We start from the raw sequence: 69,577 nt of genomic DNA, 5'->3' as shown, positions 1-69,577 counted from the left end.
GATCTTTGTTTTGGGGTTGTTCGTGTTTGGGACTAAGAGGGACCAGACATCAATCCAGGCTCTCCAAATCTTCTGAACAAGTCTCTCATATTTCAAACTTGTAAGTAACAGCCAGGCAAGGTGTGTTAGGTTTATCTTTGTTTTCTCAACTTGTAAATGTTCCTTTTGCTAGAGTGTTTATCTCTGTTTGCTGTAGCTTTGAACTTAAGGCTAGAAGGGGATCCTCTGGGCTCTTTGAATCTAATTACCCTGTAAAGTTATTTTCCATCCTGATTTTACAGAGATGACTTTTACCTTTCTTTCTTTAATTAAAAGCCTTCTTTTAAAGAATCTGATTGATTTTTCCTTGTTTTAAGATCCAAGGGGGTTGGGTCTGGACTCATCAGGAATTGGTGGGGGGGAAAGGAGGGGGAATGGTTATTTTCTCCTTGTTTTAAGATCCAAGGTTTTGGATTGGTGTTCACCAGGCAATTGGTGAAGAAGTCTCTCAAGGCTACCCAGGGAAGGGAGTTAGCACTTGGGAGTGGTGGCAGCAAAAGCAAATCTAAGCTGGTAATTCGGTTTAGAGGTTCTCATGCAGGTCCCCCACATCTGTACCCTAGAGTTCAGAGTGGGGAAGGAACCTTGACATGTGTGGTGGTATCCATCGCCCCATCGCACATCTTTATTTTATGCAGGCAATCTATATTTAAGTACTTCAGAAACACAGCTTCCCATTTTTTATTTATTAATGTCAGCTCCCCAGAGCTGTTTAATGTCATTTTCAATTTCATCAATGTTGGGTGGGGGGGAGAGCGGGGAGATCCCATTTTGCATGGAGCTTGTAAATCCCAGCTTGTGTGGGGAAATTTTTCAAGCTCCTTCTCTGCAAGGACATTTTTAAGTCTGAGAGTCAAGGGGGTGAGATAATATCTTTTACTGGACAAACTTCTGATGGTGAGAAAGACAAGCTTTCGAGCTACAGATAGCTCTTCTTCAGGTGTCTGTGTAGCCTGAAAGCTTGTCTCTTTTACCAACAGAAGTTGGTCCAAAAAGAGATATTACCTCTCCCACCTTGTCTCTCCAATATCCTGGAACCAACACAGCTACAACAACACTTCAAAGAACAAATTTTAAGTCTGCACAGTTCTGATTGGAGGTCAGAATAAAGTTTAGCTAGAATGAAAGAAGTGTTTTCTTTTAATGGAATGTAAATATCTTTTTCTGAAACAGAGTCAGGGTGAGATCCCACACCATTGAGGTCAGGTGGAGTTTTGTCTTTGATTTTAGTCAGAACAAGATCAGACTAAGTGTCTGAGAAGAGTAGCAAAAGGAAAGACAATGACTGAATGCAGGTTGTTTTAGTATGTTAAGAATCTTGCCTTTCATGATTTTTTTATTCAGTAGTTTTGATTTCATCTGTTAGTTTTCTAGAGGTTGCCATTACATTTGTTCTTTCTCAAGGCTCCAATGATCTTTTCTGCTTCCTCCTGTTTTAGTAAGGTTCCCTGTTGTTGTATTTTATACCTGTAGCATGAGTTCTTTGTCATCTTTAATTCAGAATAAAACCTCCCAAACTTCTTGCTAAACCTCACTTTCCAAAATCATATACAAGAATTAGCAAATCTTAACCAAAGGAGGGGGAGGGCTTATAGTCCATGCAATGATATGATTCCTTCAGTTTCTTTCAAAGGTTTGATGCATCAAACCTGGATAAAATAACAAGACATAATTTATCAATCATGGTCTGAGTATAAAGATTTATGTATGGGATACTTAAATGGGCAACCTTGAAACACAGCCAGAAGAAACAAACCCACTCTTCTCCTCCCATCCACCAGTGACGCTCACAGCAGGGAAGCCTGATGTACTGTTTAGAGTGAGTTGTCCTATCTTATGGGACAAGGAAGAAGCAAGACACCCTCTTTTCACTTGCCTGGCCCATGTAAGGGATCCTAATCACAGCCTCTGCACTCTGGCTAGTCCTAAGGTGCTCCTCACAAGACTATCTCACCAGCAGTGATGGAAATAGGCGAAGCCATGGCTCCACGTTCTCCACACACAAGCTGGATAGCAGAGCAGACAGGCCATGCAGCAGGGATATCCTGAACCCTTTAAAGGGGTGTCACAAATTGTGTCCTACAGCCTGGGAAATCTGGGCAGCATTGTGCCTCTCTGAGGCAGTCTGCCACTTGATGTGCCCCCAATGGTGGTGTGACCCTGCACCCCCACCTACCCCACCCCTGTGCCTACCAGAGAGAATTTACCCCCAAATGTTTTTTAAACTTTCATGATTAAAAAAAGAACCTTTCACTTGCAAATTGCTGATTCCAAAAATCTGCAGCATCCTGCCAGGGTTACAAACATCCCTTCTTTAAGAAAAGTCATAAATGGCATTCGGTAGATACGCACAGTGCAATGCTTTGCGGGCTACTGTTAAGCATCATAAACTTGCTGTGTGCTAAATGGATAGTAATGCAGGGTTCCCACACTTCAGCCTGATCCTACTGACTGCTGAATGCCCTCAATGCTTTATGGTGCGCAGCATCTGGCAGGGTCTTACCCTTAAGCAAGTTGATGTTAAGGTTTTCACGACCCCAGTAAAGAAAGCCTTTTACAATAACATACAGTACTGGTTCTAGGTCTCATCCTTATGGTGGAGATAGCTGAAAGTAATGCTTTCAGTACCTTTAATAATGTCAATAGAAATAGGGGATGTTTTGTGACATGCAACGTTAAAATCAAACCTGTGCTGTCCCTGTTTGGAGGCTATAGAAGATGGCTTCAGATGCCAAAGGTGTTACTCGTATATGTTCCACAAGGGCTAAACAATTCACTTGAAAATGCTTTGCAAAAGATTACAGGGAATCAAACCAATTAATACTACGTTAACAAGATAAACACTTTAATTAATAGGAGCCTTGTCCCACTATTTTTAAGACTTCTTTATCCTGCCAGCAGCTTAATCTGAATGTAGCTACTGAACTCAACTTCCTTCCCCTCTGATGTAAGATCCCCGCTTTCTGTGCACATCTGGGCATGCATCTAGTAAGACTGGGCTGAGCAGCTGCCAGCCTATTTTTAACCATTGATGTTCATGGTTCTCATTAATTTAAGAAGAGTAAGACGAAAATAGCCACAACTTTCTTAGTCATAATCACCGTAGAAGGTACAGAACTGGCTCTGCAGCTGGAGGAAGAGTAAGCCTTTCCTGGAACCCCAAACAACGCAAGCTGGCTCTTCGGGTGAGAGTTACTGGACTGCCCGGAAGCCAGTGAGCTCCTCACTTCCCACCCTGCAATACTTCTGAGTGCCATGGCATGAGGCTGTGGAGCAGTCACTCTTCTAGGCACCCAGGGCATGGAAGGGTAGGCTCAGCAGCTGGACAGCTGCCAAAAGAAATCCAACCCTGATGTTTCATTTTCATGGCCCAGACTGCAGTGAAAGCCCCAGATGACACAACAGGGGCAGGACCTCGTGACAATGGTTTAATGACTCTGAACTAGTTGGTGCAAATTCAACCCATATTGTTATAGCTAGTCTTGCCGTTGGAGAGCATGAGCGTGAGATGTACTGAGCAATTACAACTTATCATTGACTTCAATGGGAGTTAAGGGCATTCAGCACATCTCAGAGGAAAGCACATCCCTTTAGTTTCTGGGATCCTTTATGGCCTGGAGAGCTTGTTTTTAGAAATCCTTGTACTGCTTCTGTAATTCATGCAGCTGCCAAATATTTACAAGATCAGCATGTAAGGCAAAGTGAGAGATTATGGTGTTAACCTTTGAAGCAGGTTTTTACATTTGCTGGTATATTTTAGTGCTAATAAAAGTAAGGGCCTAGATTTGGAATCATCCCACACAACTCCAGAAACTTCTGCTATTTTAGTGACTAGCTTAATAGTTCCAAATAATGGTAGCATTTTTGCATACACACATGCACCGAAAGAGGACCTAAAGACCACCTAAAAGACTACGTACCTATATTATCATACAAGACCAAAGAGCCAGCAAGGTTTTTATAAACTCTGAAACAGGCTTAGCCATGCAATGTTTGCCATTGCACATCACAGAGGAAACCACACTTGATGCAGAATATCTGTTCCTCTTTTCAGTCATGTTATTCTTTCCCAACAGGGCAGGGACTTACTGCATGTGACCGCCCACTGCCACATGGTTAAATTAAATTACTTTACTAAGAGCGCAAAGCTTCTCTTCTATACCTCAGAGAGTCTTTTTGATCACATAATAAATAGTGTCATGGCTTCATCTTGACACTGTCCCAGAGGATTCTTCTTCTGTAATGAGTATTCTTAAATATTAATTCCCAGTATTTTCAGATTTGATTTTTTTAAAAATCGGTTTCAACTGTTATTTCCTTGTAAGGCTTAGTGACAAATGTACGCCCTAATCCCTCAAACACTTACACGCGTATGTTCAAAGGGATTACTCATGTGCATAGAGTTACTCATGGTCCTAAGTGTTTGCAGCACTAGGCCTTTATGAGATATGTCGGATTGTTCATAATGGACTCAATTCCACTGGTAAAAGCTAGCAGTGGTTCTCAAACTGTGGGTCAGAACCTCAAAGTGGGTCCTGACCTCGTTTTAATGGGGTTGCCAGGGCTGGCGTTAGACTCGCTGGGGCCAGGGGCTGAACCCAATGCTCGAGCCCCATTTTCCGGGACTGACGTCAATGCCCCTCCCCCCTCCCCCCCGCCACCTGGGGCGGAGGAGTTTGGGCTTTGGCTTCCCCCCCTTTCCCCCCACCAAGGGCAGTACAGCTCAGGCAGGTTCAGGCCTCAGTCCCCCCTCCTGGGGTCGTGTAATAATTTTTGTTGTCAGAAGGGGGATTGCAGTGCAATGAAATTTGAGAACCACTGAGCTGCTTGTGTATTTAGTCTTTACGAAAAGAGTCAATCCAATGCCATATTAGAAGAAGTGGTTAGCTACGTGTCTGAGAGCAGAAATTGCTCTAAAGCTTGCAAAGATTTTATGGTGTGCTCTCTGAAGTATTATTTCCTTTTTCGGTCTATTCTCTGACATTCAGAATGTCATAAAAAGTAGCATTATGGATTATCCCAAAAGTGACACCAGCCTGGAATGGCTGATGATTTTAATAGCTTTCAGCTCCCTTAGGAAATACAGTAGAGTATGAGGAGTATTGTTTGGCTTTGAAATGCCATACATTCAGTTATTTTTGCCTTTTGTTTCATAAAATCCCGTCACAATGGCTACCCAATTGGCCTAGTTTGTATTTGTTGAAATTTGCATAATGTACCATACATCTAAGGGCTGGTCTACACTAGAAAATTACATCAACCCATCTGCATCGCTCAGGAGTGTGAAAAAATCTACACCCCTGAGCGATGTAGTTAAGCCAACCTAAATCCCCATATAAACAGTGCTAGGTTGATGGAAGAATTCTTCCGTCAACCTAGCTACTGCCTCTTGGGAAGGTGGATTTATTACAGAGACAGGAGATCCCTCTCAACACTGTAGCAAGAGTCTGCACTGACGTGCTACAGCCGCGCCGCTGCCGCTCTGCAGCCATAGCATTTTAGACATAGCCTAAGTTTGCTGGTGCAATAACGGGAATAAATATGGCCCTAAATTATAGTAAGTGTAAATTTGGACTAACTCCATTGATAGTGACAGAGTTACTCCAGCTTTACACTAGTGTTACTTAGGCTGTAGGGCCTGACTGACCACTGTGTTTCTCCAGATTTAGGTTGATGTCACACCACGGAATTCAGTGGAATTACATCAGTCTAAACCTGTTACAATGCAGTGGTGAATGATCAGGCTCATAGTCTGGTCCGCAGTGTCGAAAGACTGGTGGTGTGATAATCCCACTCCTGTAGGTAAGAAGCAAGAGGTTTCATTATGGCTAATTTAGGCTGTTGATGCCCTAAAAAGAATCCAGTGATCACTGAGTTAATTTTCATGAAAAACAAATTTGATCAACTCCAGGAAATGTATCTGGGTAAAATATTCAGTTCTCTTAGCTCTTGCTGTGCTGTAAAACAAGTGCTGTGCTTATTTACACTTTGTACAATCCCATTGATTTAAATGTGCTTGGATAGGGAAAGGCAGAAGATAGGCCATCTACAGGGGTATCGTTAAGGCTGCATAGCTCTTCAGTCTTGTCTGAAATATTTACATTCACATAGCTAAGGCCCTGATTCACTTATGCACACACTTAGATTTAAGAACTCTAACAATCCCACGTCTAGTCAACAACACATGTAAGCATGTGGATAGTCCCACTGAAATGCAGAACCGGATATTATGAATATTCAAATTTCTACTAGTTGCTAGGGTGGAGTGTGGTTTGCTAACATTCAAGAGGCAGTTGTCTGTATAAATAGAAACTTTGTTTTGCTTTCCATTGGTTGTTATGCAATGGCAGCAATCTCTATTCTTATTTTATAACAGGGGAATTATTCACAGCAATCAGATAGAAAGTAGGTGTGAACCTAATGCAGCAAGACTATTGTTTGTTCTATTTGATTGCTATAGGACCCATAAAAGGAATAACATTTAAAGGAACAACTCACTTTCATTTCTAGAAAATACCATTTCTTTTTCTTTCAACCTTTTCCCTGGACTCTTAAATTGCCCAGGTGGGCCGCAGGGCTCCTAGGCGCGCGTGGGGCAATACCACCAGCAGCGAAGGCAGCCGGGCAGGCATGTGGAAGCCCTGGCCGTGCCAGAAGAGCCCATTGACTGTTCTGCTCTGGGGGCCGGAATTGCTGTCGGCAGGTCTGAGTACAAGAAAGAGAAGTTAAAAATTCCCCTTTGTGATTCCCCTCTCTCCCTCAAAGCATAAATAATTCCTGGCATTGAGGGAAGTAGGTGCTTAGATATTTGATTAATATCCACATGACAAAACTACCATGAGATTTGTCACAAATAGTCCAGGCCTGGACTAGCAGGGGTTGTACAGAACAGGGGTGAAGGTGCTCTGGCTCAGTTCTAGTGCAAATTGGACTGCATCTTTCTTTAGCAAGGCCCTGTTCCCTTCACCCCCACCTCCCACTTCACTGTGGCTCCTGCTTGTATTCTTCTGCCTCTCCCTCTCAAGCTCTGATCTCTGCCCACCTGGCTGTTGCCCATATCTCCTTGTCAGCCCCATGCATCTTCCTCCAGTGACCGCCCTTTTCTCACCCACTCCTTCCCTGCTCCTCCATCACTGCTAGTCTTCTGAAAATTCTTAGGTACAGAAGTGGGGCAGGGCCACTACCATGCCCCCTTTGGAGTGCCTAGTGGAGTGGATGATGCTGAGACTCGCCATTGGTGTGTGGGGAGAAAGCGTGAGCTCCCTGTGCCCACAACTCCGTGGAGTGAGCCAGAGGCCCTTGCTAGAAGGTGTGGAAGTTTTAATGGGCAGATAATGACAATTGTTACTGTTGTCCCTCTGCTGTCACCCTTATCCTTCAACCTATTTATCCCCCTTCCACTCCCGGTAACCAGTGATAGACCAGACCTGAAAAGACCAACCTGTCTTCACTTGATTAGTTCAAATGAGCCTTCTAAGATCTGAATCCTGCCTAGCTAGCGGCAAGGAAATAATGAAGATGCCTAGTCCAAGCCAGCCTTGAGAAATAGAATTTCTATAGGCAATCTCTCAAAGAGAACAAGACCCCTTTGGTCCAAAAGTAGCTCTCATTAGGCTTTTGTTGGCTGTCTTTGTGTCCCAAGATGATGATTATTACCATTATGTATTAATAATAAATAAGATACTATCCAGATTGCACAGTACTTGTACTGCAAGTGATTAAGTAAATATGTAGATAATTTTCCACAGTTGTTCTCTGTGTTAGGTCTGGGAAGCTGAATTCCTCCATCAGTAAAGAACTGAACCACAAGGCAAACATATTGATAGAGCTAATCTATAAATTACAACAATGTGGAGTCTTTTTGTTGTCGGACCAATATTCACTGGAGTACCAGTTGACCCATATTTTCTTTGCCAAACCTAGAAACCCATTAAACATAATTTCTGACACCATTCTTACTCTATGGGTTCTCCCATCCTGTCTATTTCCAGTTTCATACTCTTTGAGGCATACAGCAAAATTTGAATTGAATGTGCAAGTGTAATGATCACTTAGGAAAATAAAGGTTTCAGAGTAGCAGCCGTGTTAGTCTGTATCCGCAAAAAAGAACAATAAAGCCACTGCTGTGGTTATTTTAGTTATCTGAATGTGTGACCATTGTTGTGTCTACCAATAGGTGGGTAGGGAATGAGAGCGATCTTAAACAGTTAGTGAGGTCTTTCAATAAGGACTATGGATATGTGCGTGCTACATATTATCACAGTACTTGCTGATTACTGCTGATAGTGAGCAGGGAAGCAATACTTAAACACCCTGATGATCCATATGCTTTGTGCTGAAGCCTATGGAAAAAATGAGAACTCTAAAAAGAAGATGTCTGAGATACCAATGGGAGCATTGAGGTATGCAGGTACAACCCCCTTAGTAGTGCCTGCAATGACTGAGAGAGACGTACTTGTCATGAGTACCTGCCTAAAATGCAGTAAAGGAGCATTAGCAATGGCAGAGCAGCTGGCTGAAGGAGAGCTCCCTGAGTGCTGGTCTCCAGTAGAGTCATAACTTTACCTGCCTAAGCCCAGGAAAAGAGGATTATATTGATTGCTAATGAAACAAGTCGTGATGTTGTGGTGAAACATGGGCAGAAGATAGCAGACCGCTTTGAGCCCAAAACCATTGTGAGACCCCCAGTGTGAAGTTGTTGACTTTGGAGATTCACCATTGTCTGAGGAGTGAAAGGATTGTCTGAGGAAGACACTTTGTGGAAGATCCAAGGTACTCTCACTGCAAGAGTGGGATGAGTAAAAGGCGTGGAACACAACATCAGACTACAAGACTCACAGTCCTTCAGGGAGCTATCTGGGAAGATTGTTCTCTCAGAGATGGAAGACGGGTAGCATCATCTCCAGGAGCTGATTGCAAATGGCATCATTACAGTGTCCCACTGCCTGTGCACCTGCCCCATTGTGATGGCCCATAAGAAGAATGGGAAAATCTGGATCTGTAACAACTACTACACCCTATATAGGTGCACTGTAGTTGATCAGCACCCCATGTCTCGAGTACAAGATGCCTTGAACAGTTTGCTGTTCTCAGCATTGGATCTTTGAAGAGAATACTATCAGATCCTTCTGGGAGCAGAAGATAAGGAGAAGATAGCCTTCATCTGTCTGTTAGGCTTTCATCAGTTTGAACACATGCCCCAAGGAATTTTTGGAGCACCTGACATGTTTCAATGTCTTATGGAAACAGTTGTCGGAGACATGAATTTACTGCAAGTCTTAGTTTATTTGGATGACCTGACTGTGTTTGGAAGAACCTTGGAAGAACATGAGGAAAGACTTCCTAAAGTTCTAGACCAGTTGGAAGCCTATGGACTTAATCTTTCAACTGATAAATGCCAGCTCTATCGAACATTGATGAAGTACAAGGGTCACATTATGTCTCAAGAGGGCGTGAGTACTTATCTGGATAAAATAGATACAGGAGGGCTGCACCAAATCATCGCAGATCCTTTATAAAATCAACGAACATAACTAGTCCTACCAAAAAAGTACAGAGTCCTGGCCACGAGGATCCTGCATGATGACTTCGGACATTTGGGAATGGAGAGAACCCTCAAACTTATTTGTAATAGGTTCTATTGGCCCCAGATGTCTGAGGACATTCACAGAAAATGTGATACATGTGCTCAGTGTGTTCAAAGGAAAACTGCCCACTAGAATGGCATATCTGAAGAATATCACCAGTAGCAAACCCTTGGGGCTGGTATGCATTGACTTCTTGTCTTTAGACTGTTGGGAACATCTTAGTAGTGTCTGGCCATTTTACATGGTATATGCAGACACACCCCACATATGACCAGAAGGCCACCACCATCGCTTAACTGTTGTAGAAGAAATATGTTTCAATGTATGGATTTCCAGCATAGATACAGACCAATCAGGGAGTCACCTTCTGAGGGAGGTGGTGAGGATGGCAGGAATTAAGAAGTCCGGACAACACCTTATCACCCACAAGGTGACCCAAAGCCAGATCAGCTTAATCAAAATCTGTTGAATATACTGGGTACTTTATGTCTAGAGCAGAAGGCAACCTGAAGACAGCATGTTGTGTTTTTGGTGCATGCCTACAATGCCAGAAAGAATGATGCTACAGGAATCACCCCATATCTCTTGAGGTTTGGGCAAGAACCAGCATTACCCATAGACTTGTGCTTAGGCATACCAGAGGATGGGGATAACTACGAGACACACCAGCAGTATGTCTCCCAATTAAGAGAAAAGTTGCGGGATGCTTATCGCATATCTACAGCTCCAACCCGCAAGAACTGACAGTAACAAGCACTGGTATGATGTTAGGGTGTGTTTGCAAGAGCTCCAGCAAGGGAACAGAGTTCTGTTGTGAAATTTGGGTGTTGATGGCAAACACAGGATAGCCAACAGATGGAAGGCAATACCTTACCTGGTGGTGGAAAAACTGGGAGAGGATCTGCTGGTTTACAAGATTAAACTTGAAATGGGGCCAAGGCAAATAAAGACAGTACATAGAAACCTCTTACTACTTGTGGGAGAATTGGTAGGCGACTGGTATGAAATGGATCATGACATGGGACCTGGGTGGCAAAAGTGTGCTGGACCAAACCCACTGCCCAATACATGCAGTTGGCTCCCTAGGGCTAACCCACCCCTACTCACAGGGCCGGATTAAGACCTTTAGAAGCCCTAAGCATTCAAAAGATTATGGTGCCCCCCCATATGTAATTCAAAATAAAAATAATACTATACTGTAAAATAAAATTTTATTTTTCGAAATGACACAAAACTTACATGTATGATGAAATTAAAATAGCTTCTTTCTAGATTTTCTGATTGCAAAATTCTGGATAAGTTCATTGAAGCTGACTCAACGAAGCATGTCCGCTTCCATACATAATAGGGAAAGTGAATCAAGTCTGTCCTGACACATTGTTGTTCTCTGAGGGTTTTTTATTCTTTTCAGCTGAGAAAAAGAGCGTTCTGCGGAGCAGTTAGCAATCATCAATGTTAGAAAAATACGTAGTGCGATCTCTACATTTGGAAATACACATTGTATTCCGTCTTTCAATATTGTGTCATGAAGATCAATGTGACTGAATTTCATTTTTCCTGTTTCATTAAGCTTTGCACGCATATAACAGTGGAACTGCCGTACTTCTCCACAGAGATTCATGTTCAAGTCAACAGGGTATGAGTCAACTAGCTTTTGGGAACCTTGTGAATATTGTTTGTCAGATAAGTCCATATCGTTTAGAAAAGAAAATCTACTTGATACTTCTTTGTACACTTCACCTCTCCTCTTCATATGAGCTTCAAGTGTATCAATTATAGCGTAGTAAATAGATACGCGAAATTTGTCTCTAGGATTCAATGCTGTTTCTGTTGCACTGCTATCATTTGCTTGTTTTTTCCTGATTCGCTTGCAGGACTGGGCTTCTTTGTAGTTAGTATCAGGCAAGATATCTTTTGATATGTCTTCAAATCTTTTGAAATCATTCCTCAAAGTGTGTAAGTGGTCTGCTAATGATTGACAGAGGTCTGCACATGTTTTCAAATCCAATTCTTTTTCTTGGAGAGCTTGACTTGTGTGGTAAAAGTGTTGTAAAATTTCATCTCACATGGTCAACATGAATACAAACTCTAGTTCTTGCATCTTGTTTGCAATGTTTTCTGCCTCTCGTATAGTTTCTCCCCTTTGTGATTGGTCTTCAGCTATACCTTCTAATGCATCCACAATCTTTGAGTAGGACTCCAGAATTGCACTTGTTACCACTGCATGTGCCTCCCAGCAAGTATTAGAAAGAGATTTCAACACACAATCATTGCCCAAATATGTTTTAAGAACTGCCCATCGGTGTGTTGAGGCAGAGAAAAATGTATAAAGTAACTGGACTGTTGAGAAAAACCTTACTGCCACTGGACAACAATCAACAGCACTGCGGCCAACAAGATTGAGAGAGTGTGCAGCACATGGTATGAATATGGCATATTTGTTCTGTTCTAAAAGCTGCTTCTGCATTCCTTCATAACACCCTGACATGTTGGCAGGATTGTCATAAGATTGACCTCTGCACTTTGAGAAATCTATTTTGCAAACTTGGCACAGATAATGCAGTACTTGATTTGCCATTTCTTCACCAGTGTGGCTTTTCAAATTGAGGAATGTTTCATCCTGCCCCTTATCTCAGTTATCTGAACTTAAAAAAAACCAAATTACACAAGGTACATTATTTTTATGTATATTTATTATATATATAAGAAAGAAAAAAAACGAATCAAGTATGTATAACTTAGAAGAATATATCAATAATAAAACAAATTTATTACAGTACATGACAGGATCTGATTTCCTTGCATTATTTCGATCTACATTAGTAGGATGCCCCCCTGGTTTAGGTGGGGATAAGTAATAAAAAGAGAACAGAAAAATGGGGGAAGAGTGTGTAGTGGAGTGTAAGGAAGTCTAACAAAGTTCTGATTTTTCCCATGATGACTACTTCGATGCTTTTTTTGAAATATCCAATATCAAATTTTTCCCCCCCAAAAAAGAGATTTTTTTTTGGTGCCCCCTGCTTTGCTGGTGCCCTAAGCATGTGCTTAGTCTGCCTAATGGGGTATCCAGCCCTGCCTACTCAGCACATCTGAAAGTGAGTCTGAAGACAAGGACACTACCATGGTATATCCTAGAATGGAGACCAGATTCCGGCCTTGATTGGCTGACCCCAGTGAGAGCTCCACTTCTTTGGCCCTAAACCTCATGACGGAAGCATTTAGGTCAGGGGTCGGCAACCTTTCAGAAGTGGTGTGCCGAGTCTTCATTTATTCACTCTAATTTAAGGTTTCGTGTGCCAGTCATATATTTTAACGTTTTTAGAAAGTCTCTTTCTATAAGTCTATAATATATAACTAAACTATTGTTGTATGTAAAGTAAATAACATTTTTAAAATGTTTAAGAAGCTTCATTTAAAATTAAATTAAAATGCAGAGCCCCTGGACCAGTGGCCAAGAGCTGGGCAGTGTGAGTGCCACTGAAAATCAGCTTGCATGCCGCCTTCGGCACACGTGCCATAGGTTGCCTACCCCTGATTTAGGCCCATTGCTGGCACACCCAGGACACCCATAAGACCAGCCTCAGATGACGAGTCTGCCCCACCAAAATTTCCAGACCTCCTTGAAGAAAAACAGGCCTGTGATGACCCACTAGGTTGTTGGACAGGGGGGACATACAGTTGGAAGGTGTCTCTGGTACCCTGGACCTTCCAGTGCTAGACCAAGAGATGCAGGGGCCTGTGCCAATAGCTGAGGGACCCTCAAGGAGAAGACAACTCTTTCTCTGCTGCTCAGCCTGTTTCATTTTAAGACCATGCCCTTTGGGTTACACACAGCAGCAGCCACTTTTCAACGTTTGATGGACTGATTACTCCAATAGCACAGTCAATATGTGGCAGCATACTTGGATGACGTAATTATCTGTAGTAAGGATTGGGGCTCCCATCTTGAAAAAAGAGTTTAACTGCCAAATGGGCAATAAAGAACCTGCAGTACTCCCTGATCACGTGCCCCTGCGCTGGCTAAATGTGATGAAAGAGACAAATCCCAGGATCATGAGATGGTACTTGTCATTACAACCATACACCTTTTGGATACAACACCGAGCAGGAAGTTTGCATTGTAATGCCAGTTTTCTGTCCAGGGAAGCAGCCTACGCTAGGCTAGGCCTCGGTCTTGTGGGGGAGGATATGTAATGGTGTCTACAAACCAAATACTGAGAGTAGACAGAGGGGGAGGAGACAGGAGAGCCTCTCTTGTTTGGAGGCAAGCAGCTTGACCACACTAGCACACAGCTGCCAGAGCTGCCAGTCGTGGAGGTAGGCACCCACAACTGCATCCAATAGAAAAAACAAGGCCTGCTATAAAGGGGAGAGTACACAGAAAGAAAGGAAGTCAGAAAGGTCTGTGATAGCAAAGGGGCAACACCCCTGCACCAGCCTCCCTGAACATAGCCTAGAGACTGAAGCATGCTTCTAGACTTAGAGGTGAAGGTTCAAGAACTGCCTGACCAGGGACTAACAAAGGAGGGCCAGTCAGGGGTAGCAGAGACCCCTCAAAAGACCACACCAGGGGCCGGTGACAGTCCCACATAAGCCTTCTGCATGCTGACCCTCTACACAAGAATGAATTTCATCCTGTATGCTTTAACCCTTTCCCTGGGTAATGTCTTAGGCTAAAGCAAGAGAGAAAAAAGAAGGGGACCATTTATAATTGCTGATCATCTAAAGAGCAGAAACTAATGCCGAAACCAAGAAAATGATGAAAGCGGTCCTGATTTTATCAGCATATGGAAAGAGTAAAATGTAATCCAATGAGATAACCGCTTCCCCTTCAGAAGTAACAGATGTTTCCTTGCTTAGCTGCTCAGACTAAATCCACAGTTATTTCATTAGTTTCAAGATACAATCCATCAGACTGGGCTTTCATTTCTCCCACTGCCAATGATAAACTGCTCATTGTCAGTCAATGGAAAATGGGCTGTGTGTTCTGCAACCCAACAGGAAAGCTACATAAGGATCCTGGCTGCAGAGAAAGCACAGTTGGTTTGAACTTTCAGGCCTGACTGCCAACTGCCTTACAACCTGGGTGGGCATTTACTCCCATGCAAGGTGGGCGTCAAAGGCTACTGTGCCGAGGGGTAGCCTTTTACACTCACTTTGCACAGGTGTAAGGGACCGCACAGGGTGCAAAGCAGTGGAGAGCTGGACCCAGTGCTTTCCAGCTGCCGCAGTTGGTGCAGTGCTCGAGACGGGCTTCCAGAGTGACTGGCTTTGTGGTTTTTGGTAGTGGAGCCAACATTGTAGAATTTGCTTCTCCTTTAAATCATCTCCCCGATTGGCTAGCCTCAGTGGCTCCCCACTCAGCTTGCTGGCTTTTGTGGATCTCATTCCTATAGACACCTAATTCTCCGCCGCATTGTGTAGGGAGCCTGGGCACAAAACGGGGCTGTGGATGCCACTAGGCAGCAGGCTACCTAAAGTTAGGCATTGCAATGCTGAGTCTAAGTCCCCTTTGTGGCTAAAACCCGATGTGTTTTTCTTAACTATGTTCTAGACACACCCAGTTTGGCTGTCCTCCACAAGTGGGCATAGGCAGGACAATTAGGAAACCAATTAGTGACTGAACATGGGCTGCGTTTAATTCCCTTCCAGCAATTGCCAGGACTCTGAGTAGGCTCTAAAAAAGACTCCAGAGTTCAATGAAGTATCTTATGGGTTATATCAAGTGGTTAGTAGGCACAGTACAAATCATATGAAGAATTGTAAAGCAGCACTCAAGAGTTAAACTGCATTCTCAGGAAAGTCACTTTGACTAGCTGGAAGAATGGTCTCCTTCTTTCTGCTGCTCATTAAAGTCCAGCAGTGCTCAAATGCAGGAAGAGTGACACTGCAGAAATAAAGAAAAACCTGGGGCTCTCTTAAAGGGAAAGGCTGTACAATGAGCATAAACTCTGGGATAATATTTGTATGCTGGATCAATGTTTTCCTGTGACAACAATATGCTCTTCATACATAATCCAGACTAGTCTGACTGTATCTCCTGGTTTACAGTGTGATTTTATGCCCCATGTTTCCACTATGCATGAGATGCACTTGGCTGAGGGGAGAATGGAGGCTGCAGGGAGCCACTTGCAGCTCCTTGGATCCTGGGTCAGTTGGCGCTGGTGAAAATTAGAGCAGATGGGGGTGCTCTGACCAGTGAGGATCAGGTGTAGTAGAGCTCTGCTCCACACACTCTGCCCCATCAAGCTCCCAGCCCTCCCCTGACATGTCCACTCCTCTCCCTTACACCACAGTTGACATGTAGTGTCATAGGAAACAGTGCAAAGTGAATTTGGTGGACTGAACACCCATTGGGTCCTAACAGAAGTGATCAAACAGAACAGTACAATTGAAGCAAACTAGGGAAATGTTTAGAGAGAGATTTTTTTTTCATGTAGGGGCACCATGCATTCTCTTACCAGAAGAGAAACATAAATATGATTTCAACCTTGAATTTCTCATTAAGCTTCATGTGAACATTAATCTAGATACGAATACTAGCTAAAATATTCTAGGGATTAGGTAACATCATTTCTATTAGACAAAGATGTGACTCCATCTGCTGGTTGAGAAAAGAAATATCCCAGGAAGCTTTCTAGAATACGAGGACAAAATTTTCCCTGTGCAACCCACAGTGTGGTTGTCTGGAAATCAGACAAGAGACTTTTACACCTAATTTCAAATAATGTCTTTCATAACAAATTACCTAAAGAAAACTCAGAGAATGTAGGTAGTAATATAACTCTATAGTGACTAATCCTATATGTGTTTTATTTGCATTGCATTAATTGAAGTTGAGCATTTACACAAAATTATATGAGCTAAACTTTTTAAATGATCATTTTTATATTATTTTAAGTATCTTTAGTTGCATGCTGCTGAAATGAGAACAGGAAAATGACATAATATTATCACATAATAAGGCAGAATACAATTATGAAGATTTGTCAGAGACCGCTAAACGAAAACATCCATAAATACGTTCACATTGTCAAATTCAAAAACCATCTAAAAACGAAGTCAGAATATTCCTCTTTAGAAAGGGTCTGTATTCAGCACACTAGTGGGCTAAGTATTAAGTGACATCTTTAACAGCCGTATCCCAAAAAATAAAATAGTCCGAGTGAAAATATTGCAGTATGCCCACCAAAATATGCAGTTGTTCATATTACAGTCGTCACACACCAAAGTACTTTGCAAAACCACAGACATTAGAGATTGAAAAGACCTATCGGGTGATTAATGAGAGATGGCCCAAACCCAGAATCTCAAAACCAAACTTCTGAGGGGTTTGGATTCAACTCAGGGGATCCAAATCTGGCCCTGTTGGGTAATCCAGAAATTCCAGGATGAAGCCAAAACAGGAAAGTTTGTATTTTCCAGTTCCAATTCAGATGAACCCAAAATACTACATAAACAAGGCAAATTCATAAGAGTTTGCCCAAGATGGCATAACTATTGTGTGAAAAGATGGTCTTAGTTCAGATTCAGTGGTGCTGAAATCTCTCACACCCAACCCTAACTGGCCCAGATCAGAACATATGACTTATCTCTAAATTAAAACTATCCACATTGTCTTCCTCCCTTTCTATCTACTCCAAGACTGTTCTTAATGTTGTATTGATGTTTCTAAATCACAGTTTATTATAAGTAATCATGTAAACTATAGTTCAAATTAACTATCATGGATATTCATCAAATATTCAACTCTATTTTTGTTCATAGCATTAACAGACCATTCTAGAGACAACAGTTATCATATAAATAAAATGCAAGCATGTTGCCTTAGATCCACACCTTTTAAAGAATATTGTTCAAACACATACCCTATACAAATGCAGGATCAATATGGACATCAAATGCAAACTAACAAATGAAATCACTAAAAACTCTAGGGTGGATTCCTGTATTTTGTCCAGTCTATTTTTTAAAGTCAAGGAACAACAAAGAAAAAATAATAATAAAAAAATACATTAAACAAGCCCACAAATTTACTGTCTGGCATTGGTTAGACTAGGGACTATTGAGACCATCGTGACTGTTGGCAAAGGTAATCACACCTATCTGTGATGTTACCTTGTCCTTTCACCCCTCTGTTGTATAGTGAATCTATATCTTACATTTAAAGACCTGTGGGACAGGGCATTTGTTTGCAGAACACCTTGTAAATGGGGCTCCTGGGGACCTGTTTGGGGTCTCTAGGCACCACTACAATAGAAATATATATTAATAATTATTTGAGAAATAGTAAGTGAAAACATATTATTTATGTCTGACTTAAAACTATAGCATTGGATAGGGAATATAAAGAGTGAATGAAACATGTCTGATTCCTATACCATTCATTTAAAATCTTTTGTGTGTGACAGGGTGCACAGAGCCTCCCTGATTTTCAGCAAACAAAGAGTTAACTCCTGCCTCCGCCTCACACAGGTAGTCATGGACAAGTAAGGAATCAGGGCTGGAGATTCAAACTCCAATCAGGCTGCTGGGGGAATTCAGCAAACTCTATAAGAACAGCTACTTGGGTGGTAGTAAATCCTTAGGAAGGGTGCATTTCACATGAAGTTATTCTAGGGGCTGGCTTATAGTATAGGTATTTTTAATGGGGTGTTTTTTGTTCCTTTTTCTTTTTTAATTATGTAAAGTGATTTAGAAATCCCTGAGGAGGAAAATTTGCTGATTGGAAGACTGAGTTCCCTGTCATTGAATCAGTTGATCTGTTTCACCAGCTTCCACTAAGGTTAGAGTTTTTTATTGTTTTGATTCATTTGTTTGTCTGGGGGATAAATGCTGCACCAAGAAGTCGCTTAGCTATGGATTCTAAGCTACCCTAATGCTCAATGGTTAGAAGATCAGCTCAAATTGACTATCCTGTCTTAACTTTTATTATTATTCCTGCCTCCTCACAGGTGCATGCATCTTAATGGCCCTTTGCCAAGAGCAGCAGGTTTGAGGCTTGTTTTATAGCTTATGCTAATACCCTGCCTGTTAATCAGTTAGGTTTCAGGGTTCATTGTGAATATTTAAACTATTTTATGCCACACTGAAGTAGCCATGAAACTTCCTAAATACAAGTTCAAAAGGAATTGGAAACTGAAATGCAGCTTTCAAGCCGATTCAAAAGTAGCTGTCATGGACAAGTCTGGGAGACTTGTTACCAGGCTTTTGGGCTTGCGGACGGTCCTAGGAAGTGATGACCAGAATCCAGAGGGGTGCTCTCCCCACTCCACTAAGAGGGTGTATGGAACCAGGATGAGCCCCCCCACCAGCCTCCAGTGCACCTTGCCCCTTAGAAGTCTGGGGAATGATGACCCACAAGCCTAGTCCCCCAGCCTGCTCCACCAGAACCATCTTTACAGGTCTGGGGTGACCCTCATGCTGTTCCTGATTGTCCCTGCTGCACCCTATAGCTCTTTGTCTCTGTACAGGGGATTTGGGGGTAGATATTCACCAAGCAAGGGCCCAAGGGTAAGTGGTCTGTTTTGCCAGGCCACTTCTTCTCCTGGCTAGATGGAGGGATCCAGTAGTGATAGGAATGTTGAGGTACTACATGCTCACTGAATTGATGGAAGTGTCTTCTGCTCCCAGAATATAACATGAGTGTGAGCTCACTGTGACAGTGTGTGATGGTAGGAAGTGAAACTCACTACACAAAGCAATGTCAAATGCTAGCTGTAAATAAATGGCTAAAGTTTTTTGTTTCTTTGCTTAAACCAGGGGTGGCCAACCTGTGGCTCTTGAGTCACATGCTGCTCTTCAGGGGTTAATATGCGGCTCCTTGCATAGGTGCCGACTCGGGCTGGAGCTACAGGCGCCAACTTTCCAATGTGCTACAGGGTGCTCACTGCTCAACCCCTGCCTCTGCCGCAGGTCCTGGTCCCACTCCACTCCTTCCCCCAAGGCCACCGCACCTTCTCCTGAGTCTGCCACGCCCTTACTCCTCCTCTCTCCCTCCTTCCCCCCCCGACCCCCTCCAAGCCTCCTGCACACCACAGAAGAGCTGATCATAGCGGGCAGGAGGCGCAGGGATGGAGGGTTAGGTGCTGACCGGTGGTGCTGCTGGTGGGTGGGGAGCTGACTGGGGGGGGGGGGGGGGGTTCCTGACGTATTATTGTGGGTCTTTGGCAATGCACATTGGTAAATTCTGGCTCCTCCTCAGGCTCAGGTTGGCCACTCCTGGTCTAAACTTTCAGTTTGGGTTAGGCCTCTCTGGCAGTTAAAAATAAACCAGAAATCTTGGACCCTGCCCCACAGAACTAATGTGATCTGCATATAAGCCAGGAATGATATAGAGGGGAGTGGGCAGGATAGGGGGAAACTGGTTACAGTAACAGGCTTATATGGTGGTTGTGGTTAGTAATGCCTCCTCCTAGTTATAACGCAAGAGGAGGCATTCAATGTAATTATAAGGAGATAAACATTAAAACTGTGTGTGTATTACTAAGCACAGCAACTGTTTAAGCCTATTACTTCTCCCTCCTCCCCACTTTAACATTACTTTTTTATAGTTAGCTCACATAAACTCTTTGGGACAGGAGACATAGGGACTTGTTTTTTAAATGTCCATTTAGCCCAGTTTTGTTGCCCTTTTACACTATATATAAACCTACAGATAGGTTAAGGTAAGATAAGATAAAGGTTAAGAGTCATGTAGGATTCCAAAAAGGACAAGACATGATTATGACCCAATTACTTTAAGATTTTTTTTACAGTGTATATAAACCTTTGTGCTTCAGGGCATAAAGCTAAGGGCTTGTCTACACAGAACTGTAATGGAGACTATAGGCGAGTGATTTCTAAAGTGCATTAATATGATGCACATTAATTGGTTGTTGTAGACCCTGCTGGTGCACGCTAAAGATTCTCTAGTGTAGTTTATATAGTATGATTTCAAACAGTACTACGGTAAAGAGCACTAGGGAACCTTTAGCGTGCACCAGCAGGGTCTAAATGGACCAACTAATGTGCAATACATCAGTGTGTTTTACAAATCACACCCTTGTAATTTGCATTATTCCACTGTGCAGACAAGTCCTAGCTGATCAAGAGTAATAAAAACTTGCTGTGGGCAGGTTATTTCAGAATTTTCTATCACAGGATTTTTTGCACCTTGCTCAGAAGTGTCTGATATTGACCACTGTGAAAAAACTGGATTTGAGAGATGTACTGCTTTTATTCTGTATGTTTGCAGTTTTGTTCAAGCCATGTTGGTCCCAGGATATTAGAGGGACAAAGTGGGTGAGGAAATATTTGACCGTGTCTCTTTATTCTAGATGGCAGTTTCTAGTTTCTTAACATAAATTTTCACAGAGTAATAATATAACGATAATTTTTAATTTTTAAAACTGCAGTGCCATTATACCTAGCACTTATACAGACTAACACAAAATGAGGCTTCATTGATTTTGTGAAGTGCTTTAGGATCTTCTTCTGAAAGATGCTGATACAAACATGAGATGGCTATTGTATCATGCTTTGCACCGGTTCTGATCACAGAAGCATAATAAGAGAACCACTTTTAAGGTTTTATTTTGGAAAGACAAAATTCTGTTTGCAGAAATTGTTGGTGGTATGAAATCATAAGACTAATTTTGGGCCTTACTGTCATCTATAGGGGTTGCTCCCACACATGGAGACTGGAAATTCTGTAAGATTCTACTCAGTTTCCCATTAACTCTATCAGGATTTGGGGATTCGGTTTGCTTCCTGAAAAAGGAGGGGATAGGTCTAATGTGACCTGTGAAGGCAAGGGCTATCTATGCAAAGACCCTGATTCTCTACAGTTAACACCTTTGCTCCTACATGATTTCAGCTGCCAGAGAATCCTAACTCAGGTGTTTCCATAGTATGAAAAGGGGAAAGCAGGTTGCAATGGCCAAATGGTACAGTTCAACCCCTTGGAAGGGAATCTGCAGGGTTAGTAGAAGAAAAGTAACAGAAAATGAATTTTGCCCCTTACTCCCCCGCTCCACCCCCCCCAACTGCTTTGGTATTTTTTCCATCTGGATCTGTAAGTTTCTTATCCATCTTTGACCATGCTAAGTTTGTTACTACTTAGGTTCTAAAACAATATTTTTTTAGGGATTTATAATAGGTCCCACTGCAAACTCATCTTCATCCCATTAATAAGACTGCATGTCTGATAAGTTTTCTGAAGTGCTTTGAGTTGGTTGGATATAAAGGGTATTTAAAAAAAAATCAGAATTTACCATTTAAAAATACCTATATATTGAAGAAATGCAGTCATGTATTTTAGAATAAATTATAACGTTAATAAATGTTTGTAGCTAAAGCCATCACTGAGAAGAAAAATAAGTACAAAGTAGATTGTTGACCCATTAGAAGACAGTTAAACAATGTAGAATAAAGTGCTCTGGTCCTGAAGTTTCTGTAATGAAGGTAATTTGTTGATCCAATAAAAGTTATCTTGTAAAATAGTACGGAAGGCAGTAAGGATGAATGTAATGTTGGGGAAGGATATTAGAAATCGGCACTACTCCCTGAATTTTGGGACACTTGCCAGGACAGATCCATAGTTTCCAAAATATCTGTGCACCTATAATAACATGCTTCACTTATAAAACAATACAAGATGGAGGAAGAAGTGTAGTAGCAAGCTATCTATCTATGATGAGCTGATCCTACCAAAGGTAAATACAGCCAAGGCAAACCATCTTTATTTTTGGTAGAAACAAAATGAAGTAACTTTACAACAATTAATATTTTAAAGTTGTTTGGTGAGCTTTTCCATAGTGGAACTCCACTAAGCCTAGTTACACTGAATAAGATATCACTTAGTCTTTTTTGCTGTACTTGAAGATACGAACAAAGTTAATGGCTATTAGGAATATTTATTCCAGTCATGGCAGCTAAAGCTTATAAAATTAATGGGATAGCAGCTATCCCTATATTTTTACCATCCACATCTTGCCCTTAAACCAAATAATCTTTCTTAATTTACTTTATTATATATCTGAAATTCAGTGCACCATGCAAATGTTTTCACACTACCTGCCTCCTAGACAAATGCAATATTCTTGAGCTTCACTCTATTTGTGCTCATATAAAAGATGAATTCTATTTTATTTATGCCTGCCAAGCAATGGATTGTGAACTAGCATTGTGTATTCTAGATGTATGTAGGTTCTAACTTTTGAAGCCTTGTAGCAATTTCAAATACAGTTTGAAGAACCAGGGTTGTTGTAACTTTTTTTTTTAAGGACATATTTGCCATTTGACCAAATCAGAGTGACACTGAAAAATAATTAAAAATAAATAAATCAGAATTGCATAATATTGAAGCAGTGCTTTCAAAGTCCATGTTAAAATGCAAAGCAGATTTATAGCAACTATTAGATAGTTACTGCATATCTTTAGAATAGATAGTAAATAAGAAAAAATCTTTAAGCATTGTTTGAGAGATGGCAGAACTTAAAATGGCTGCCACTCAGTGGCAGTAACAACTTGGATCTTTTTATGATCAGTACAAATACTTGACAATTTACATAATTTAGGCATTGACTAAAATGTAGACCCCCAATCCTGCAGTTGCTTACATACACAAATAATTTTACTAATCCTGTGAATGTCTCATGTAATAGGATTGCTCATATCTGTGAGCTGAGCACATGGATGAATGTTTGCAAGATGGGGGGGGCCTTAGCTATGTTACTAATTTTTTACTATTGTATACTTTACTCCATAGTTATTACACAATTTTAGACTTGGGAGTATAGGCAATACTTTTATAAATATAATTTAAGGATATGTTCTGTATCATATATTTGTGTTTAGAGAGAATAAGGCCCTTTTAAAAATGTGGTCATCTCCTACCTACACAAACTCATTTATTTAACTCTACATGATTCTACTGAGGTCAACGGGTGTAGAAGTGGGTCCTTTGTTAGGAAAGACACCTACTTAAACTGGATCAGGAATGTGCAAAGTGCTCACATCATGAGTTTTCCTACATGCTTCTAGTCACTGAACCAATCGGGCCAGGTCAGATTAAACTAGTTTTATAATTTGGTGAATTCTGAGTGATAATGAACAGTGCACCCAATCATGTTTCCACTTAATTCAATGACAACGTTCCAAATGGTATTTGAAGAAAGATCATACCCTTTAAAAGGACTAGAGTCCACTGAAGAAATAAATGCTTTGGCATGATTTTGTCCCCGAAGCAGTTTGGGCTTTTTACGCTTGATCAGGTAACTGTGGTGTTCATGCAGCATCAATGCATAATATAGAAATAGCCTTGTTTAATCAGATATGAGGCACTGATACTTATCATTCAATACTAGGAATACTGTAAATGTAATATATTCCTAGTCTGTTCCCGACTGCATTTTAATCTCACTGTTTCTTAATGCTTGTATCCTTTCATTTCCCTTCTGCTGATTAAATTACTCCATCTCCCTGTAAGTAAAGTGTCAGTTGCCTATGTCTACACTGCAGGTGAAGGTTTCCTTGTGTGTGGCTAGGCATGCCGGTGTTATTTTTAATCTAGCTAGTATGGATAACAATAGTGTAGACATGATTGCACAGGTTCAGCATGGGCTAGCAACCTGAGTACATACCCAGGCTCACTCACAGGTTTGTATTTGGGCAGCTAGCCAGTGCAGTCACATCTATACTATCGTGTTACCTAGATTAAGGCAAGCACAGGTATACTTACCTATGCTAGTCTCACTTTCACTTGCATTATAGTTGTAATCTTTTGATGCAAATATCCATATTCTCATTTGATTAATATCATGGCATCTCCAGTTTAACATATCATCAATCTGGAATATTTAAATTGCTAAAATTTGCTAAAGGAAAGCCAGTTGTCACAAGTTAAATTGAAAGAATTTGTTCAGAATGTACACTTTGTGTAATGGACTTTACAGCATGTTCATACCTTTTTCTTTAGTGCACAAACAATATTATATAATGGCAATATGCTTTGAGATTTTGATACTTTCTGATCTTAAAGGCTTTGGTGTAACTTAATATTTGTACTCCAGTCAGCTACAGGACAACAGCAATGGCAAAAACATTGACAATGCAGTTCATAGTCCGGTTTTCCCATCTCACTGTGCAGGTACCTAAAAGATAATTTAAAAAAAAAAATCAGAAAATAAGCTTGCTCCCCATGCCTTCTCTGTTAAATTCTATTATATTTCAGTGCAAAAGACCAGAAATTTAGGATTAAAAAAAGCTCTCACATACTCATTTCTCTGAGGAAATATAATAGGAATTTGTAATCCTCTCCATAAAGATGAATTTACTCTTACCTTTTTCTCTTTGGAATACAGAAACTAATACCATCAAAACTGCATCAAACTTACACATATTATTTACTAATAAAGTTAGTTTTAAATAAGATAAAAACCCCAATATAATATAACAAATTAAATTCTCTCTATAAACCTGGAGAAAAATAGCTTTTTCTCCAACTTTTGATTCTACAGCTAAAGATTAGAGAAATGTAAATAGCTATGGAGTGTAAGAATGGAGTGAAAAGCTCTGATTAATGACTTCCTCCTGTCCTCGTGAACTAATAATTTTCCTGAGGTCAGAAAATCATTTCTTGTTCTTCCCTATCACACAACATATAGCGTTTGATAGTTACTTAAGCTCAAAGCCTACCTGGCACAGTCACAGGGAGAGAAGATTGGTTCAGAATGAGTTTTTAAAAACATTGATTTAAGTTAGTCCTTGCCACTCTGCCAACAAGGAATTCTCCCTCCACGTTCAGCCAATGAATCAATATTTTCAAATCCTTTTATATACTTTTTGGCTCTTTTGCTTTTTTGTATGTAAAAGAAACTTCCATGGCAAAATAAGAATAGACTTGTACTACACTTATGATATTAAGAACATAGATAAGAATATGTGGTTTTATTTACTTGGACATAATGGGAAATCAGCAAAAGAAGCTGCTGCTCTGACATTTCTAAAGCCAACAATATATACATATCCCAACAAACTCTGACCTGAATGTACTTATTTATTGGAACCTATTTTCTAACTAATGATTCAACTCAGTCTTGTGTTTTAAATGCAGTCTTTTGACCTGTTTTACAACAGAATCCTGGTGCCTCATTTTAAGTCCTTTCTACGGTACTTGAAGAAACTGAGCCTTGGCAGGCTTGAAAGCAGTCCAATAATCTTACCACACAGTGAACTAAAAAGGGGGAACTCAGAAATAATGTAGCAGTGAATAAAATAAAGGAACATGGCAACTGACTGCAAGAAAGAAATAAAAGCTTTAGCTTAAAAAAAAAAAGCCAATTCTTTATTCGTGCCAGCTTCTCTTAGAGTAGGGCAGTCCACTTATAATAAGTAGGCAGACATTCAGAATTGCAAATTTACATTTAGAGCACACACTACTAATTAAGTCAGCGTCCCTACAATTGAAGATCTTCTATGGGGACTAATTTGCACAATCTTTCTTTCATACTGAAGATAGCTCCACTGGTATTGCTAATTTTGTCATACCCCAGTGTTCTCCATCCATCTATTATTCATTCAATCCTGAGTGCATCTGTTGAAAATGCATACAAGGCTTCTGGGTCTGGAGTTGGTGGCTTTTTGTAATCAACCCTTCAAACTGCTAAAAATACTATTTGTAGCACAGCTGAGCAATGGGTAGCACATTCACAGTCTTTTATTTGACTTGAATCTGAATGAGGGAACTTACCATCAGTTGTGGTATCCCAAAAGCACGAGCTTGCTGTGTGGAGACCAGCGCCACACTTCTGCATCACTGCACAGGTTACTGAAGGACAGAGTAATAAAATCAGTGTTTTCATTAATAAAACAAGACTGATTAATCTGCAGACTGAGTGAAACTACCATCATGAAACATATAATTGGAAGCCACAGACGCAGCCAAATCTAATTCATTTAGTGACAAAACAAGACTGGCAGCCTCTTCCCTTTATGTATTTGTTATATCACACTGTCATAGACAAGCTCCCATTTTACTGACCTGCAAGCCTTCAGTTACCTTTTAACTAGTCTCAAAACAAAGAAAGCTATTATGCAACATTCCCTTTAAAAATCTTCATATTAAGATTTTTAATGAGAATCTACTGAAAGTGTCTTAACACTGATCTATCATTTTTGGGGTAACTGTTTAGATATCTTCTAGACTACGTAGTAGCACAGGTAGTGGCAGTGGAGACATGACGGAGCCAGACTGAGTACATAGCCACTGGTTTCAGGCTCAGCCATGCTGCTGCTACCGTGGCTATGCTGTTATACACTGCTCTGAGAGTTAGCATGAGTATGTATACGCAAGGAGGGGAATCACGCCCCTAGCTCGCAGTGTAGACATAACCCTAGTGGTATGCAAATAACCCCTTTCCCAGAAAGCTCATTGGTATGACTAAATTCCCTAATTATCTTTTAAAATATTTAGAATTAATTTGCACTTGAAGGCACAGCCATTCACCAAGTTGGTGTGGAGGCACACTGTCCCAGTGCGAGCTGCAGGAGGAATTGTGCCTGACACAGATGGTGCTTTTGGAACTCCTCTGAGCAGAAGCAGCATGTAGTCTTACACAATCTTTTAAGTGGGTGCAGCATCTAGCATGGTCCAGCTGCCTTTGAAGAAGCAAGTGCCAGCATCCGCTCGAGCTGGAAGGAGTCCTTGCACCCTCCCAAAGGAAAGACCTGCCCTGCCACTGTGTCCAGCCTACACATATGGGCCAAACTGGGCATAGTGTGTACTTTTCCCTTTTAACTTCTCCTCTACATGTGCATCCCTGAAAACTGTGGACACATTCTACCCTTTAGGATGAAATCAACTGAACATCCTCTATAAGGGTGTGTACTGTATGCTAAACCTCAAGTACAAATATTTCTAAAATCCTTTTGGTAAGGATTTAGATTAATACAACCTACCTTCTGAAATTATGAGAATTTTTGGCAGATGTAATAACTTTGGGTTTTCTTTACTTTCCCTTTGTTGAATTTTTTTTTTTTAAAGAGAAACAGGAAAGACAATTATCAGATTTAGCTCCTTTGGGAAGGGACTGTCCCTATGGTATGTCTTGTACAGGGCTAGGCACACTATCAGCATTTAGCATCAAGTAAAAATGAAAAAACTGCCACAGTTTTGTTGCATATAAATGTCTAAGCGATTAAGCATACACACAAATAATACGGACAGTTTCTCAGTTCCTAAATCACCTGTTGGGGAGGTGCGGGGGTGTGTGTGTGGTGTGACGGATGGGTGAGACGGGAGAGATTACAGTACAGGAGAAAACTAAGAAGGTATGTTTTTAAACTTCAAAGTACCTCCTAGCTTGAAAACGAATTCTTCCCAGCAATTACTCATCTGAACTGTATAAGGCAAAGTATGAATACTGGTACTTACCAATGTATTTGTATGTTTTTCCTAGTTTTACCAGGTGTGTTAAAGATTGCTCCACTATAGTTGCAGTCCACTGATTGACTTTGTTGTGATTGTAATCTATCTTGCCCAAAATCCCTTCTATGCACTACAAATAGAGAAAAATCAATTGCACTAGTAATACATCAATATGAAATGTCTCAAAACAAACCATGTTTAATAGAGTAACTCCAAATATTTAATAAACAATCCCAGAATACTTGCAGGACAACTGAGTATCTTAGACTAATCATTTGAAATCAATTTACCTCACTGCATACCAGTTGCTGAATTGGGAAATGAAATATAATTCAGCATCCATAGATGCTGGGATATTTACTATATATTCTTCTGTCTAGCTCAAAGGTACAACTGACGTGGCAAAGTGAGGCTGTCAGTAGAAATGTATTGCAGAAAATACCTTTTAAATAGTTAAGACTGCAACGTGACTTCTGTTTAAAAGTCAAGCTTTCTTGAAATCTACATGCTGAATCAGATTCTTTTGAAAGCAGGTGTGCCTCAGGAGGGCACAGGGTAGGGTTAGTGACCCTAATTTGAAGTAATTTGAGGTGGGGGGGAGCAGTTTTTGTTTCTAGCTTTTTTTAACAGAGCTAGGGACCAAACTATTGATGTGATGTGGATAAAAATAGTTTCAATCTGTTTAACCAATGTAGTGCATGGCACCCTCTAAGTGAGAGGGTGCATGGGAACCCAAACTGAGAGAGGATATTTAAAATCATGTTCACTACCCTTGCACAGCTGTGTTGCCTGAAAGGATTACAGCTAACATGCACCCATAAAGGGGAAAAAAGTGAGAGGGTTTCTATGCAGTTACTTTATGCTTCCCCGGGGCATTTATGTCCGCACATTCCTTTGAACCTGACCTTTTCTTTGTACACCTGCACAATAAATATTTAACTCATGTTGCTAGCTAAAAAATGTCTTGTGTTTTTATTTATGGGGAGGTTTTACTGTGCTTGCTGTTAGGTCAGCAGGCAATCTAACCAAGTTTTGTTATATCAGGTGGGGAGGAGACAGAACTTTGGGGTGGGGAAGGGAGGAAATGATGGGACAGGAAGAGGGGTTGCAGTTGTGAGGGGGCAGAAAAGGAGTGAGAGGTAACTTCCTGATCTTGGGGGCAGGTTAATGTGGTTTCCAAAAACACGGCATGGAGGTTTGGAACTAGCAGGGCAGGTATGTTGACTGCTGAGAGAAAAGGACTGTGTGTTGCCAGAGTTGTCAACATGCAGATTCTAGGCAATTCCTGGATCACAAGGTTGCAGAAGTTTCCCAGACAGCAAGGTGTACACCATGACAAGTGATTTGGGTTGAGACAGGTGGTCTACATTGGCATTGTGTTTTGCCCACTTTCTGGTGTGTAACCAGTGATTTGAAGTTGTGATCTACCTGACACATTGACAATTCACTTGAATGGAAATGATCTGGCTCTTATTCCTGGTGTTCACCTCATACAATGTATGAGAGCAGATTTGGACCACATCAGAGATTTGTGTCCGGGGACTGTAATAGTTTTCTGATTTGGCTGAGTGTCTGCATAACTGCTACAGCAATAAGATGAAAGCTATTAATAAGTGATGGAAGAAGATTAATCAGGAAATTGGATGGGTCATGGCTGACCAAAAGTCTACTGTATTGCACAGAAATATTACGAGCTCTGAAACCTCACTGTTTTGGAAGCTTGGGTACTTTTATTGGACGGGGTCAGAGGCTCTTTCTCTCAAATATAAAACTCTGTATTTTGGAACAGAAAAACATTTATCTTACTGGCCCTGCCACAAACTCCACCCTCTAACCATTCTGAAACCTGAACAGAAACCTGAACAGAAACACTATTCCACTGAAACAGTTTATTTTTAACTCCAGGCACTAAATATGAGTTGGATTATGTGGGAGTGGGGGGAAGTAACAGCAATAGAAACTTTTGTATACCAGGGTGTGAAGACTTCAGGGAGATGTGTTCCCACCACCACAAGTGGGGGAGACTAGGTACAGTAGTGGGCCCGGTTACAGGGACGAAAGGTAGTGAATGGGTCAGGGATATGGCTGGGGAGGTGTGCCAAAGCAGAGCTAGTGGGATCCAGCTGGGGTGTGCACATGGGGGGATGGGAATGGCAAGATAGTGGTGGGCTGGCTGGTTTAGTATGCAATTGTGGGATGTGTACAACTACCTAAATGCCTACTAACCCTACCACCAACATATCTTTCCTGTTCAAAAAACTAGGAAATTCAATAGTAAAAAACTTTAACTTTCTATTAGTATAGTTTACTTGGTGGTTGATCACTGCCCACTTTGCAGAACTGTCAGTGGAGCAAAACTCAAACTTCTGAAAACTAGGAAATGCAATTAAGGTTGCCCATGCGGCGAAAAGCAGAGGCTAACAGCGGGAGTTTGCCTGGGAGCGGTCCGAGAGGAGGTACGCTAAGTGCTGCATTGGGGGGCTGTGTTGGTGAGTATCTGAGTGCCTGCTGCTGGGACAGTTGGTCAGTTTGACAGTGTGCTTGATTGCTTGCTTGTTTGAAAAGTGTGAATTGGGAGTGCTTTGTTCCAGGTGGGCCTTGAGTGGGCCTGACTGGTATATAAGGGCAGTCTGCAGCGAACCAGCTGAGCGGCGAACAGCAAAGGCTAACAGCGGGAGTTTACCTGGGAGCTCGCTTGGGGAGAGCACACTGAGGCTTTCATCTGCAGGTTTCTCTGAGTAGTTCTTGCAACAGTTGAGGAAGGTCTTAAGAGGACGGAGATATGGAAGGTGAGCGATCAGCTGTTGTCACCTGCACAGGCTGTGCCATGTTTGTCTTTCTTCCACAGGACAGAAGCGACTTTGTCTGTACAAAGTGCAAGCTGGTCTCCATATTGGAAGAGAAGGTTCGAGGCCTGGAGAAACTAGTATCGACTCTGCGTTGCATAAGGGAAAATGAAAATTTCCTGGACAGACGTCAGGAGATGCTTCTACGGCCACAATGTTCTGAAGATTCAGAGCAGGCGCAGCAGGGACAGAAGGATTGTGAAGAGGTTTGGCAGGATGTGACCTGCAGAAGGAGAAAGAGGAGCGTCCACGCACCAGCAATGGAGATACAGGTGAGCAATCGTTTCCATGTTCTCTCTACAGGTACTAATGCGGAGAGTGGACTAGATGACCCATCTGAGGGAAGGGAGCAGAAGAAGACTCCACCGATTGGAAGGCAAAAGATGCACTGTCCTAGGGATGGGGGTTCCACGACCACCACTCCCAAGAGGTGGTGGTCGGGGACTCCCTCCTCAGGGGGACTGAGTCATCTATCTGCCGCCCCGACCGGGAAAACTGAGAGGTCTGCTGCTTGCCAGGAGCTAGGATAAACGATGTGACGGAGAGACTGCCGAGACTCATCAAGCCCTCGGATCGCTACCCCTTCCTGCTTCTCCACGTGGGCACCAATGATACTGCCAAGAATGACCTTGAGAGGATCACTGCAGACTACGTGGCTCTGGGAAGAAGGATAAAGGAGTCTGAGGCGCAAGTGGTGTTCTCGTCCATCCTCCCTGTGCAAGGAAAAGGCCGGGGTAGAGACTGTTGAATCGTGGAAGTCAACAAATGACTACGCAGGTGGTGTTGGAGAAAAGGCTTTGGATTCTTCGACCATAGGATGGTGTTCCAAGAAGGAGGAGTGCTAGGCAGAGACTGGCTCCACCTAACGAAGAGAGGGAAGAGCATCTTCGCCAGCAGGCTGGCTAACCTAGTGAGGAGGGCTTTAAACTAGGTTCAACGGGGGAAGGAGACCAAAGCCCTGAGGTAAGTAGGGAAATGGGATCCTGGGAGGAAGCACAAGCAGGAGAGCGCAAGGTGGGAGGACTCCTGTCTCATGCTGAGAAAGAGGGACGATCAATGAGTTATCTTAAGTGCCTATACACAAATGCAAGAAGCCTGGGAAACAAGCAGGGAGAACTGGAAGTCCTGGCACAGTCAGGGAACTATGATGTGATTGGAATAATAGAGACTTGGTGGGATAACTCACATGACTGGAGTACTGTCATGGATGGATATAAACTGTTCAGGAAGGACAGGCAGGGCAGAAAAGGTGGGGGAGTTGTGTTGTATGTAAGAGAGGAGTATGACTGCTCAGAGCTCCGGTATGAAACTGCAGAAAAACCTGAGAGTCTCTGGATAAAGTTGAGAAGTGTGAGCAATAAGGGTGATGTCGTGGTTGGAGTCTGCTAGAGACCACCAGACCAGGGGGATGAGGTGGACGAGGCTTTCTTCTGGCAACTAGCAGAAGTTGCTAGATCGCAGGCCCTGGTTCTCATGGGAGACTTTAATCACCCTGATATCTGCTGGGAGAGCAATACAGCGGTGCACAGACAATCCAGGAAATTTTTGGAAAGTGTAGGGGACAATTTCCTGGTGCAAGTGCTGGAGGAACCAACTAGGGGCAGAGCTTTTCTTGACCTGCTGTTCACAAACAGGGAAGAATTAGTAGGGGAAGCAAAAGTGGATGGGAACCTGGGAGGCAGTGACCATGAGATGGTAGAGTTCAGGATCCTGACACAAGGAAGAAAGGAGAGCAGCAGAATACAGACCCTGGACTTCAGAAAAGCAGACTTTGACTCCCTCAGGGAACAGATGGGCAGGATCCCCTGGGAGAATAATATGAAGGGCAAAGGGGTCCAGGAGAGCTGGCTGTATTTTAAAGAATCCTTATTGAGGTTGCAGGAACAAACCATCCCGATGTGTAGAAAGAATAGTAAATATGGCAGGCGACCAGCTTGGCTAAACAGTGAAATCCTTGCTGATCTTAAACACAAAAAAGAAGCTTACAAGAAGTGGAAGATTGGACAAATGACCAGGGAGGAGTATAAAAATATTGCTCAGGCATGCAGGAGTGAAATCAGGAAGGCCAAATCACACTTGGAGTTGCAGTTAGCAAGAGATGTTAAGAGTAACAAGAAGGGTTTCTACAGGTATGTTAGCAAGAAGAAGAAAATCAAGGAAAGTGTGGGCCCCTTACTGAATGAGGGAGGTAACCTAGTGACCGAGGATGTGGAAAAAGCTAATGTACTCAATGATTTTTTTGCCTCTGTCTTCACGCACAAGGTCAGCTCCCAGATTGCTGCACTGGGCAGTACAGCATGGGGAGAGGGCGATCAGCCCTCTGTGGAGAAAGAAGTGGTTCGGGACTATTTAGAAAAACTGGACGTGCACAAGTCCATGGGGCCGGATGCGCTGCATCCGAGGGTGCTAAAGGAGTTGGCGGGTGAGATTGCAGAGCCATTAGCCATTATTTTTGAAAACTCATGGCGATCGGGGGAGGTCCCAGATGACTGGAAAAAGGCTAATGTAGTGCCCATCTTTAAAAAAGGGAAGGAGGAGGATCCGGGGAACTACAGGCCAGTCAGCCTCACCTCAGTCCCTGGAAAAATCATGGAGCAGGTCTTCAAGGAATCAATTATGAAACATTTAGTGGAGAGGAAAGTGATCAGGAACAGTCAGCATGGATTCACGAAGGGGAAGTCATGCCTGACTAACCTAATTGCCTTCTATGAGGAGATAACTGGCTCTGTGGATGAGGGGAAAGCAGTGGATGTGTTATTCCTTGACTTTAGCAAAGCTTTTGATACGGTCTCCCACAGTATTCTTGCCGCCAAGTTAAAGAAGTATGGGCTGGATGAATGGACTGTAAGGTGGATAGAAAGCTGGCTAGATCGTCGGGCTCAACGGGTAGTGATCAATGGCTCCATGTCTAGTTGGCAGCCGGTTTCAAGCGGAGTGCCCCAAGGGTCGGTCCTGGGGCCAGTTTTGTTTAATATCTTTATTAATGATCTGGAGGATGGTGTGGACTGCACTCTCAGCAAGTTTGCAGATGACACTAAACTAGGAGGCGTGGTAGATACACTAGAGGGTAGGGATCAGATACAGAGGGACCTAGACAAATTAGAGGATTGGGCTGAAAAACACCTGATGAGGTTCAACAAGGACAAGTGCAGAGTCCTGCACTTAGGACGGAAGAATCCCATGCACTGCTACAGACTAGGGACCGAATGGCTAGGTAGCAGTTCTGCAGAAAAGGACCTAGGGGTCACAGTGGACGAGAAGCTGGATATGAGTCAACAGTGTGCTCTTGTTGCCAAGAAGGCTAACGGCATTTTGGGCTGTATAAGTAGGAGCATTGCCAGCAGATCGAGGAACGTGATCGTTCCCCTTTATTCGACATTGGTGAGGCCTCATCTGGAATACTGTGTCCAGTTTTGGTCCCCACACTACAAGAAGGATGTGGAAAAATTGGAAAGAGTCCAGCGGAGGGCAACAAAAATGATTAGGGGTCTGGAGTACATGACTTATGAGGAGAGGCTGAGGGAACTGGGATTGTTTAGTCTCCAGAAGAGAAGAATGAGGGGGGATTTGATAGCAGCCTTCAACTACCTGAAGGGGGGTTCCAAAGAGGATGGAGCTCGGCTGTTCTCAGTGGTGGCAGATGATAGAACAAGGAGCAATGGTCTCAAGTTGCAGTGGGGGAGGTCCAGGTTGGATATCAGGAAAAACTATTTCACTAGGAGGGTGGTGAAACACTGGAATGCGTTACCTAGGGAGGTGGTGGAGTCTCCTTCCTTGGAGGTTTTTAAGGCCCGGCTTGACAAAGCCCTGGCTGGGATGATTTAGCTGGGAATTGGTCCTGCTTTGAGCAGGGGGTTGGACTAGATGACCTCTTGAGGTCCCTTCCAACTCTGATATTCTATGATTCTATGATTAACTGTGCCCTCTTTCAGAAATTCCCCAATATGCCTCGTTAACACACGCAACTTTTACTCTGCCACCCTAAGAATTGTTGAAATGTACAAGCTTTTACAATCCCCAGGAATCCAGCTAACATTATGGAAGGACAAAGTGGGGGAGGGGGACAAAGGTTGCCCAATATCACATTCCATCTACCCTCTTCAAGCAATGCCTCAGTATGCACATACCACATACTCAATAGAGATGTAAATAGCAGTTAAAAAAGGTGACCGTGTAACTGATTAAAACTGTATTGGTTACACTGTTAAATGTCTAACCGGGGAACTAAGGGTGGCCAGGGGTGCTACAGCAGCCCCATGTTTTACGTGGGGCCCAGCCACCGGCTGGAGTCCTGGACGGGGAACGGAGTTTAATCATTAACCGAAACCAGTAAGACTGATGTGTATCAGTTAACTGGTTAAACTTTTACATCCCTAATACTCACACTGGCCTTTGGCACTATTAAGATTCAGGAGGTTCCAGATCCTGGCCTACACTCATACATTTAGTCAATTCCCCTTTGTAATAAAACCCCTTTGCCCTGCAAAGTATATAATGTGCAATTCTGCACTGAAATAACGCATACAGTATCCTGCAGTATACATGCAGCTCTTCCCTTTGCTCATGCACAAAGGGTGCAAAACAAAGATCTCCTCAAATCACAATCAATGCTTTACTACGCACTTCAAAATAATCCAGACATCCTCATATCCCGAATACACCTTTACGAAACAGGCCCAACGAGTATCTTCACCATTTAGCACAGATACACATAACATACTGACTGCACCTGGAGTGTTTACAAATAACTCCCATTGGCTACTGCCAGCTCCAGGGGAACACAGGGAAGGTGGCGTGTGCAATCATTTTTTTCTTTGTCCTTTAATAGTTAGATGGAGCTTTGTGGGTGAGAATGAACGAGTTGTGAAAGCACGTAAAGAATGTGTATTTCAGCAACTGTGGGGTTGGCAGAGTAAAGGTACGTCTGTTATCCAGGTATATTGGGGCATTGCTGAAAGAGGGCAGTGTTAAGGTCTAATGCTTAGGTGGGCAACTTTAACTCTTCTGAAAACTGGGAAATACAGTTGGACTTTTGCTCAACTGAACATTCTGCAACAGGATCACATACTGTACCACCCAGCAACCTTAATGGGATTTTTTGCCATTGAATATGTTCTAACAATTCTGTTCAAGTGAACATTTGAATTTATTTACAGTGAAGGAACTAAAATTTCCCATTACTCTTATTGATAACCTGTGGCTGCCTGGAATGCTGAGGTGTCACTGCTTGTGTTTTGAAGTACAGTATGGGTTCCTAAGTGCTACTGGAACATAAAAAAAAAAACCACCTTTCAGTAAAGGAACATATCTAAAGGAAACAATACACGTTGGTTAAACCAATGGTGTAAACTTAAAATGGTGAAAAACTGAAAGCATTCTCTGTAAATTTAATCCCTTCTAATTCTTATTAAATTGCAGCCTCTATCATAAAGGAATCCAGTCCTGTGAATTCACATGCTGAGACTAAATATAATATTGACCAATCTTAAATTGTAAAGAAATTAACCCCTGAAAAAGTCTACATAATTAAATGAGACTGTGTACACTTTTTAGATTCAGTGATGTTAAACCCCATGCACTCAACTCCCAACTAAGTTATTTAGGAGGCCTATGCCCTGAGGACGGGCAGGATCAAACCCCTCAGCTAGTTTTAATCAACCTTTATACATTGTGACACTTACAGGAAGTAAGACAGGGCTGTTAGCTTCCATTTATTACTTTATACCGTTTTATGAATGTTTTTTCAAAAGAAATCTTCTCAAGGTTTCTAGTCTTTCTAGAGCTGCATTAATGCTAGACAACAGTATGGTAGCTTTACTTAACTTTTGAAATGGGGCATGAATACTTGGCTTAATTCCCTGTATTAGATGCGCAAAAAAAAGTGTACAGTATTTGTCCTTACCTTGAAAGGCTAGTTGTGTAAAGAGCTGAACTGTTTATCTGACATTGTTTTTGTGCTTGCTGTGCATACTGGAACAGTTTTTGAAATGTGAAGTTTAAGAGGACATGCAGAGAGGGACTTGCAGAGTCTGCAAAGTCCTTCAGGGAATCTCATTTTAATACAGTGTCTCCTACAGAACTCCACAGGACCTGTAAGCAATAGGCTCTAAACTATTCAGTTGCTGGTTGCCATGGTGTTGCATTTAACAAATTCTATTACAGACTATTCATCATAGCCTACTTTTCCTTGTATAAAAAGGCATTAAAAATCTGTCTTCAAAACTAGTTCCAAAATTATATTTAATAAATAAATATGCATGTATGCTAAAAGCATGAAAGTATCACTGAAAGTGATATGCAGCTTTTTCTAAATATTGTATTTCATTCAAGTCACTAAAATTGTTAAACATACCTACCTCCTTAACAATGTTGTGGGCTTCCTCAGCATTGAAGGTCATCTATAATTTAAAAAGTTATAAGTATAATCAGTTACTTATAGCATTTCACATTATTCTGGGGAGAAAAGAAATACTTGGGATATAGTTTTCCTTACCCCAACTAGAAAAGGCATAGATCAAGCACCAGACCCAGTTAAATTGTATTTTAAACCCAAACTAGATCAAAAGTAGTTTTAAAAATACCTCCACATTCTTCAACACAGCACAGCTGCCATCTGGCATTAATCACTGTGTTACAACCCCCTCAAAGAGGGATTTTAAAAGCGGAGGCCTGGATACCAGGGTCCAAACTCATTTTTCCCTATCCTAAAAGATTCTTATACCATGTCTCTAGGCATGCCTTATACATGATCATGAATATCCACCAGAACAAAAGACTGAATTGAACTCCCTTCATAGGGATCCCAATCCCACTCGCACTGAAATGAGGATTCCTATTGACTATTTTTTACACTTATTTTAACGATAAAATAGGGGATTGCAACCCTAGTACTACAACTGCTGAGTTTTATAGGCATTAGAATGCCAAGTCACTTATTCAGAATATTTTTTTTTTATTTAAATCACCAGTCTTCTCTGCATTTGTCTGCTGGTTTTCCCTTCTCATCTTTTGGTTCTTCTTTTTCTCTGTTGCCTTCCCTCCATTAGTTTATTCCACATGTTACTTTCTCCTTCCACTCCCCCACATGCCTTACCTAATACACACCACTTTGGTGTTGGGTGCTGTCTTTACAGACAAAGATGCATAAGCAGCCTACCCAATGAGAAAGTACTAATTCTCATCATTTTTGCTATGCTCTAGTGGTTCCTAGAAGTGGAGAGGCAGGGTTGAATAGATTAAATCTGGTTAGTTTAATTCTTCTACTCTGGCTGGGAACAGCATGGCAAAATGAAATAAATAAGATCTTGTCATTCACTTTACTGTTCTTAGAGTGGGCCCAGAAGTTTTTTGCATTTCTTGTCAAAAAAACTGATTTATGCTTTGGGGTTACCAACCTGTCACAAATATCAATAGATAACTAAACCAGTAGGATTTTCAAAGGTTATTTTTGAAATATGAACACTGTGCTCTAGGAAGATTGTCCCTTAATCCTTGAAAGGCCACATCCTGTGACTGGTGTTGTGCAGGTGGACCCCTGATACTGATATCAATGGGGCTTTGCGCATGGTGCAGAAAGCTGTGCAAGCAGATCCAGTTGCAGGAATTAGCCCTAAATCCAATCACTCCCTCTAAAGCCATTTTGCCATTCTCAACTTCTCTGCACTCTTTCAAAGCTCAAGAATTGTCCTAAGAATATATTCTCTTTTTACACAGGAAGACAGGGAGGAAAAAAACAGATGTAGATTTATTTAGAGCGAACTTAATAAACTGAAACTTCTACACTTGTTAGCCCCCCCCCTCCCCCTCCACATCCCTTCTCCACAGAGATGCTGAAGCCTTCTTGCAGATGATTTTTTCATACCTTCGCCCCAGCAACTGAGCTTATGTCTTCTGGTGCAATAGTTGTATCTAGCTCTGCTTCAAACCACTGCCTACTCCCTGTCAAGGGCGTTGCAAGAAGCAGCTGCTGGTACAGATCTGGCTCCCTGCAACTCCCACCTCTGCCAGACCCCACCCAGCCTTATCCCCAGCGTGACTCTCTTCCCAGCCGCAGCCCAGGAGGGAAGGGGGCCTTCTGGACCCGGGCCCTGCGGCAGCGCCCTGCACCCAGCCGCTGTCACACGGGGCCAGCACCTGCCTGACACAGACACCCCGCAGGCGGCGGACCCCGCGGGATACACAACCCGGTGCCACCCCCGGGCCGCACGGGCTCCGCGCTGCGGGACACGGACACGGACACTCCAGCGAGCTGGGGCCCGACGCCCCTTCCCCGGGGCTCCGGCCGCCGGCGGTTTGATTCCCCGGGGCCCAGCCCCCGAGGCCGCTCGCTCAAAGCCCGCCCCGCTGCCCTCGCGCCGGGCGATGGCCCCTGGGCTGGGCGCGAGCCCGAGCCGCAGCGACCCCCCGCAGCGCCCCACCTCGTCGTTGTGGGGGTGAAACTCCTCCATGGCCCGGCTCCGGCGGCGTCTCGGGGCCTGGCGCGGCTCCGTCTCCCCCGCCCCGGCCGGCCTGCGGGCCTCCTGCGGCAGCGACCCCTGCCGGGCGCCGGGGGGAGCGCGCCCGTCGGAGCTCCCGGCACAACCGGATGGGGGCCCGGGGAGGGGCGGCCTGGGCGGGGGGTGTCGATGGCGGCGGGCGGGGGAGGAGGTCCAGGTGCGGGGAGGAGACGAGACTCCTGAAGTGCACCTGACCGCATCTGCTCTGGAGTAAGTGGGCAGCAGTGAAGGGGCTGATGTCTGTGGTGAAAGCCCGTCGGTCACGTGCTGCCTGGTGCTGTGTTCTTGTGACCTGTCAAAAGGGGACAAATGGGCTTGTGTGCTGCTCTCACCTCCCCGCCTCCAGCCCGTGCCGTGTATAATAAAGGCTGGAAAGGGCTTATGAGCAGGGCCGGCTCCAGGTACCAGCCCACCAAGCATGTGCTTGGGGCAGCGCGCTGGCTGGGCTCGCCACCCTCCCCCGGGTGCTCCGGCCGGTCGGGGAGAGCCGAGAGCCGTGGCGCCCTCCCCCCAGCACTCTGGCCGCCGGGGCGAGCAGAAAGCCCCGGCCCGGGCTCTCCGCTCTCCTTCTGGCGCTCCGGCCGGTCAGGGATTGCGGGTTCTCGGCGCCCTCCCCTGCCGTGCTGAGCCAGCCCTGCTTATGAGATTGGTGTGTGGGGAGAGGGATTCTTTCCTCTTCTGTTTTACCCCTAGAAATATCAAGTCTGGCTCCCCTGGGTTTGCTGGAGAACCCTTGAGGTTTCCGGGGCTGCACTGTGGACAGGCGGTGGCCTACTGGCTAAGGTACCAGGCTGGCACGCAGGCGGGCTGGCTGTTTCTTTTCCTGGCTCTGCACGTGTTAGAGCTGTGTGATTTGGGACAAATTATTAAATTTTATGTGCTTAAATCTTCCCTGCTGAAAAGTGGAGCTGATGCTTAGGCACCTTTTGTTAAACACTTGTGGATGAAAAATGCTGTATAAAGCAGTATAAAAATGCTGTATGAGCTTTTGCGTCTCTTCCTTGGGGGCTGGGGTGGTGGGATCTTTACAGATGGGCTTTCCCTGTTAAACCTTGGCGTTAAATAGGAGTTAAAACATCTTAAACTGCTGGAGGAAAAATCTTTCAGCCTCAGTTGCTCAGTTTTCAATTTTTTTCCCTTGTACTTTCATAATCCCTTCAGTAGTCATAAACAGAGTTTCCAGATAGACAAAACCTGAATTTTTAGTCTTTAAGAAAGTGAAAAAAAATCCTTTCAGGTCTTCTTCATATCTCACAAAGCAGCATAAAAGTTTATGGAACCCTTCTCCCTTTGTAGTTCACCTTTTTAATAGCACCCCGTGTTCTGTGTAGTGACCCTGTTGTACAGGCAGGATTCTTCTTCCCTGCAACTGCGAAAGAGAATGTTCTTTTATTATTAATTACATGTTGAGAGTGTGCACAATATTGCACAACACCCAAAGATAGTTTCCTGTGCTAAAGAAAGTGCTTTTTTGTATTTATATTTCAGTTATAGAGCACCTTTAATCATGAAGGATCTCAGAGAATTTTACAGACTTCAGCTGATAACCAGAGGAATAATTTTTCCCAGTGGTGACTGTACTTTGATGGTAGAAAAACTGATCAGTTGTTCAGCTGGGCATAGCAGTTCTCCATAACAATATAATAAATGAAGTGAAAAATACCATTTGGAAACTGCAGCTGTCTGTAGGTAGGCAGAATGTAAATGAGAAATTGTCCCTAAGATTACCGCTCCCCCCCCCCGCCCCTCTGGAATTGGGTGGCATTTCCTTTTTACTCTGTAACTGGCATGTTTCTGTAATTCTGAAAGACTCTTCTTAATGCTGTATGATTGAATATGACCATTTACATCATTGATATTACCACTGTTATATAATTGCAACAAATTGCAACAAATCTTATACAAAGTATGTCATGTAAGTGTCAATCCAGGTATCATCTTTGTATCTGAAGTTATGAATATTGGTCATGGACTTGTATCTGATACATGTGTTATAGTCCTGGGTAACACCTACCAGACAGGATTTACATTGGTACCAGACAGCTATGTAGTGATGGTCCATCAAGGACACTTCACTCTCCCAGTGGGCCATAGAAGAAACTCATCCTGCCCAAATAGCTGTATGGTCTTCCTGCTGATGCATCAGTTTCCAAGGGGCCAATAGCCACCTCCTGTGAGTCATCAAAGCATGTAACAGCATGTGATACTCTCATATGACCCTGGACTCCATCTTGGCCCAGTAATTTTCCATGCACCTGGGCTGTGAGTTTAGTTGGGACAGCACATGGCAGAGGATATATAAGGACCCTGACATATCCATTTTTGTCTTCATTTTCTCTAGACTGGATTTCTAGCAAGGAAGTTCTAAACAAGGACTAATGACCTCCAACCTGTTTGGGTAATTCCAGGGAGAGAGTTTTGCAAGCTAGCAGTTTATTCCATCATTGCTATGATCCTGATCTATGAACACTGAAAAATCACTTGTATCTATATGATCTATTAATCATTTATAACTCTCTTCTTTTATTTTATTATTAAACCTTTAGTTTTTAGTTAGTAAGGATTGGCATCAACATAATTATTGGATAAGATCTGAGTTATATATTGACCTGGCTAAGTGGCTGGTCCCTCGGGATTAGAAGGACCCTATATTTGATTAAATTGGTTTTCAGTAACCACTCATCATAAAGTTCAGTGTCTGTGTGGTGAGCCAAGGGATGGAATGCATAAGAAGACTGCATTTTTGGCTTCTTTGTTAACCGGTGTGGTGAGACATAAGTTCACTTTTGTTACTGGCTTGGTATAATCTAACGATAGAATAACCACCAGTTTGGGGTGAATCTGCTCTATTTCTCAGCGGTCTGTCCTGAATTTTGTATTCTCAGCTGTGACCCACTGAGGCATGGTGACATCTTCCAAGATGTTTCAGTGAGGCATTTACAATCTCGCTTTAAAAACAACAAAGCCCAATTATTTTTATCTCTGCTAGGGAGCCCTGTAATTCTGTAAATGACACACTTCCTCATGGGAGCAATAACTTTTTTTCCTTCTGCTTCTAGATGAATTTATTGCATGACCTTGTCATGCATCTGATGCAAAGTCACCATTTTGCAGACGGGTATTAAAAGTGAATTGCAAGGTAATGTTCTCTAATTGCTTCATTTAATTAAAAAGGTTAATACTGACATTTACTTTTATTCTTGCACATAATAAAACAATGAATAGCTAATAAATAGGAAGTCACCACTATCTGTTGTTGTTTGAGAAACAGGATAGGCAACCAGCACAAAATACTGCAAGTTGGAGTACTGAAGTACTGAGACTTTTCAGTGTTGTAACTTTTGTGATTTAGTTTGTTCACAACATAGAAAGACTTAGCCACTGTAACATCATTCTTCTCTTCCCCTAACTCTCTCTAATTTGAAAAAGACTTTTAGGTCTAAACTCAAGACTGGGAGTCAGGAACTCCTGAGTTCCAATCCTAGTTTTGACTGTGAGGTTCCTTAACAGGATTGATATATGCCTGCCTACCTCACAGGAGTATTTTGTGGATTAATTTTGCACAGCACTTTGAAAATATAAAAAACACATGTCAAAATAAAATGATAATTTGGTTTCAGTCACTTGCCCTGGAACTAGCTTTCAGGTTTGGCATGTGCTGCAGGACAGAGTAGGAGAAGATTGATCAGGAGGGAGAAATCCCTTGTTTAAAATAGATACTGTTATGCGCAAGCACAAATGGAAACCGAATAATGGAAGAACACTTGAAGCTTATATAGTTTTTCAGCATAACGTATTTGATTTTTCTATTGTATCACAGCACCTCTTTAATGTCCCATGCAATGCTTTCTCAAGACTCCATGCTTTGAAGCTATCTCCAGCAAATAAAAATGTTAGATTTTTTTTTAAGATAAATTATTACTATGACAGCTAATGGTAACATTCCATCTTGCTGAATTTAAACTGATAGAAGTTTTCTGTAAGATATACGTGTAGAATATATAATAGTGAGCCACATTGTGGAGAAGAAATCAGCGATGTGGAAGGGGGATTTACCCCAAGGTGGGAAAAGTTCTCTCTCTTTGGAGTCTTTTCAGGATGTAGGAAAGTATAAAATTAAAATAGCTTCTAGTTCATCTGTGCTTATCTCTTCCCGACTACTGAGCAATTGCTATTGTTTTTCCACTGTGTATTTTATTTGTCTCAGAGAGATTCAACAGTCATTCAACTAATTTCAACAGTCAAAATTCTTCCTTTTGTCATGGAAAATGACTAAACCTTTTACTGATGGCACAAAAACACAGGTAAATTGAAAAGAAATATTTTGACCCCCTGTTCCACGGTGTATTGCTTGATCATGCTACTTATTGCTTTATTACGCTAGAGGGAACTATACGCTGGCAAGTGAAGATGGGTAGTTCAGTATAGCTCTGTCAACTGTAAAAGGAACTGTGCTGAAAGAGATGATGCAGAAGTAGACCCTTGAACTTTTTTTTCATGCACTACAGACTTTCTTCATTCAAATGAAGAAAAAGAGAGCATAAATGCAGAGAATAAACAGAGCAGTTTGAATCTATGATTCAATTAAATCATTCTGGTGACATCAAGTAAATACTTGTTGGGGAAGGATGATGATTTTACATATGGGAGTGGTAGCAATCTATGAAGTCTATGGTGCTTGAGATGATTCAGTATAATGTCAATGCTAATGCTGCTAAAGTATCAAGGAATAACGTTTATATCACTTTTTATTTAAAATGTTTATTATAGTTAAACTATAAAGGTCTACCTTAAACTGCCAGAGACAAAAGCAGTAAAATTCTGGCATTAGTTTGTCCCGGCTTTCTTCGCCATGTTTGGGCAGATCCTGTACTTCTTACTCAGACAGAAGTCTAATGAGAATCCTGCCTGCATAAGGAGTGCAGGCTCTGTCCCATCGTGTATATGTATTGTCAAGAGATGCTTTAATAATATTAAAATAAAACTAGTGGTTTGCTAATTACACCCTGGATAATTAAATGCTTATTAAATCAGAGCATTCTTAGTTGAGTCATTATGGGTATTGCTATCTGCATAGCTGTAAATGGTCCCTTTAAAGAGTGTCCTGTACATGTTGAATGATATGGTGGACCAGTTTATATGAAGTATATGTAGGCATAGGTATTGCATTAGATATATTCATGAGGTATCGTATGCCCATAAAGGTAGTAAGGCTAATGCTCCCAGTTGAGATATATATGCCGTGTAATAGCATTGCAAATAGGAATTCATATAGGAAAGAAGATTAGGTTAGGGATAGCATAGCTGTACGGATCGTAAGGCAATTAGCCAAAGTACACCAAATACCATTTAAGCATTACAGCAATCAAGTAGACAAAGGTGGCATAATGACTTTTCACAGGGTTACATATTTCATAGAAAAAGACTGGGAACTGTTAAGGTTTCAGACAATCAGTCCAGAACCCTATCTGTTTTTCTCTGCACTTTCTTCATGTCAGCAGGGAGATAAAGCAGAATCTAAGACTGAGAAATTGCTAGATTTTTGATATAGACATTCAGTGGAACAGTAACATGATCATTGCCCTTGACATAGTTTGCGACTCCCTTCCGCTTCTGCAGCACTTCTGAGGGGACCATCTTGGGGAATAACATCACAGCAGCATAACTCATTGGTCTTCCCTTTGCTTTTTTGAATAAGTGCCTTCTCTGCCTCCTAATCCCTTGTCTCAGTATAACCAGGACCGGCTCTAGGATTTTTGCCGCCCAAAGCAAAAACAATTTTGGCCGCCCCTCCCCCCCGCTTATTTAATTACCCCACCCGCAGCCCCGCCTCAACTCCGCCCCTTCCCCAAATCCCCAGTCCTGCCTCCTCCCCCCAGGCTCTCAAGCCTAGGAGGGAGGGAGGGAGGGGGAGAAGCGGCACCGCGCCGCGGCCACTCGGAGTCTCCCCCTCCCTCCCAGGTTTGAGAGCCTGGGAGGGAGGGGGAGACTCCGAGTGGCCGCAGCGTGGGCGCCGCTTCTCCCCCTCCCTCCCAGACTCTCAAGCCTGGGACGGAGGGGGAGCAGCGGCGCGCGAAACGGCCGCTCGGGATCTCCCCCTCTCTCCCAGGTTTGAGAGCCTGGGAGGGAGGGCGAGTAGCGGCGCGCGAATCAGCTGTTTCGCGCGCCGTGGCAGCAGCAGCGGAGGTGAGCTAGGGCGGCCGGGGCACATTTTTAGGGGCAGCATTCTGGCGCTGGCCATGCCGCCCCTAAAAATGTGCCGCCCCAAGCACCAGCTTGTTTTGTTGGTGCCTAGAGCCGGCCCTGAGTATAACATCATCAAGAGTCGGGACTGCTTACAGGGGATGCAGAGGGGATCACTATCCAGTTCACTTCCGCACCATATTATTTCCTCCAAGGCACAGCATAAACTTCAAACCCCAAACCGGGAACAGAAATCCCAACATCTTAATCTAGCCCTTATCTATTGCACACCACTTATCACCTCTGAGGCTTCCCAAGACTGGGATGAATCTCAAGGGATGGAATTCAGAAATAGAGGCTAAAACAAAACAAAAAAATGCTGTACTTTCCTTTATCAAGAGCTGAGCAGTTGACCGATATGAAAGGGAAGAAACAGGTCTAAGGATGAGATGTCTGAAGCCTTCCTTACAGACTTTCCAAAAAACCCTCGAAAACTACTGACAACTGGAAAGTGTTTTTGATGTCTGAAAGAGAAAGACAGGCAGCTATCCAGCGACAGCATTGAACTGGCCCGAGACAGTGTTGCCATGACGAAAGATGCTACGGAGAAAGATAGGGACTCCTGGAGGCAATGATCAGGCAGAATGTTCTCTTGGATTGCATAGTGAAGTTAGGCCAGCAGACAATCCAGCATCTTCAACCAGAACCAGTCATGTTCTGCAGCCCCTCGATTATCTAGGGTACTGGGAACACCAGCCTGTGTTCCCCGCTGTAAACCTGCAGCCTTGCTCCCAGAAGCCATTCACTTCCCCAGCCTCAGCTCAGCGTACTAAGAACAGCACATGGGAGCCCAGCACATCTGCACTACCCAATGCACGTGACAACTGTGACCCCAATACACTACCCTAGAAGGCAGAGGATCTAGAAGAAGCAAAGGCAAGATGTTCACCTGCGTGTGAACAGAAGCCCCTCCCCTGACTTATTGTGTGTTGCCCTCTTCAGCCCACTGTGTGTGAAAGTCATTTTTTCACTTTAAAGCTGTGTTTGATGTTGTTTTAATCACTAAGATCAGTGCTTGTACTATTTTCTAAGTTTTATTTTATTTATTGCAATAATTTGTGCAATAAAAAACATTAAGTCCCAAAGCACCTGCAATGGATGGTACACACAACCCACAAATTTTCAACTGAACAGCAGTGTCGAAAGTTTTTATAAAAGCACTGATGGTATAAAAGAGAGTAACCAAATGTGTCACTTCCAGCATCCATAAAATCAACTTTAATGCGCAAAATTCTCCCCCCTTCCTCCTGGATGTACAGCTGCACTCCTTCAGGCACCAGACTCAAAGTAAGAACAAAAGCAGTCCCTGACAATGCCTTGTATGCCTTGGGGCTGCTCATACGGCTGAGCAAATCTCGGCACCACAGGCTCCCACACATTAAGACTTTCTCCCTTACTCACAGATATTGTGCAAAATACAACATGCAGCTATAATCCTAGGTAAATATCATTGTGCAGCTTCTAACTTAATGAAAAGATAATGCCATCTTGATTTCAAATGGCCCAATGCACACTCCGCTGCCATTCTGCGACTGCTGAGACGATAGTTAAGCAGTTTATTCCTTCTGTCGAAGTGCACCATAAATTACTTCACTGTTCAGTGTAGCAGAGGATAAACTGGGTCTCCCACAGTACCCAAAGAAATCTGCATGCTGTTAATGTCCATAGTGATCCTGGAGGCAAACGCTCCACTCATTAAGATAAACAGGCACGAGTTCCAAAAGATCCCAGTATTGTTGACTTTTCCAGACTACCCTGCATGTATGTTTGTGAACCTGCCACGGTCGTCAGCCAGGCCTTGGAGCATCATAGGGAGCACCTTTCAATTCAGCTCTGACGCCTCATGTTGAAGGCAAATGATAGGTATGTGGGTCCCATCAGTTTCCCCAATACAATTTTGAGAACCCCATGTATGCAAAGCCATCAATAGAGTCCTAAGCATTAGCATTGCCAAGCTTTATAACCCAGTGCACCCGTACCTTCTGATAGCCGTACACGCTTGCATGACAGTATCCCCACAGTTGATCTTCCAACACTGAATTGGTTGTCTACAGTCCAGTAACACTTGGGGGGGGGGGGTGGACCATTGCTAGATAGTGACCTGTTTGTGAACGATGGTAAACAGCAGGCTAGTTATGGTGACCAGATGTCCCAATTTTATCGGGACTGTCCCGATATTTGCTTGTTTGTCCCACGGGACACTGGACAAACAAGCAATTTTGCCCTCCGCTCCAGCGCACGGGCAGAGCTCAGAGGGGCTCTCGCCCCCAGCCCCGCTCCCTCCTTCTCCCATTGGATCCCTCCCAAAATCCACACCCTGGCCCAGCCCCGCCCCCTCACTATCCCATTGGATCCCTCCCCAAATCCCCACCCTGGCCCCACCTCTTCCCCAAGCACGCCGCATTCCTCCTACCTTCAAGGCTTGCGCTGATCAGCTGTATGGCGCCACAAGCCTGGAGGGAGGGGGTGGCCCTCAGCACTCACCCTGCGAACTGCTCCAGTCCAGCTTCTCCAGGAAGGTGAGCACACCCCGGCAGAGATCCCGCAGCGGCTCCCTCCGCCTGAGCCCCCGGTAGAAGGCGAGGCAGGCCTGGGCCTCCTGTGCAGCGCCCATGGCTCACGGAGTGGCCTGGCCCGGGCAGGGAGGGTGGCCAGGAAGCGAGCCAGACTACCCCGGGGATCTAGTGCAGCACGTGGGCTTGGCAGCTCCGGGGCCACCATAGAGTCGGGTGGAGATGGGGCTGTGCCACCTGGCGGGGGGCGGGTGCTCTGGCGGCTTTTTTTTTTTTTTTGCTCCGCCGCTGGCTTTTTTTTTCCCCTCCGCCACGCCCATGGTCCCAATATTTCGTGTTTGTCATCTGGTCACCGTAATGTTAGTATGCTGCCACTGCAGCTTTGAGGTGAGCTCAGCACAGATCTCAAAAAGAGCTGTGTTTGCCATCCAGAAATCCTGTCACCACTGCATGTCCTCCCAGGTCTGCAGAACCGTCCTTTCCAACCAATTGATACTGGTTTCCAAGACCAGAAATGGCATTGTGCTGTGTGAAGCTACTCCAAGAACAGCTCGTGTAGTAGCAGTTGCTCAGGGTATGTCTACACTATGAAATTAGGTCGATTTTGTAGAAGTCGATCTTTAGAAAGCAATTTTGTACAGTTGATCATGTATGTTCCCACTAAGTGCAGTAGGTCGGCAGAGTGTGTCCTCAATACCGTGGCTAGCATCGACTCATGGAGTGGTGCACTGTGGGTAGCTATCCCACAGTCCCCACTGCCCATTGGAATTCTGGGTTAAGCTCCCAATGCCTGATGGGGCAAAAACATTGTCACGAGTGGTTTTGGGTACATGTCGTCAGTCTCCCCTCCCTCCCTCCTTTCTTGAAAGCAATGGCAAACAATCGTTTCGTGCCTTTTTTCCTTGGTTATCCATGCAGACGCCATAGCACGGCAAGCATGGAGCCTGCTCAGCTCACTGCTGCTGTTGTGAGCATTGTAAACACCTCGAACATTATCCTGCAGTATGTGCAGAACCTGGCTAGGAGACCCCAGCATGAGGACGATTGTGAGGAGGACATGGACACAGATGTTCCTGAAAGCATGGGATGTGGCAATTGGGATATCATGGCGGCAGTGGGGCAGGTTGATATAGTGGAATGCTGATTCTGGGCCCGGCAAACAAGCACAGACTGGTGGGACTGCATAGTGTTGCAGGTATGGGATGATTCCCAGTGGCTGCAAAAGGCCACTTTCATGGAACTGTGTGAGTTGTTTTCCCCTGCCCTGAAGCGCAGGAATACCAAGATGAGACCTGCCCTGACAGTTGAGAAGCGAGTGGCAATAGCCCTGTGGAAGCTTGCAATGCCTGACTGCTATTGGTCAGTCGGGAATCAATTCGGAGTGAGCAAATCTACCGTGGGGGCGGCTGTGATCCAAGTAGCCAAGGCAATCAGTGATCTTCTGCTAGCAAGGGTAGTGACTCTGGGAAATGTGCAGGTCATAGTGGATGGCTTTGCTGCAATGGGGTTCCCTAACTGTAGTAGGGCGATAGACGGAACTCATATCCCTATCTTGGCACTGGATCACCTTGCCAACCAGTACATAAACCGCAAGGGGTACTTCTCAATGGTGCTGCAAGCACAGATGGATCACAAGGGATGTTTCACCGACATCAGCGTGGAATGGCTGGGAAAGGTGCATGACGCTCACATCTTTAGGAACTCTGGGCTGTTCTAACAGCTGCAAGATGGGACTTAATTCCCGGACCAGAAAATTACCATTGGGGATGTTGAAATGCCAATAGTTATCCTTGGGGACCCAGCCTACCCCTTGCTCTCTTGGCTCACGAAGACATACACAGGCAGCCTGGACAGTAGTAAGGAGTAGTTCAACTATAGGCTGAGCAAGTTCAGAATGGTGGTAGAATGTGTCTTTGGACATTTAAAAGCTCACTGGTGCTGTTTGCTGACTAGCTTAGACCTCAGCACAACCAATATTCCCATTGTTATTGCTGCTTGCTGTGTGCTCTGTAATATCTGTGAGAGTAAGGGGGAGACGTTTATGGTGGGGTGGGAGGTTGAGGCAAATCGCCTGGCGGCCAGTTTTGAACAGCCAGGCCACCAGGGCGATTAGAAGAGAAGCTAGGTATGCTGCATCAGAGAGGCTTTGAAAACCAGTTTCATGACTGGCCAGGCTATGGTGTGACAGTTCTGTGTGTTTCTCCTTGATACAAACCCACCCCCTTTGTTGAATTTACTTCCCTGTAAGCCAATCCCCCTTGCCCCTTCGACCACAGCTGGCAAAGGAAATAAAGTCCCTGTTGTTTTGAATCCATGCATTCTTTATTTATTAAGAAAAAAGTGAGATCACAGACAGGGTAGCCTGGGTGGGCTGGGGAGGAGGGAAGGACAAGGTAACATTGCTTATTGTCGCCACACTACAAATCAAAACTGTTTGAATGACAGCCTTCTGTTGCTTGGGCCGTCCTCTGGAGTGAAATGGCTGGGTGCCCAGAGCCTCTCCCCCCCTCCCCGCATTCTTGGGCATCTGGGTGAGGAGGATATGGAATTTGGGGAGGAGGGCAGGCGGTTATACAATGGATGCAGTGGTGGTCTGTGCTCTTGTTGCCTTTCCTGCAGCTCCACCAGACACCTGTTCATGTCCGTTTGCTCCCCCATTAGTCTCAGCATCTCCTCCTACGTGTTCTGATCACGCTCACTGAATGCTTTCCTGGCCTCTGCCACCATGCATTCAGCTGTGCCCTATTAGTTCGGGAGGACTGCATGATCTCAGAAAACATGTCATCACAAGTGCGTTTTTTTGCTTTCTAATTTGCAATAACCTCAGAGAAAGAGATGATACGGGGAGCATAGAAACATTTGCACCTGCAGGGAGGATAAAAAGGGAGAGTAAAATTCAAGAAGATACATTTTTGAGAACAAAAGGGAGACTCTTTCACAGTGAATCAAGCAATTCACAGCAGACAGCACATGGGCTTTAGGTACAAGGTCACATTTTGCCTTTTATATTGAGCGCCTGCCAGTATGGTGACACATCACACATAGCTGGGCAACAGAATTCGGTTTCTAGGCAGCCATGGTAAGCCAAAGGGTATGCGGGGTTGGCTTCTTCCGCATTCATAACATGCGGGAATGGTTTCAAACTGCAGCACCCTCCTTTCCCATAGCAAGCAATGCCAGTTGGGTTTGCCATTTAAAAGGAGGGGACTGGGGTTTTGGGTTGAATATGCAGCACACCCCTCCCCCCACTGCGTGGCTATTCTCCGGGATGATCCCTTTTAGCCAAGCACAGAACCTTTTTCTGTTCCCTAACAAAAATTCCCCTATTTCAACCAGGTGACCATGAATGATATCACTCTCCTGAGGCTCTACCTCATCTTGTGTTTTATTCGTTAGGACATTGATCTATAAGCATTCAAGATGACTTTCTTCCAGTGCCAGTGACTCAGAAGCAGGTAATGCCACTCTCTTCCCCTTTTGCCCACTTGATCCTTCCTAAACAGGTTTATAAATGTGGCTAAATGGAAACCAGTAGAAAGTAAGTGGATCCCTGGCTGTCACATGTACGAAAGGTGAGCATACATGTGTTGCTGCTATTTCAGATGAATATCTATCTGTGTAAGATTTATCTTTCCCTTAAAAAATACATTCTAATTATATTAAAAGCTTGTTTATAAATATCTGCTTATATGAATCTCTTCACTGACTGAAATAAATGCTCTTGCCATAGGCAGATGGAATTAATTATTATAGACCAAACTTCCTTTTCATTTCTAACTTTGAGATGTAATATCCCATTCACATAGGATACATAGGACCCTAGATACTTGACTTTTAAAAATGTAAATCTGTTACAGGAAAGAGAGAAGAGCTATATCTTCTTACTTTAGATTTCATCTGACTCATACCCAGGCTCAGAATAAAGAATTGCAGAGCGCCGCATACTATGGAAATTGCCCCGCCTTCCTTAAACTAGACAGCATTTGAAATGCAAGAATATTGCTGTCCTAGGCAAAACTTCAGTGTGCCGACGCCAGAACAGAGGCTCTCAGCTGGAGTGTGAGATGTTGGACTTTCTGGGGCAGTACAGCAAACCTACAGATGGTTCAGTGCAGGGCCGGCTCCAGCCTTTTTGCCACCCCGAGCAGCGAAGGAAAAAAAAAAAAACTGATTGAGCTGCCGCCGAAGTGCCTTAGAGGAAGACACGGAGAAAAGAACCCGCCACCAAACACTAAAGCGGAGCACCGCCCTGATAACACTGGTCTACAGTTTTTGAGAAGTCGTCTGCTTCAGAGATAAAATGTGCTATTTATTATGTATTTTGATGTGCTGAATTCAAATATGACAATTAAAACAACTGATTGGCTACTGTTTCTAAGAGATTTAAGTTTTTACATTTTATGTCTATGTATATTGTGTAGATAGTAGAGTTTTAATCATAAATTGTAAACCTAGGTCTTTTCATGTGTTTATGGTTGCTTTACATGATAATATTTCACCTGTCCTGTTTATGTAACACTTTAAAAATCAGCAAAAGGGTTATATAAATAAAATTTATTATGAAACAAAAGGCAAAAAACTATTATATACGTAGTTTAGTCCTATTCAGTGTCTACTCGGCGCTTCTTGGCTTGTCTCTTGTATTCATTAAATGGAGCATCTCTTGTCACTGTCCAGCAATAGTCTGCAAGCATCGATGGGCTCTATTTGCCCTGATAGCATTTCTCCATTGTTGCAATGTCCTGGTGAAATCGCTCGCCATGCTCATTGCTCACTGCTCCGCAGTTCGGTGGAAAAAAATCCAGCTGAGAGTGCAAAAAATGTGTCTTTAGTGACTTGTTGCAACATGTTATACTGCGCTTTTGTGATGCAAAGTCACTTCACCCACAAACATAGCAGACGTTATCTGCACTGTTCACACAAGTACGAGGCATCTCTGCTCACTTTGGCTAAACAGAAATGTGTCCCTTTGCAAAATCAGACACTGACAAATAAGAGAGCATGACACTGTATGATTTCTAGAGCTGATATAGGGCAATTTGTTCAGCAGAGTGATGTAAGCTTCATTATGATTGCATCATCCATGACTTCTAGGAATAACATGTTGCAATTCATATCAAGTATGACGCAATACCAGCTGCAGATTGCATCATTCATTGTTTTGCCTAAAAAGCAAGTACTGTCCAAACCCAGTCATAGATTTATTCATCGATCCAGTCAAAGATGTATTTTAGTAATTTCTGGTTTAAATTGAGATCCCTTCCCTTTATAACTCACTTATCCTCCGCCATTCCCAAGTCAAGGGTTGTATATACTGACCCAATAGCATATCTTGAAAACTAGAGCCAATCAACAATTTTAAGCATCATTTTTGTTCTCAGTGACCCAGAATTAGTAAAGTTTGACTACATTTATTTCAGAAGCATTTTGGCTGTAGAGCAGTGTAATGGATGGAGTGCTGCCCCTTTCTATTGGCCACCCCAGGCACCTGCTTCCTTCGCTGGTGCCTGGAGTTGGCCCTGGTTCAGTGGTTATGGTAGAGGTGGGAGGGCCAAGCACCGACCAGGTCCCAGCACCACTCAATAAGGCCAAACCTGAGTTGCGACTGGGTGCACAGGTACACAGCACTACACAAGGGTTTTTTCCCCCCCAGAGGTTGGGGGGAGACAGGGGGGGCCTGACATAGTGCCCTGGGCAAGTACTCTGAATGCACATTGGTTAATCCAGGCCTGCTTCCTCCAGGGCCTGGGGGTGCTCAGTTCTTCCCTGCTCTGCCCCAGGCCCCATCCGACCCCTTCCCCCAAACCCCCACCCCTGCTCTGCCTTTTCCCACCCCTGCTCCCCGTCATGCCTCTTCCTGTCCAGTTCTGCCCCCTCCCTCCCAGCATCTCCTTCAGGCTGTGGAACAGCTGATTGCGGTGGGCGGGAGGGAGGGGGAGGAGTTGATTGGCGGGGGGAGCTGGCTGCCAGTGGGTGCTCAAGCACCCACTTTTTTTCCATGGGTGCCTATGCCTGCTTCTACTCTTCTTTGGGCATTCTTTTTTGAGGAAACGAAGAGGGAAAGCAGTAGAGTGGTGCCTAAAGAGAGATTCATTTCTGGGAGAAAAATGAAAATAAAACGTGTTATAAAGTTTCCTGGACATCTCAATAGATAAATCCTACTCCTCTCTTCATATTACATAAGCAGAAAGGGGGCAAAGGAACACTGGAACAAGTGTAACTTTGGGGTAGTGTTCCTAGCATCAGTGATCTCCAGCCTGGGGTTAGTTCCTCAGTGGGAGGCGGCAGATATTATAAAAACACAGGCCTGATCCACCTGTGACTTTTGATTATGTTAATAGGTACCAAGATCAAATTACCATATTTAAGCAGGAATATCACTCTTACTCATCATGAGTTGATAGTAATTAGGTGTGTAATTGAAACAGTTGTACCCAGCCATGTATATGTTAAACACTGGACAAATAGGAGTTGTCAAGGGATAATGTCTTTATTGAATTTTTAAAAGTATTTTTGCTTTTTATTAAAATTTAGTGGATACAGATTAACAAAATAATATGGAGCAAATAAACTAATTTGCTGTCACAAGGGAACTGTTGGCAGTAATAAATGGGTTAAAGAATGGGCTAGCTCCAGTGTATGTTCTGTGAGTATTTCTGTATTCTTTCCTAAAGTGTGATTTTTTGCTTTGTTATTCCTCAGTGCATCATGACAGGCATTGCTAAACCTCTTCTAACAACAGTAAATTAGTGTGGCTATTTTCTTTCACCAGCAGTGGAAAAGAACACTTGTCATAAACTATGATAAATTAGGGCCGGGACCCGTTCTCCAGATATACCAATAAGTCCTTCATTTAAAGTGTGGACCCAAACCATTGGAAAAAATAGCCAATGAGACAACATATTTTTCAATTAAATGTTAGAAAAAGTTTCCCTAACTTTCTGATCCCTAAAATAATTTTAAAATCTGTTAAATGTCTACTTTTAGGTAGACCACCTGGCAACAGCTCAAAACTCTTAGTGATGTAAATGGCTAAGAAATGTAAGGCCTTGTACATGTTACTGACAGAACCCTGACTTTCAGAGTAGCAGCCGTGTTAGTCTGTATCCGCAAAAAGAACAGGAGTACTTGTGGCACCTTAGAGACTAACAAATTTATTAGAGCATAAGTTTTCGTGGACTACAGCCCACTTCTTCGGATGCATATAGAATGGAACATATAATGAGGAGATATATATACACACATACAGAGAGCATAAACAGGTGGGAGTTGTCTTACCAACTCTGAGAGGCCAATTAATTAAGAGAAAAAAATTTTTTTGAAGTGATAATCAAGATAGCCCAGTACAGACAGTTTGATAAGAAGTGTGAGCATACTTACAAGGGGAGATAGATTCAATGTTTGTAATGGCTCAGCCATTCCCAGTCCTTATTCAATCCGGAGTTGATTGTGTCTAGTTTGCATATCAATTCCAGCTCAGCAGTCTCTCATTGGAGTCTGTTTTTGAAGTTTTTCTGTTGTAGTATAGCCACCCACAGGTCTGTCACTGAATGACCAGACAGGTTAAAGTGTTCTCCCACTGGTTTTTGAGTATTTTGATTCCTGATGTCAGATTTGTGTCCATTAATTCTTTTGCGTAGAGACTGTCCCTGACTTTGTGTAACTGGTTAAGGAAATGGTCAGCTGAACCAACTACAAATTGTATGTTGCCGTTATCTCTTCACAGCCATCTTTTCTGCCATTGCAACCATGTTTTGCATCCACACATAGCACTCTAAGTGGTTGCAATGGCAGAAAAGATGGCTGTGAAGAGATAACCGCAACATTCAATTTGTAGCCGATTCAGCTGATCTTGTTTTTAGGAGTGAAGTGTGGGACAATCTAGCCAGCTACGCCGTAGTGCCTGTCACAAGAAAGTCCTCTGTGAGTCTCTCACCTTAGGTGCAGACCACACTCACTCCAGGCTACCTTCACCACCATCACCAGGCTATATTATACTATTCTAGCAGATAATGGCACGTAGTGCTATTTACAAGTCCCAGCCAGCTCCCCTCTTACTCCTGCACTACAATTAGACACCCCCAGTGGGCCTACACCAGATGCCTCTGGCTCATGGGGCTCAGACTAAAGGGCTTGTTTACCTGTAGTGGAGACATCAGGCTCAGGCTCTAGCTCTGGGACCCTCTCACCTGGTAGAGTCCTAGAGCCTGGGCTCCAGCTTGAGCCCAAATGTCTCTACCACCATTAAACAGCCCCTTAGATTGCACCCAAGTCAGCTAGCACAGATCAGCCATTGTTTTTTTTAACTGCAGTATTGACATATCCTGGGAGGCACGGCACAGTGCTAGCACCTTCCTTCATGTTCTTCACCCCAGGGCTTGCTTCCTCTCTATTTATCAGCCCCCAGCAGCTGGGGTTGCTTTCCCTCTAATTAGCCCTTCAGCTGTGGCTACACTTGTCAATTGATCCTCTATTTAGGTCCCAATTAACCTATAGTGGTGGTGATTTGAGTGACAGGGTATTGAGTCAGCTTCTGGCTCTGAACCTGGGTCATGGAGCCATAACAGCACCTACTGCAAAGGACTATGGGTATTTTCTAGATATGCCACCTTTTTGCCAAGGATTTCTTACACAAAACCCATATCCTCCGCCTAGGGACACCTGCTTATTTCGTTTCCTTGAGATCCTTTCTGGCATTACAGGTTGCTGCATCCTCTGGCTTTCTGAAAGTTAGTGCTGGATATCCTGGAAGCAGGACAGGACAAGGCGAAAAAAGAGCACCCAGCGCACTTTGAGGTGGTGACTAAAAAGAAAGCAAAGACCGGTGTAGAGTTTTGTGTCCATGTATGTTACTGAATGGAACCATGAGAAGGGTGGACTGTGGACCAGGCCACATTCCAACCATTCGTAGTCTAATGTTGTGGCTGTCTGGACTGACAGTGACTACAGCTGTAGATGCCCAAATCTACATTTGATTTCTGGTGTGTAGAGGTGGCAGCTGCCTTTCAGTGCAAAAGGACCCTGAAAAAATTTGCTGTCCTTATGAACAAGAGCATTGCCCTCACACTCTGGAAAGTGGTCATGAATGCAGACTGTTACTCCTTACAGAGCTCTTTGTTGTGGGAAAGATCACAGCAGCAGGAGATGCCCTACTGGAGCAGTGCACGACAATGAAGCAGGTGCTGCTGACCTATGGAATCAAGGTTACTAATGTCTCTGAAATAATGGAAGGCTTGGAATAATCTTGAGGTTTCCTAAGCTGTGCTGGAGCTATTGATGGAACTCGCATCTCAATTCTTTGCCTCTTCTCAATAGATCATGGAATTCTACCACCATAAGCATACAGGCTGTGGTGGATCACAGAAGACCCTTAATGGATGTAAGCCTGGCAAGATTCATGATGCCAAAATATTAGAGAATTCCAGACTGTACAGGAAGAGACAGGTGGGGACACAGTTCTCCAGCAACAGGGAAAGAATGGTGCATCTGCTAACTCTTTCTCTGGAACTCTGCCATCCTTTGTGGCACTGGCTGATGAAACTGTGCCCCAAATTATGAGGCTGTTTATTCTGCCATTGCCTCAGCTGCCCGGTGATAGTGGCTAATTATGGTCTTTGGGAGATCAAGATGCCTACTGATGTGAAATGACACACCTCTTGAGGTTTTTTAGTGTTGTTTCAAAGCAGCAGCAGCAATTTCTTTTTGATCACCTAATGAAATTAATAGGCAGCAAGTTTAAAACAAACAAAAGGAAGTATTTCTTCACACAACACAGTGTCAACCTGTGGAATTCTTTGCCAGAGGATGTTAGAGTGATCGAGTTGCAGTTCTTACACGAGACTATTTAAAACCAAACACCAATAAAATTCCACATTTTAAAGCTGAGAAAAAATTGAGTCTTCTGAGGTATATCAGGGCACTGCAAGCAGGAAAGGAAAATAAACAGGCACAGGAGCTCTGGGCAGCTCTTTCTCTTGGGGAAAAAAGTTGGGTCAAGTCTTCCAGTCCTTAATCAGGTAAAACTTCTATTGCTGTCAGCACCTCCATTCATAGATATTAACGTGTGTTCAATAATTATACACTTCATACTTAAATATCTTGAGCCATCTTATCCAGGGCTACACATTTTGTAAGCATTGGCTCAGGGACTATATTTTCTGGCCCATTCTGAACAGTGCTGAGCACACAGATGGTGTCAGTGAATAAGAACATAAGAATGGCCATACAGCATCAGAGCAATGGTCCATCCAGCCAAGTGTCCTGTCCTCTGACAGTAGCCAATGCCCAGTGCTTCAAAGGGAATGAACTGAACATGTAATCTTCAAGTGATCCAGCCCGTCGCCCATTCCCAGATCTGGCAAACAGGGGCTAGAGCTACAATAATACAATATCATGAATAATACAAATCATAACAATAATCATCGACTTTATGGACTCTATGGATGCAATTTCAGTTCTTTGTTCTGGAATTTGCCTGAACATAGGTGCCGACTTTGCTCTACACTTCCCCAGCCCTTCCCCCAAGGCTCCACCCCCGCCCCACTTCTTCCCACCCCTGCTTTTTCTGCCTTTTCCTGCCCCTTCCCCGGTCCTCTGCCTGCCTCCCTCTAGTGTCTCCTGCACACCATAGAACAGCTATTCTGTGGTGTGCAGAAGGCTGTGGAAGGGAGGGGGAGGAATTGATTAGTGGGGCCACCGCCAGGTAGGAGACACTGGGAGAGGGGGTGAGCTTGGCTGTAGGTGGGTGCTCCAGCCCTGGAGCACCCACAGAGTCAGTGCCTATGCAGTTGAAAGCCTAAGAATTTGAGGCATAAACACATCTGATACTCATACGACACTTTCTCATTCCTTCCTTTCCTCAAACTCAGAACAAAACATGACAAAACAAAATGGTTTTTAGTTAAAATATAACATTTCACAGCAGCCGTTGCTCTACGGCCCAGCATGGGGTAGAACCTACCACCCTTCAGGGGTTAAGTGATCTCCTCTCATCTGACTCTCATTCTCTCTCTTCATCCTTCCTGACCTCTATGCTGCTTTTCATGCTGTCAACTGTGACATCCTTCCCAATTGCCTGGGACCATTTGCTGACGTCTCAGAGAACTGTCCGCCTTGGTTTTGTTCCCATATATCGGAGTCCTTTTTTGCAGCATTGAGCAGAGAGAGAGGCTGGTCCAGTGAATAGGATGTGAGACCTGCGTTCTACTCCCCCACATGGACTTCCTGTATGACCTCAGGCCCCTGCCTTAGGGACAAAGGTTTTAGGCACCCAGAGATGCAGCGAGGCAGCTAGTGGGATGTACAAAGAACCTAAACTTCTGAATGTTTTTGAAAATCCTACTAGGTGCCTAAATACCTTTGAAAATCTGGCATTTAGTCTGTGTGTCTCAGTGCCCCATCTGTACAATGGGGATAACAGCACTGCTCTAGGTCACAGAGGGGCTGTGAGGAGAAATAGATTAGACATTGTGAGGCACTCAGATACTACGGTGATGGGGCCACATAAGTACCACAGGTAGAGGAGGAACTTCTCTGTACCACTGCTATCCCTTCCCTCGGTTTTGGCCCCTTCTTTTCACCCCTCCCCCTCCCATCTCCCTCTTTTCTGATGTGACTTTGGCTCAGAGGTCTTGGCTGTATTTCTTCTGAGTCCCCTGTGTTCTCTCTTAAACACCCCCCTTCTCCTCACCCGAAGAATCTGTGTTTTACAGGCTCATCTAACGACTTCCAGATCCTTAATTTAATTATCAACCCTTTCTTAAAATCATCCTGCATCTGTTTGTAAACAAAATACTGACTCCCTGCCCCTGGGCATCAGCTGAGACCAGCACTTCCCCTCTGCTGAACTCACATTGCACACCCAGGCTGCAGGGCAGTTAGGGGGGAGGAGGGGAGCGCGGCTGTTGCAGAAGGTAAAGGAGCAGAAGGAAACCTGGTTCCCCCTTTGTTTAGCTGTATTGAGAGCCGCCTGCCAGCCCCGTTAATGGCGGGAAGCTGCCTGTCCTGCTGGAGCAGGGGATGCACTCGGGAACCTTTCCCTCCCGGGGAGAAGCGCCCGCGTAGCCCGGCCCCACAAGGACCCCCGCGGTGCGAACTCTCTCTGCGCTGGCCCCCTCCTCCCGTCAGTCCCGAGAGTGCTCCTGCACCAGCCCTTCCCCAGCCGCTGCTCTCGGGGCTGCGGGCTCTCCTGCCTCCCGCTCCCCTGCCGTTCTCCCCGCCCCTTCTTGACACCGTTGTGCTGCTCTACCGGCTGCCCTGGCAGCGGGGAGACGCTGTGGGCTGGCGGCAGCCGCAGCTCCTCGGTGGATGCAGGAGAGGGGAGCCGGGGGCTCCGGCGGGGCGGGCAGTGCCGAGCTGCTGCTATTGGTTGCCGGTGAGGGCTGGTCTCCAGCCCAGGCCCCAGCTGCGCTCCGCCAGCGATGCTCGCGCCGCAGGTGCACAGCAGCTCGGGACGTGCCCAGAGGCGGCGGGAAGGGACGAAGGTAGGGGGCAGAGACTTTCCGTGGTAGCAAGTTGGTGATCCAGGAGCGGCAGCTTGCGCGCATCACGCTCCGGGAAAGGGGGCTTGACCCCCGGCCATTCCCTCCGCCATCTCCCTGGGCTCCGGGCTCGCCCGCCCGCCGCCTGCAGAGAGAGCTCCCCGGGGGCAAGTGCCCAGCGAGCTGCCTGTGCGTTTCCACCGCGGGCAGCCCCGGGGAGACTCCCCCGCCGGGGCTCTGCACCGAGCCAGCCTCCCTTACTCCCCAGCGGCAGCGCCACAGCCACAGAGCGCGGCTGCTCCCACTGCCCCGGCCACGTGAGGAGCGGCTGCGCTGGGGCCGGTGCCCGGGCTCGCTGTAGCACCCCTAGCCCTGCCCCTTCGTGTGGTGTTAGGGGGCGAGGGCTGGAGCGAGCGCTCTGCCTCCCAGCTCAGCTGAATTAACAGAGTTGCCACCAGCAGCTCTTAGTTGCCTCGGCAGTAAAGGGGGCTGCTGCCAGAACAAGCCTCTTGGCCGAGATGATTCCCGGTAAGTGCATTTCTTAATGGTAGTTACGGGGCGGATGCGACGGGACCGTCGCTTTCTGGGCGGCTGGGGAAGGAACACGAAGAGTAGAAATCAGCTATCGAAGCGGGGAAAAGGTAATACCGATGGCAAAGCGAGGTCCTCGCTGAGATCTACCTTGACTTAAAGATACAGGAGTAACTGAGACAAAAGGCTGTTCTGTCTTTTCTCTCTCTGTTAGTGAGTGCTAATCAGGGTGATATTAGCAAAAACTACGAGGAGTCCTTGTGGCACCTTAGAGACTAACAAATTTATTTGGGCATAAACTTTCGTGGGCTAGAATCTTCTTCATCCGATGCATGAAGTGAAAAATACAGGAGCAGGTATAAATACATGAAAGGATGGGGGTTGCTTTACCAAATGTGAGGTCAGTTTAAGGAGATAAATCAATTAACGACAGGATACCAAGGGAGGAAAAATAACTTTTGAAATGGTAAGAGAGTGGCCCATTACAGACAGTTGACAAGAAGGTTTGAGTAACAGTAGGGAGAAATTAGTATTGGGGAAATGAAGTTTAGGTTTTGTAATGACCCAACCACTCCCAGTCTTTATTCAGGCCTAATCTGATGGTATCCAGTTTGCAAATTAATTCCAGTTCTGCAGCTTCACAGTGGAGTCTGTTTGTTTTTGAAGTTTTTTTGTTGAAGATTTGCCACTTTTAGGTCTGTTATTGAGTGACCAGAGAGATTGAAGTGTTCTCCTACTGGTTTTTGAATGTTATGAGTCCTGATGTCAGATTTGTGTCCATTTATTCTTTTGCGTAGAGACTGTCTGGTTTGGCCAATGTACATGGCCGAGGGGCATTGCTGGCACATGATGGCATATATCACATTGGTAGATGTGCAGGTGAACGAGCCCCGGATGGTATGGCTGATGTGATTAGGTCCTATGATGGTGTCCCTTGAATAGATATGTGGACAGAATTGACACCTGGGTTTGTAGCAGGGTTTGGTTCCTGGGTTGGTGTTTTTGTTGTGTGGTGTGTAGTTGTTGGTGAGTATTTGCTTCAGGTTAGGGGGATGTCTGTAGGCGAGGACTGGCCTGTCTCCCAAGGTCTATGAGAGTGAGGGATCGTCCTTCAGGATAGGTTGTAGATCCTTGATGATGTGCTGGAGAGGTTTTAGAGGGGGGTGTAGGTGACAGCTAGTGGCGTTCTGTTACTTTCTTTGTTGGGCCTGTCTTGTAATAGGTGACTTCTCGGTACCCTTCTGGCTTTGTCAGTCTGTTTCTTCACTTCACCAGGTGGGTAATGCAGCTTTAAGAATGCTTGATAGAGATTCTGTAGGTGTTTGTCTCTGTCTGAGGGATCGGAGCAAATGTGGTTGTATCTTAGAGCTTGGCTGTAGACAATGGATCGTGTGATGTGGTCTGGATGAAAGGTGGAGGCATGTAGATAAGTATAGCGGTCAGTAGATTTCCAGTTGTAGATCCTTGATGATGTGCTGGAGAGGTTTTAGAGGGGGGTGTAGGTGACAGCTAGTGGCGTTCTGTTACTTTCTTTGTTGGGCCTGTCTTGTAATAGGTGAGTTCTCGGTACCCTTCTGGCTCTGTCAATCTGTTTCTTCACTTCACCAGGTGGGTATTGCAGCTTTAAGAATGCTAGCGTCAGTAGGTTTCCGGCATAGGGTGGTGTTTACGTGACCATCGCTTATTAGCACTGTAGTGTCTAGGAAGTGGGCCTCTTGTGTGGACTAGTCCAGGTTGAGGTTGATGGTAGGGTGGAAATCATTGAAATCTTGGTGGAATTCCTCAAGGGCCTCCTTCCCATGGGTCCAGATGATGAAGATGTCATCAACGTAGTGCAAGTAGAGTAGGGGCGTAAAGGGACAAGAGCTGCGGAAGCGTTTTTCTAAGTCAGCCATAAAAATGTTGGCATACCAAGGGGCCATCCGGGTACCCATAGCAGTCCCGCTGACTTGAAGGTATAAATTGTCCCCAAATCTGAAATAGTTGTGGGTGAGGACAAGGTCACAAAGTTCAGCCACCAGGTTTGCTGTGATAGTATTGGGGATGCTATTCCTGACAGCTTGTAGTCCATCTTTGCATGGAATGTTGGTGTAGAGGGCTTCTACATCCATAGTGGCTAGGATGGTGTTTTCTGGAAGATCACCAAAGGATTGTAGTTTCCTCAGGAAGTCAGTGGTGTCTTGAAGATAGCTGGGAGTGCTGGTAGCGTAGGGCCTGAGGAGAGAGTCTACATAGCCAGATAATCCTGCTGTCAGGGTGCCAGTGCCTGAGATGATGGGGCGTCCAGGATTCCCAGGTTTATGGATTTTGTGTAGCAGGTAGAATACCCCTGGTCAGGGCTCTAGGGGTGTGTCAGTGTAGATTTGTTCCTGTGCTTCTTTAGGGAGTTTCTTTGAGCAGATGATTCAGTTTCTTTTGGTAATCCTCAGGGGGGTCAGAGAGTAATGCCCTGTAGAATGTGGTGTCAGAAATTTGTGTAGCAGCCTCTTGTTCATATTCCGACCTATTCATGATGACTACAGCACCTCCTTTGTCAGCTTTTTTTATTATGTTGTCAGAGTTGTTTCCGAGGCTGGGGATGGCGTTGTGTTCTGCACAGCTGAGGTTATGGGGCAAGTGATGTTGCTTTTCCAGAATTTCAGCTTGTGCACGTCGACAGAAGCGCTCTATGTAGAAGTCCAGTCTGTTGTTTCGACCTTCAGGAGGTGTCCACGCAGAATCCTTTTTGTAGTGTTGGTAGGAAGCTTCCTGTGTGTTAGTGTGCTGTTCAGTGGTGTGTTGGAAATATTCATTGAGTCGGAGACGTCGAAAGTAGGATTCTAGGTCACCGCAGAACTGTGTCATGTTTGTGGGGGCGTTAATTGATTTCTCTCGTTAGACTGACCTCACACTTGGTAAAGCAACCTCCATCCTTTCATGTATTTATACCTGCTCCTGTATTTTTCACTTCATGCATCTGATGAAGTGGGTTCTAGCCCACGAAAGCTTATGCCCAAATAAATTTGTTAGTCTCTAAGGTGCCACAAGGACTCCTCGTTATTTTTGCTGATACAGATTAACACGGCTACCCCTCTGAAACCTGTCAGGGTGATATTGGCACATGTGGATGATAAGACTGTCCTTTGAAATGATTGCTGAGCTCTGCTTGTCTGGTAAATTAGGGAGGTGTTTCTCTCCTATCCTGGGACCAACAGGGCTGCAACCAATCTCTAGTAAATTGGAGAGCCACATCTCTGGAATGTTGCAAGTTTGGGTCATTACTGTGGAGAATTTAAACATACCCATTCTTCTTCAGTTGGTAAAAGGTGAAAGAATTTATTGTGGATCAAATTATTGTTCCCATTGGGGAAAAAATCTAAGTATAGCGGTCAGTAGGTTTCCGGTATAGGGTGGTGTTTATGTGACCATCACTTATTAGCACTGTAGTGTCTAGGAAGTGGGCCTCTAGTGTGGATTAGTCCAGGCTGAGGTTGATAGTAGGGTGGAAATTGTTGAAATCTTGGTGGAATTCCTCAAGGGTTTCCTTCCCATGAGTCCAGATGATGAAGATGTCATCAACGTAGTGCAAGTAGAGTAGGGGCGTAAGGGGACGAGAGAATTCATAGTAATACAGACCTATGGGACAACCTCTTTTCCCCCCTAATATTAAAATGCTCTATAAATTGGAAGTGATTGGCTATAACCATCCTATTTTTATTGATGCTATTTATCTTTTACAGTGTTCTGCAAAATGGGAGAGGAGGGAGAGAGAGCACTAATTGCCATTGTTTATCATGGGTGTGTTTCTAGTGGGTTCCCACAAGGATTTGTGCTTGGCCCTATGCTTTTTAACATTTTTATCAGTGACCTGGAAGAAAAACAATAAAACCGTTATTGATGAAGTTTGTAGATGATACACACATCGGAGGAATGGTAAATAATGAACAGGGCAGATGATTGATATAGCGGGATCTGGCTTGCTTGGTAAACTGTGTGTAAGCAAACAATACACATTTCAAGACAGCCAAATGTTAAGTCCTGTATCTAGGAACAAAGAATGCAAGCCATGCTCATGGGGTGGGGAACTGTATCCTAGGAAGCAGTGACTCAGAAAAGGACTTGGGGCAATGGTGTGTCAAGATTTCCCCCATGCCTCCCAAAAAAGTAGTTTGATTTGGACTAACTCTTTCAAAGTTTTGCTAGTTAGTTTCTAGCTTTTTATGTTTCAGCATAGATGACCCCTAATTGCAATTCAACCTATTTGGGCAGATTTTTGTTTCTGCGGGACGCACAACTGACTGCAATGGAGCTCTGTGGAGTGCAAGGGTCCATGTGCAAGGATCTGATTTCAGGATTGTGGAGAGTGGCTGTGTAGCTGTTGTAGAATCATAGACTATCAGGGTTGGAAGAGACCTCAGGAGGTCATCTAGTACAACCCACTGCTCAAAGCAGGACCAACACCAACTAAATCATCCCAGCCAGGGCCTTGTCAAGCCGGGCCTTAAAAACCTCTAAGGATGGAGATTCCACCACCTCCCTAGGTAACCCATTCCAGTGCTTCACCACCCTCCTAATGAAATAGTGTTTCCTAATATCCAACCTAGATCTCCCCCATTGCAACTTGAGACCATTGCTTCTTGTTCTGTGATCTGTCACCACTGAGAACAGCCTAGCTCCATCTCTTTGGAACCCCCCTCCAGGTAGCTGAAGGCTCCTATCAAATCCCCCCTCATTCTTCTCTTCTGGAGACTAAACAATCCCAGTTCTCTCAGCCTCTCCTCATAAGTCATGTGCTCCAGACCCCTAATCATTTTTGTTGCCCTCCGCTGGACTCTTTCCAATTTTTCCACATCCTTCTTGTAGTGTGGGGACCAAAACTGGACACAGTATTCCAGATGAGGCCTCACCAATGTCGAATAAAGGGGAACGATCACGTTCCTCGATCTGCTGGCAAGATGAAAGGTCCTTCACAGTGTATACCACTCCCAGAACATGTGTTAATAGGAGCATGACTAAGCGAGCACCATGTTTTGGGGGAAGGTCTAGGGGGATGGCTTTTTATCTCCACTTAAATATGTCTCTAGAATCTTTAAGTTCCCTGTGAAAATTCTATGTTCAGGTATCTGTGGCTGTAGACAGAAAGGGATGATACTTAATGTTTTCAACTATTCTTTTAAGGAGACATGTTGCTCTAGATCTTGGTTTCAGATCCACTCACCACCCCAGAGGGGGCATAATTAGTTTGCATATGAGGAGTTAGTAAAAGGGTGCGGTGAAAGCTATGGGGGGGTATACTTTGAGGACAGATTGCATTACGTGATGGGCTGATTAATAATCAATGCTTCATTGAAGTAAATGGAAAGACGTCCACTGGGGATTTAGATTAGAGTTAGACCTTTACAACTCAGTCTTTAGGGAAACGTGGAAACAGGTAATGTACCTGCAAATTAGGAGGATACAACCAAAACCCTTTTATAAGAGTTTAAACAATGGATTCAGTACATGTCTGGTGCATAGTAGCTGTACATAGTAATCTTGTAGCCAGGGGATGAACTGGAGGATACAACAGTGCAGCATGAATGCTTTGCTTCCTTCCTGTAAATAACTGGACTTTCTGGGTGTCATCCAGACATTATGGAAGCCACTGCCCATAAGGGGAATGGTATCTCCAAAGGCTTTGGCATTAGACAGACCTCTGGGAGAAAATGCTGTTTGAAAGTAGTGCATCTGTCATTTGGATCTGCTTTTTGGGAATAGTAGTACTAGTTACGACATGACAGGACTGGTGGGTTTTGTGCTACAATGGGATTTGAGTTCGAGTTGGTCCCTGATTTCTGAAGCCATTGTACTATAGGAGCGCAATGAGATCAACCTTAAGGGGAAGGGGGAATACTTTACATCACTCTGAGGAATTTATTCCTTTGCCTGTACCTCCTCTAGCTAACCCAGAGCCTGGAAGGAGGGAAGAAGTAAAGAGAGAAATAGGGAATTGAACTTCCTTCTCCAGCATATTAATGTTTAACACATTTTTAAGATAAAAATAACTATTTCTGAAAAGTCACGGACATCTGCCGAGGTACCAGAAGGCTGAAGAAAAGCGATCATACAGATTTTTAAACAAAGAAAAGTGTGTCCTGCAAATTACCATCCCGTTGCTTTCCTAGTAAAGTAATGGAACAAATATTAAGAAAAAAATCACAGAGGATCTAGAGAAAAATGGAAATATACGTTATAAGCAGCATGGGTTTACAAAAGTAAAACTTACCAGAGAAACTTGTTTTTTTTAAAATAGGATTACAAAATTAGTAGCCAAGGTAAAGTGGCGAATACCTGGATTCTAATGCAGCATTTAATATTGCATCCTGTGAAATCTTATACTTATTAATTCAAGTCAGTATGGTTAATATTGTCATGCGGACTTAAAGCACATACTTGAAGCACCATAAGCTAAGTATAATAAGAAAAACAGTGTCATAAACTGGGCGGAGGGGATACTTCAGGGGTCAGTGACAAGTCTGGTTTTTATTAAGGTGTAGTTAAATGGTCTGATTTTTAGAAAATTTAAGCACCCCTCTACCTTCCAGTGGCAATGGGAGCTGCAGGTGGTAGGAACTCCTGAATGTCAGGCCACTTTTATTTAGGAGCCATAATAAGGATGAAGAAGCCTAGTTTTAGGCACCTCAGTCTGAAAATGTTGATTTAAACATCTTCATTAATAATCTGCAAGAGGGAGTACAGGGAGTTAGTGACAGCTGCAGATGTGAAATAGGGAGACATTGTAAATGTTAGCAAGGACAAGAAATAATACATTTTTCAAGTATCAATCTTATTTTCTGCCTTTTTTTTTCATTTCTCTGGATCACTGTGTATCTAAGAGGAAGTAATCCAAAACATGCATACATGATGAGAGGGAGAAACCTAGAAACCAGTAATGTTTATAGTGAATAGCAGGTTTGTCATGAGATTGCATCATGGGCTGTTTACACTGAAGTGTTGCATAGTGAAGTGGTCTCCAAACTGTTTTGATCGCGCACCCCTATCAGTAAAAAAATTTTGAGCATGCACCACCTGCCGCACCGTCTCTATCATTTTTGCCAAAGCAAAAAAAAAAAAAAAAGGATCCTTTTGCGCACCCCACTTTGGAGACCACTGGCATAGTGTACTCCTGGTGGAATTTTGCGCCAAAAAATAAAAATTCTGCGCACAATATTTTAAAATTCTGCATATTTTATTTGTCAAAATAACACAGTATGATCACACCCGTTTCAATTATTTTTGGTCATTTATTTCAGAATACCTGGCAGCAAGTACTGTATGTCTGTAACAATTCAGACAACAAAAAAGATTCAGGAAATGTTTTTTGACAAATAGATTCCTTACTAGGAATATTAATACAGAACTCTGAGTAATAATTCATTTAAACTACAATACAGAACTGTATTTCCCACACCCCTCAGAAGCAGAGCAAAGGCTTGGGGCAGTCGGGTAACGGAGGAGCTGAGGGAGAGGGAAGTAAATTGCTGGGAAGGAGCCCGAGGGACAATCACCACTCATTGATATGCCTTGCTTTTCACAACCAAATCACTGTACAACTTTTCATGAGTGATGTACCCGAGTATTCAGATTCTAATACCTAAACTGTATTGTTAAATCTATTCACCTAAATTTGGATTATTGCTGATTATGTACTCTGTATCATATGACTTTTAAAAACTAACTATATTTGTGGATAATCTAAGCCCTATACCCGGATGTGCAGACACTCTTTTCCCAACTTATGTATTATATAATTTTTGTAAACATTAGCTTTAATAAAGGCTATTTGCTGTTAGCAGTAGTGTAGACCAAGGTACCCCCACCATTGCTACCATCAGTAGGAAATCTTAGGAGAAAAACGGCTAGTGACATCAGAACCTATGGCTCTGGTGTGAGCATAACCAGAATGTTGTTCAAGTCATTACTAGAAAGATATTAAAGAGAAAAAAGTACTGATTAAGGTGTTGAAGGGTAATGAATTGCAAGGAATGATTAAGAGCCAAATATGTAAAGCTTAAAAAGGAATGACTAAGGGGTAGGGACATGAATCTCTAAATACATGAAGCCAGTAAACACCAGAGAGTGAGTTTTGATGTTTAATATGGAACAAAAGGCTATAAGTAGGAGTCATGGTATGACATTAAATGGAAAATTTGAGTTCGATATTGGGAAGAGTTTTCTGACAGAGTGCTACAGTAATTTAATAACCAATGATAGGTGCCTGATAAATGACTAAAATAGATTGATATTAGATATGGGAGTAGTCTCCCAAGATGAGTAATTGGTGTCTTATTGTCTAGGCCATTTTAAAACTTGGTTGAACAAAGTACTGGTACTGCAAATGAAAATATTGTAAATCTCTAATGGTGTTCTCAAAATACTAGAGAATACACTGAACAAACAAATGGATCGCCTAATAT

At 43.7% G+C, this 69,577-nt stretch overlaps 1 protein-coding gene and 1 long non-coding RNA gene across 7 annotated transcripts; one reads left to right on the top strand and one right to left on the bottom strand.

Annotated features, from left to right (window-relative positions):
- Positions 1 to 22,326: 22,326 nt before the first annotated feature.
- DYNLT3 (dynein light chain Tctex-type 3) lies at positions 22,327 to 39,429 on the bottom strand. Of its 2 annotated transcripts, none has more exons than XM_054005900.1 (5): positions 39,299 to 39,429; positions 37,238 to 37,279; positions 28,042 to 28,165; positions 26,359 to 26,436; positions 22,327 to 24,760 (listed from the first exon to the last, which is right to left on the bottom strand). In XM_054005900.1, exons 1-5 carry the CDS (start codon positions 39,326 to 39,328, stop codon positions 24,684 to 24,686), a joined length of 351 nt encoding a protein of 116 aa, XP_053861875.1. In that variant the 5' UTR covers positions 39,329 to 39,429; the 3' UTR covers positions 22,327 to 24,683. The 2 variants fall into 2 exon arrangements, with proteins under 2 accessions (XP_053861875.1, XP_053861876.1); XM_054005901.1 differs by lacking the exon at positions 39,299 to 39,429 and adding an exon at positions 38,743 to 38,878.
- An 89-nt stretch (positions 39,430 to 39,518) lies between these two features.
- LOC128823847 (uncharacterized) lies at positions 39,519 to 52,691 on the top strand. 5 transcript variants are annotated; one of them, XR_008442103.1, is made up of 6 exons: positions 39,519 to 40,159; positions 41,718 to 41,774; positions 42,436 to 42,515; positions 43,584 to 43,680; positions 51,469 to 51,587; positions 51,990 to 52,691. It is a non-coding gene; the product is annotated as an uncharacterized LOC128823847 (long non-coding RNA). The 5 variants fall into 5 exon arrangements; XR_008442097.1 differs by having other exon boundaries at positions 39,521 to 41,065; XR_008442107.1 differs by having other exon boundaries at positions 39,528 to 41,774; positions 51,529 to 51,587.
- The last annotated feature ends 16,886 nt before the right edge of the window (positions 52,692 to 69,577 follow it).

This window comes from Malaclemys terrapin, chromosome 1 (assembly GCF_027887155.1).
Source record: "Malaclemys terrapin pileata isolate rMalTer1 chromosome 1, rMalTer1.hap1, whole genome shotgun sequence".
Classification (NCBI taxonomy): Eukaryota; Metazoa; Chordata; order Testudines; family Emydidae; genus Malaclemys; species Malaclemys terrapin.
This window is presented reverse-complemented; position numbering and strand designations above follow the sequence as displayed.

Excerpts from the sequence above, each read along its gene's own strand:
- DYNLT3 (XM_054005900.1), bottom strand. The coding sequence starts at position 39,328 with ATGGAGGAGTTTCACCCCCACAACGACGAG. Across the intron at positions 28,166-37,237 it reads CCCACAACATTGTTAAGGAG|TGCATAGAAGGGATTTTGGG; the intron begins GTAGGTATGTTT and ends CTCTATTTGTAG. Across the intron at positions 26,437-28,041 it reads AAAAACATACAAATACATTG|TAACCTGTGCAGTGATGCAG; the intron begins GTAAGTACCAGT and ends TCTGTCCTTCAG.